Genomic DNA, 70,779 nt, shown 5'->3' on the forward strand with positions numbered 1-70,779 from the left:
CTTAACGGTACTAAGTCATTTCCTGTTTTTTGATTTATTCTGTGTGGGTGAGTGTTTTTTTCTTCTTTCTTCTGTTTCTGTCAGACATGTATTACAGCCAACTTGGACAAGTTGCTATACCTCAGTGTGAGTGGTAAGGCTATTTTTGGGGTCAAACTGCCTGTCTTGTAGTATGTACTAGTAATTGTAGTATGCTAGCTAATAAAATACCAGCAAGTCTTTTTAATGCCCAACTCAAAGTTACCATCAGCTAAAGTGACATGTCCATTTGCCTTTAATTTATTACATTTGAGTATCTATTAGGTGGTGGAGTTTCTTTCTTATTATAATAAAGGCATGCTTTGCTGTGAACAAACAAAATTTATTCCGTCGGCTTTGTACTATGCTCCTATGGGCAGTGTTTTTTGTTCATTCCTTATCTATAGTTTCAGTTTGTTGTCTATACTTTTGCTTCCCCATTAGTAAAAACATGTAAAATCAGAGTAATGGCTTTTAATAGCACCTATGTTGATAGATGTGCTGATGTAGACTAACATGTCTATTCTGCTTTTATTAATTTCATTTGTATTTTAGTTGGTCTGTGCATCAAACTGTGTGTGGATGCTCCGACTTCATCTGTAAATAAATCACTACACCTTCCTTACCAACACCCAGTGGTTATTTCAGTCTTAGAAAGTTCAATTATCTAACATTTTTCAAAACAAATAATAAAACTTGGAGGAGCCAGTGCATTGATTTCTCTGTACCTCACTAAGCCCAACACACATTTGCTGTGTTTAGTAGACTAGTGAAGACTGCAAATAGGAGTGTTTCCCTGAGAGACTAAGAAAAGAGAATGTGTTAAATACCAGTCTTTTGCCTCGAATAGGACCTGTAGGCCTCCCTGGCTGGTGGTGTTCATTCTCATCTGTCCATCTCATGGGTCCACGTGGATTTCCATTTCCTGGTCTTCCACTGGGCCCGTTTTGAGGCCTCTCATGTGGCTATCCAAAACATAAATGGGAATCACTTATCATCTCCATCGCCATCACAATCAACTCATAACTGCAAGGCCTAAAACACCTCCTTACTGGACGCCCAGAGTACTCTTCTGACCAGTCTTCATCTGACACTTGATCTCCATCTTCTGGGGCTGGTGTCACCAACTGCTCGTCACTTCTCTGCTAAACAAAACTGAAAGGTTACCAGGAATACATAACATGTCTCTGGACCTGTGTGTCTACACATGTCATACCTTAAAGTCTGCATCCAGGTTGGGTCCGCCAGAAGATGGAAACTCTTCGTCTTGCCATGGCCGCCCGGAATATGTCTGAAAAGAAAAAGACCAAACAGAATTCCGAATGACCATTTTAAAAACACAAAATGCTGTTATATATGGATAATTTTCATTATCAAAAGTGAGACCTGAGCAGCTGTTGCTGACAAAAGAATGGCTGCGATACACAGGAACTGCATTGCTTCTGAAAAACCTGCAAGGAAATGTTTAAATTAGAAAGCTGAGTCCAATCTATCAGCCTGTTAGTACTTACCGTATATCAGTATACTCACTCACCTGCACTGTGCAAGCTATGTGTGTGGCCCGTTTTGCATCGATACTTATATCACACATCTGATATTGAGACACCGCACATTTCCAAGAACAACACACCTTGTGTGCAACACAACAGTTACTTAACACGCTGATTGCTAATATCAACTTCATCCCGTAATTGTGTATAGCAACAATACATAATGACACATTCATCGGAAGTGACAAAATAAAACCTGGAAATGGTTTCTGATCATTACGTGAACTTGCTGTACATATGCCTTTGATATAGATTAGCAGCTAATTTCTAAAGCAAGAGGAGACAGGGACAAATCCAAGCTCCACTGGGTGTTGCCTGTTACCTTCGTAACCCACTAATGTGATTTGTAATCATAAAACCAGGTATTTCCTTGTGTGTTGTGTGCAACCTGTTTACCAGTTTGCCAAATACTGTAGGGTGGAGGCTGGATGTACTTAAAGATACCTACTTAGCAATAATACACTTACTTATAATATACAATTATGTATATACTGTGTGATCAATATACAATTCTTTTTGGTTATGCAAAAATCTATTTTTATGACAAATCTAGTGAACTGTAGTAGATTATTTGTGAGAGACATCCCTCTCATCCTGCCCAGGTGCAGTTCCTGTTTCTAATAATTTGTCACACCTTAAAATTAGGGTGGTGGTGGTAGTGGAAGACTTGTTGCACCTGTAACAGTATATAAGAGACACCCATCATTCAGAGCAACACTGCAACAACCTCCTTACTAGATAATCTCCTGTGGATACGGCAACAATACAGAACTTCTGTTTCTGTTGTTTCTGGGTGAGGATGGTTAAATACTGTTTTTTTTTATTATTTATGTAATTTGCCCAATTTGTTGATTTGAGCAGGTTTTTATAATGGCTTTTGTTTCAACAGGTCTAATCACAGGAACCATGCTGAAGGTAGTATTTGTGCTTGGATGCCTCCTGAGCCTCGCTCTGGCTCATCCTGTAAGTGTGGCATTCTCAATATCGTTGACAGTGATCATACATATTGTCTATGTGGAGATTATTATCGTAATAAAGTATGATGTCAGCTAATATTTTTTTTTTTTCTCTTTTTTTTCTCTTTACACAGCTGGAGATGGAGCACAAACGACTCACCCGCTCATACTCTGGCTCTCTCTCCGACTCAAGCTCAGAGGAGGTGATTTTCGTTTTCTGTCCTCTGAAGTGAATATAAGTTTCTGTCAAATTGCTGTTTCCTCTGTTGTATTTTTGACAACAAATATGTCTGATTTCTCCGGAGGCTGTCAACCAGCAGCTCTTAGCGATTCAGAGATTAATTGCTTCCCTCTTGACATCCGCCACAACTACCACAGCTGCAACTACTACTAAGGCCACAGCAGCAACCACCCCTGCTCCGGCTACCGATGCTGCTGTCGTCACGAACAATAAATGAAACAGAAATCAATAAGTGAATAAACGTCAGTACTGAGCCGATGTGTGACACAAGCTCTGCTCTGTGTCACCAATTTTTTATGTTTCTCTTTTCATATTAAAATCATGTTGTTTTAACCGGAGAGTTTGCACCCTCCCCTCTCTAGTTCAATTCAGTTTGTGGACAGAAATAAACTTCATCAACTGAAAACATGTTGACTCTGAATGTTTCTTGTTAAAATCCAGCGTTAGACAGATCTTTTATCTCAAGCCCCGCTATTTAGCAGCTTATGTTTTTCAGCACATGTTCCAGCTAAGACGGCCAGATAAACACGTAAAATAAAAAATGAATTCTGAATTCTTGCTTACTATTTACAAAACAATTTATTTCATTTAAGTTCATAGATAAATAATGAAAAACAGTTTTCTTTGGTTAATTTTGGTTTTTCAAAAGAATTTAGCATTCTCTGGTGATTATTTAATTAAAATACACTTTATTCTTAAATACAAAGTAAAATTCATAGATAGAATTTATTGTATTTTTTATCTGACACCTATTTATTTATTTATTTTTTTTTTCTTTAGTAGTGGTTTTCAAGAGTGCAACAGAGCTATTGTGGCCAAGCACTTTCCCTTGTGGATCAATAAAGTATATCTACGTCTAAGTCCAAGTTACAGTCAGCCTAGTGTTATGATTTTATCACATTTTGAACAGAATTACAAAAACTTCAGTCTACAGCTGATTCAATGACAGATAAAAACTCCCAAAAGAAGCGTACATGTGCAGATTAAAATAGAGAGCATTTGATCTTGAAGCCCATTTTGCATGGACTCAGCAGCCTACTGTATGAAAACAGTAGTTAAATCACAGATTTATGATTTTATGATTCATAGCACTGTGTTCCTTCATCCCTGTCTCAAACCAACAATAAGAAAAAAATCTTAGGATGCATCCATGAGTCACAGGTTCTTCATTTCCTGTGGTAGGGCTGAGGTTTAGCGTTCCACCTCATTGTGGTATGTTAAGCGTGTAAGTGTTTGATCATTGTCTAAAGGTCTCTGCGGTGAGCTCAGTGTCCGCGTGTTGTTATCAGTGTGGAATCTATTTTTTATCACAAACCAATCAGGCGTGTTCCTGACACTTTGTTCTCCTCGAAAAACACTGGCCCTCAAAGTGCAACACAAACAGTCTCACTGATGTTGCACCAATGTGAAATCAGTTGGTAGACCACTTAAATCATGTGTCAAGTGTTTCTGATTTAGTGTTGCTCATTGTACCCACATGGGAGAAATTGGCCCATTCCCATTTATTTTTCACTTCAATTTTTGTTTCAGATGAAGTCAGTTCCCACTGCAGTCCCCTCTATTTGGAAAATAGGAGCAGCACAAAGCTGAATAATGAAAACAAAATTATTTAATAAAGCATTGTGTGAATAATTATGACTAGAATATTTTACTGTTTTACTTTTTCATCTATAAAGAGGTGTATTTTAAATGCATAAAGTAATTTATTGTTAAAAAAGAACAGACTTATTGAAACACTGAAATACTAATTAAAAAATAGAAACTTTGAAGAAATAAAAAAAAATCTGATACAAAACTATTAATAATAAAAAATTAACTTAAGCATGACACTTAACTTTTAATGGGACTAAGAAGAGCAGGACTGCTGTTGATTACGCAGGAATCAGAATGTGAAGATTTTATGAATAATGCTAAAATCTATTTAAATTAGTTAACACAAAACAATACTACAGTAGTATTATACAAGTTCTGTATGCTTACCTAATATTCAGCACCATGTGATACAATATGGATCAGGCTTGTTCCAGTGCATCCCACAGATACTTGATCAGTTTGGGATCTAGTGAATTTGGAGACCAGGTCAACAACTTGTGCTGTTTTTCATGTTTTTTGAGTTGTTCAGTTGTTGTTTGAGTTTGTGTGTGTGTGTGTCTGTGTCAGGCTGCATCCTGCTGGGGAAGGCTACTGCCATCAAGGAGTGTCATTGCTATGGGGTGGGGGTGCCTGGTCTGGTCTAGGTGGGTGGCACATGTCTAAGTAACATCCACATGAATGCTAGGTTCAAACGTTTCCCAGCAGAACATTGTATTGTCACAAGATAGTCAGTGATATTTACTTCTCCTGTCTGTGGTCATAATGTTATCCCTGATTGGTTTATAATATAGTTATGTGATAAGTACATCCATGGACATATTTGGTAATGGAGCAACATTGCACAAAAACTCTGAAACAAAACACACTGATCTTTTTAATCCAAACTATATTTACAGTTGGCTAATTTTACCATGAGGACATGCACCAACTACATTAAGCTGTGCTCATCATGTCTGGTTTACACCATTTTGCTGTTTCCCAACAGTAACGAGATTAGGCCTTTGTTTTAGACGGAGAATGGACAACAAGGTTTAAGGATTATCTCCCACAAACCCATCATTTCACCACGTTTGACACCTCTGGGATAAATACATTATCAAAACACCGCTGACAGCTGATTGGATGACTGGGGGTGAAGTTTTTCTTTAAAAAGTACACATGGACGAACAGTAACCGTAGAACAAGTCAACATTTGACCTTACTTGTCGACTCGCTCTTGTCATTGAAGGTAATGTTTTTATCTATATGTTTCCCTGTTTATTAATGCATTGGGGTGTTCACTTTGTTTTTGCATTTTCCGTTTCTGCTATAGGAGGATTCCTGATCATTTTAACGATGAAACTGCTGCTCCTCGTCGTCGTGTGCTTCGTTGCCCTAAGTTGTGCCTTTCCTGTAAGTATTCATGTGGCTGCCAATGTCTTCTCTGTAAGTTTCTCTATATACCGAATGAAGACAAAAGACAGCAATGTGGGTTTTACATAGTTTGTGGTACAGTTGGTGATATGAAATTTTCTCTCTTAAAGGTCTCCGAGGAGAATGATAGAGTCAAACGCTCCGGGAGTAATGAGGTCAGATACTCAAACACACAAAATCCTTCTGTTCAATCGAATCGCATCAACTAAATATTAATAAAACGTTATATGAGAAATGTTTTCTTCTTCTTCTGTGTTTTCCAGAACCAAGCCACCAGCTTTCAGTCCAACCAGTCTCTGTTACTGTTGGTGCAGTATCTGTTGGCACGTGTTGCAGGTGTTAATATACCAATCATAGGGTAATGGGACAACAAAGTGGCCGTTGGAGAAAAGATGAATTGATGCTTAATGTTGTGTGGCATCCATTTCATGTTCAGTTAATTTTAAAACTTTCTGAAACTGAAAAATAAATCATGAAAGACATACATGTTCCTTTGTTTTGTTTTTTCTCCTTCAGAAGCATTTCATGCTGCTGTGCTTATTGAATCCAACGATACTGCTTTCTGACATACAAAAATTAAAAGGGCAGCAAGTAGTAAATACACAGCTTTGTCATTTGCCAAATAATTTGCGCTACGTGCTGACTGCATTGCCACATTTAATTGTCAGGGCAACTTCTTTACTGTTAATGAAAAAAAAATAAATAAAGTGACTCCTCATTATGAACACATATATATTTACTTTTAGTGGCAGCTAATCCAGAAAAGACTGTCCCCACAAATAAAAATGTCGCCTCCAAAGACAAGAGCGATGTTCAAAGAGCAGTGGGGTTGAATTAAAACACATGCAACCACTGGAGTCCCATATCTCACTTTTTAAATTAAATGTCTCACTTACATTCATCTGCTGGTTCACTGGGTTCATGAGTGAAAATGAATGCATTCTAATATAACAACCCCATACTGACTCACTTCATGATTGTTACAGTAGTGCTGTACGTTTATGCTGATTCAAAGGTAATAAAGGTGGTAATTTTCAACAGTATGATCATTTTTGAGGATGCAGTTTGCAGTGCTGGTAAAAACCTGATTAAATTAAACACAACAGTATTTTGTGTAGTACCATTACCCTAGCCCATTGACTAAAATAGAGTTGTCAAAATAATAGAAACATTTGTTAGTACAATTCAAAAGTACTGAAAACCTCTGCCTCCAAAATGAAAACACAGTCCAATCACAGTCGAATTCAACAACCTTGATGAAGCCAAGACTTAGTGCAGGACTACTACATTAGAATGCTTTAATTTTCAATAGTATACCTAATAAACTGGCATGAGAGTGTATATTGAAACTTTGCTTGTCTGTCTTTCAAAGCAGCGAAATGATCAACTACGCTCTGAGTGAAATCAGGTGTGTTCCCGACTAGTTCCCTCTCCGTGGAAAGCATGGCCGCTGCCTTCAAATGTACCTGACACATTGCAGTTGATGAAAACACAAGTACAAGCCGCCATGAAACACTTTTAGGTTGCACTGCAGTTGCAAATGACTGTTTTCCTCCATTCTGCAAACACCAAAAGTAGAACTACTGGCAACTCAGAAAACTTGAAGCTTGTCACAACGCAGTGAGTTTTTTGTCTCGTGACTTCCTGTTTTATTTTGAAAGGCAACTCTCCTCTCGTTTCAGGTCACTTGCCCTTCCCCCGTGTGTCACTGGTCTGATTGTCTTCCCTGATTCCTGATTGTTTCCACCTGTTTCCCGTTACCCTCGTGTATATATGGTCTGTGTTTTCCCTTGTCCTTTCCCTAGTGTGTTTTGTCTTATCGTGCACCCCAGCCTGTAATCAAGTCCAAGCTACAGCTCAGTCTGTTCTTTTACATCATTAATTGTTTCCTTTTTTCCTCCGTGTGAGTGATTTTTTTGTTTGTGAACCTGGACACTCAGTTTGTTTCCTACCACCGTTGAGTGAAGTCAGCCTCCAAGAGGGAGTGAATTTGACGAGTTTGTTTTGTTAACCTTGTTCTCTCCATTGAGAGTTTTTTGATATTAATAAAGCCTGCATCGTTTGAGAATCCATCTCTGCATCTGAGTCCTGTTTTGAGTCTCGGCCTGACAAAGCTCATCAACAACATGTCTCCTGCTGAACTCTTAAGAACAACTTTATTTAGTCTCGCTAAAACATCATTCTGAATCACCGTTTCCAAATCTCTGACACAAATTTCATCAGTTATTACGTTTTGTTCTCCTAGAAACACTGGCCTTCAAAGTGCAACACAAATAGTCTAACTGATGTTGCACCAATGTGAAATCATTTGGTAGAACACTTAAATCATGTGTCAAGTGTTTCTGATTTAGAGATGCTCATTGTACCCACATAGGTGAAATCGCTGAGTTTGTCCCATTCCCATATACTTGTAAGCATTTGAACATGTGACATGGCCCTGTGATGCCAAAACATGCATAAACACTTTTGACAGTAGTGTTTTGAATAGATCACACCAGTGTGTATTTGATTCTCTGTAAGAAATAAGCAAATGATAGTGGTGTGCATTATTGTGGAGGAAGGAATCAGTTTAGAGAAGAGAGAACATGGTTGTTGAAGTTGAACTCTTAGAAACTTGTTTAGAAACTTGACAAGTTGATTCCACAATTTCTGGATATGTGTTTAAATGTTGGGTGTGGGGAAAACTGTCATACGAGTGTCTATGAGAAAGATCGGGGCAAACTGCCACCTCTGAAATTGCCTAAAAGTGGTGGGCACTGGCCAGCAGGAGTACTCTATAGTTAGAGGTACAAGAACAGAGATCTCCAACAGTGACAGCTAGACTACTATACAACTACAATAAAATGTACCATTTATTGTAAAAAGTACATTGACACATGTTTCGATAAAATTCTCTGAACCATCCAGGGGCATCCAGAGCAATTAGCTGTATATTTCAAAAGTGCAGGTAATTGTTTTCAGGAGTCATGCACAAACAGCATTAAGCTGTGTAGCTGTGTACGTGAGTCATGTACCAATGACTTCTCATTGCTGTTTCCTCACAGCAATGAGATTATCTCCCAGCTTTACACGGGCAGTGGATAATAAACTTCAAGGATTATCCCTCCCAAAACACAATTTCTTCACATTTCACACATCCTGGAAAAAGAGAAAATCTTCAGCTCACTGGATGACAGGAGGCTTAGCTGTTTTCTCCAAAAAGTTCTTCAGATGGACAGTTTAATCAAATAATTACAAACAAATGCAACCCGTTTATTAGAAAATATTAAAAGCCATTAGAACTGAACCAATAATAACCGATGATAGCTATTAAGTAAATCGTTTAGGCGTGTCTTTGTACCTGTTTCCCCATCTTGACATGTGGGTGTGGCGGATTTGCTAATAAGTGTAATTTCCCAACAGTGCAGTATGCAAATGAGAGCAATTCCACTCCTGTAACTGTATATAAGAAAAGCTCAACCTTCAGAGCAACATTCCCACAATCCTCTTGACTATCTGCAAGACAGTCGGCTGAATTTGTGAAGACTTGACGGTAACTATAAAAATGTGTGTTGTGTGTTCTGCGTGATGTTGTTGGACTGGTAATGGTTTTGCTAATATTTTAGACTCATTCATCTAAATTATTTTTGTTTGTTTGACTAGTGTGATCACTGCAACCATGCTGAAGGTAGCTTTTGTGCTCGGATGCCTCTTGAGCCTTACTCTGGCCAGTCCTGTAAGTTTAACAGTGTTGTGACTCATAAAATGTATCTTGTACGGTAAAATCCCAACAACACATTTACAGCCTCTGTTTTCTTACAGCTTGAACAGGCGGCCAAACGAGTTGCACGCTCCAGTTCTGACTCTGATTCCAATGAGGTGAGTACATAGTACATTGTTTGTCTTCCAGATTTAAACATCCAACGCACCTGGCTCCCTGTTATCCCTGTTATTATCACATTGCTAGAGAATCATTCACTGTGTTGTGTACGCTAAACATTTTGGATTATCTTGCAGGTCACCAACCTTTTCAATGGTAACCTTCTTCAGGATCAGTTGCTCCAGTTGCTTATTGCCCTCATTCAGCTACAAACTACTACTACCACGGCTGCCACCACCACCGTAGCTCCTAATGGAAAGTAAAATCTGATGGAAATGTGTGCTGAATGACTCTGAGAACAGACAATTACATGTAAACATGTCAATCAAAATCTCATTGTTCTCTGCACTATGTTCTAAATAAACTTTTGAAATGGAAAATATGTGGACTATGTATGTTTGTTTTTCTTAAAAGTAATATATATATGAGAAACATAATGTGTTTCATTGTATGATGACTGGTAGACAAATGAATGAATGAGACCTACTGTAAATTAGAATTTATTTGTTGTTATATAACAATAAGATTTATGAGCTTCTTGATAAATTTCCGGATTCCTGCAATGTTCAAGACCACAAATACAACAACAACGAACAAACATAACACAAGATCCATCAGAACCCTGTCTATTCTGATGGATCTTGAAAGCCGCGAGAGTTACACGCAGTGCCCAGGTATTTATGGAGCTTTCAAAATATCAAGATTTAATTTTAACCTGGTAAAAAAAAAATAACAATAAATAAATAAAATGGATACAGATTAAGGTATAAGTACAGTACCAACCAAAATAGAAGTGGTAAAATTACAATCACAAGATTTAAACTAAAAGCTACATTCACAAAGCGTGTTATCAAAGTCAAACTGTACTTTTGGAAGATCTTCAGTATGATTGTCTCCTGAAATGGTATGCATCATTCTAATTTCAATAAATTTAGCTTTCCAACGACGTACAACATGTGTTGGCACATAGGTAGGAGGCTGAGTTAATAGCGGTTCAGTTGCGAAAATAGCGGATGTCCATCCACGGGCCATCCAAGCGGCAAGGGGTTCAAATAAGTTTGCATGTTTCTATGGTAATTTCAGGTTCGACAAATGCCTACATAATGAGGATGTGTTCAACATTTGAAAGTGAATCAGCATATTTGAGACAAAGAAACACTTGATTATAGACAAATCAAATGAAAGTGAACATAAATAGGTGGTACATATCACATCGTCCACTTGTCTCAGATAACTGCATTCTGTAAATGGTTCCTCACCTTGAAATGTGGAGGTGGAAGATTTCCTAATACTTGTAATTTCCCAACAGTGCAGTATGTTAATGAAATGAATCTACTCTGGTTACTGTATAAAAGAAAAGCCCCACATTTGGAGCAACATCACCATAACCCACCTGGCTATCTACGAGACAGTTTGCTGAAGTTGTGAAGACCTGACAGTAAATATAACATTCTTTAATGTTAATGTGTCTATGTTTTCAGCATGTTGTTGAAAACAGTTTCAATATCTGTGTGAGTGTCCTTGTTTTGTAATTTCCAATCAACCTACTTTTTCTTTCAGGGCGACTTTGCACCTAAACGAGTTGCATGCTCTCACATCCGTGGCGTGAGTGCCTTGTTTGTCCAGACATGCCTAGATTTCAACATTCAACACTTCTGACCGCCCTCTGTCATATTTCAGTTACAGTTCTGTACTGTATATGTGACCATAAATGTTTCTCTTGCAGGGCCACCGTCCTTCTCACCACGGTCATCGCCACCATCATCATCCACCTCCTTTTACGAATCCACGGTTGCTCCAGTTGCTTCTTACCCTCCTCCAGCAACAAGTTGCTGCTACAACTCCAACTAGCACCACTGTGGCTACAACTACTACAACAGCAGCAACCACTCCTGCACCAGCTACTACTACTATTGAAAAGTGAAATCTGAAAACTAGACGATAAGGAACAAAACTGCTTTAAAACAATTTGTGCTTCCTCATTAGTTCTAAGTAAACATGTCAGTCAAAATCTCCTTGTTCTCTGCAGTATCTCCTAAATAAATCATGAATGGAAAATATGTGGAGTATCTTTGTTTTTCTTGAATATCATATATACAAGAACCACTACTGGAACATTCTATAAGTTCGACCTGTTTTTGACCGCAAACACACAGCCATGAGTTTCAGCTCAATGTTGGCAGAACCACATTTACGGAGTTAAACTTTGCACATGCTGAAGAGTTAAGAGTTATCACCGACCCCCACTCCTGCATGTCGCCCACACTGGAGGCCACACAAGTGGTGTGAGAGGAAGGAGAAGAGGGGTAAACGTGGAGGGATCCAGGCTAGGCTAGTGGCTAATCCACACAAGTCGGCTGACCCCACCATTGTATTGGTAAACGTACGGTCTTTGGATAATAAAATGGACCACATCCGACTACTACACTCAACTCTGTGGACAGTGAGAGAATGCTGTGTCTTTGTATTCGCGGAAACATGGCTCAACAATGACGTCCTGGACCGTGCCATTCAGCTCAACCGGCTAACATGCTACCGAGCAGACAGAGCTCTCGTTGAAGGAGGTAGGACCTGCAGCGGCGGGCTCTTTCTTTACATCAATGATGCCTGGTGGCTGTTTACATCCCTCCCAGCTCCAGCAACAATAACAGGAGAGACACACTGAGTGAACTGTACCAGCACATCATTGAGCAGCAGCAGCCCACCCAGATGCTTTTCTCATCCTGGCAGGGGACTTCAACCACGCTGTTTTCAGGAGTCATGCACAAACAGCATTAAGCTGTGTAGCTGTGTACGTGAGTCACGTACCAATGACTTCTCCGTTTCCTAATAGCAATGAGATTATCTCCCAGCTTTACTCGGGCAGTGGATAATAAACTTTGAGGATTATCCCTCACAATTTCTTCACATTGCACACATCCTGGACAAAGAGAAAATCCAGACATCTTCGGCAGCTCACTGGATGACAGGAATCTTTTCTTCAAAAAGTTCTTCAGATGGACAGTTTAATCAAGTGATTAAAAAAAAAAAAAAGGAACCCGTTTATTAGAAAATATTTAAAGCCGTTAGAACTGAACTAATAATAACTGAATCATTTCAGAGATTAGCTATTAAGTAAATTGTTTAGGTGTGTCTTTGTACCTGTTTCCCCATCTTGACATGTGGATGTGGCGGATTTGCTAATAAGTGCAATTTCCCAACAGTGCAGTATGCAAATGAGAGCAATTCCACTCCTGTAACTGTATATAAGAAAAGCTCAACCTTCAGAGAAACATTCCCACAATCCTCTTGACTATCTGCAAGACAGTCAGCTGAATTTGTGAAGACTTGACGGTAACTATAAAAATGATTTTGTAGTGTGAGTGTGTCATTGTGTGTTCTGCATGATGTTGTTGGACTGGTAATGGTTTTGCTGATATTTTAGACTCATATTCATCTAAATTATTTTTGTTTGTTTGACTAGTGTGATCACTGCAACCATGCTGAAGGTAGCTTTTGTGCTCGGATGCCTCTTGAGCCTCACTCTGGCCAGTCCTGTAAGTTTAACAGTGTTGTGACTCTGAAAATGTATCTTGTACGGTAAAATCCCAACAACACATTTACAGCCTCTGTTTTCTTACAGCTTGAACAGGCGGCCAAACGAGTTGCACGCTCCAGTTCTGACTCTGATTCCAATGAGGTGAGTACATAGTACATTGTTTGTCTTCCAGATTTAAACATCCAACACACCTGGCTCCCTGTTATCCCTGTTATTATCACATTGCTAGAGAATCATTCACTGTGTTGTGTACGCTAAACATTTTGGATTATCTTGCAGGTCACCAACCTTTTCAATGGTAACCTTCTTCAGGATCAGTTGCTCCAGTTGCTTATTGCCCTCATTCAGCTACAAACTACTACTACCACGGCTGCCACCACCACCGTAGCTCCTAATGGAAAGTAAAATCTGATGGAAATGTGTGCTGAATGACTCTGAGAACAGACAATTACATGTAAACAAGTAAACATGTCAATCAAAATCTCATTGTTCTCTGCACTATGTTCTAAATAAACTTTTGAAATGGAAAATATGTGGACTATGTATGTTTGTTTTTCTTAAAAGTAATATATATATGAGAAACATAATGTGTTTCATTGTATGATGACTGGTAGACAAATGAATGAATGAGACCTTGTGTAAATCAGAAATGAAGAACACTTGATTTATGGGAAGATTTATTAACACAAGATCCATCAGAACCCAGAAAGCTGTGGGAGTTACGCACAGTGCCCAGGTATTTATGGAGCTTTCAAAATGTAGAGAATTTTAACATGGTAAAAAAAAAAAAACACAAACAAAAACAGTAGTGGTGAAATCACAATTACAAGGTATAAACTAAAAGCTACACTTACAAAACATGTTATCAAAGTTGAACTGTACTTTAGACAGACCTCCAATTCCGTAATACAAAATTAGTCTCTCACATCCACATATGAAACCAAACTCATTCCCAAAATATCCTGAAAACCTCAAACACATCTAGTTGTGTATGATTTTACATACACAACTGAAATACTCTCACACATACTGGAAAAATGAACACGGGTGAAAACAATTTGTAAATTTCACATATAAATATGAAACCTATACACTATACTAAAAAAAAAAAAATGTAAATACTTAGATTACAAATGTGGGGCTTTTACTTAGGTTATACTATATAAAATATAGTATAATCTGTGAAGGAGTTGTGTTTCATACGCAAGAAGCTAATTCCGAATAATGTCCCTAACGTCCTGGCATAAAAACGGCATAGTTCATTTAAAGGTGACATCAGATGCCTATTTCCACAAGTTAATATGTTTCTTTCATGACTTGATGGAATCTCTCTTACATGCTTTGGTTAAAAATGATTGTGTTAAACAGGGCCCCCATTCACCAGGTCAAACACAGCCCTTTTCACAGCGAGCTATTTTGCATTAGAGCACTAAATACCAAAATATGTTAACGGAGATTCTTACACAAAGACAAAGTAACACTGAACCAGATACAGACAAAGGGCTAAATGGGTTAGCCTACTGTTCCACCGTATAGCACACACGGCAAACAGAAAATTTTCTAAAATATAAATGAAACCAACACGGTTAACATACATACTAACCTGCAGACACGCTGAAAATGTATGTTAGCCAAATTACCGCAGCATGTTTAACACAGCCTTAGCATGCTAACTTAGCCCTGTGGTTAGTGTTAAAAGAACTAGTTCAAAGCTCAGTTCACACAGATAAAAGTGAACTAATTCAAGTTCATAGTTCACATTTTGTAATTTTGAACTAAATTCATGGACTCCAAAATAAACAGTTCACATTCATTTTTGTTCATTTTCTGTAAGCTACTAAACTCATGTATGAATATTAGCATCAACTGCTCTGGTTATAAGCTACCACCTCTGATGGTGGTGTTTGCTTGAGTTATCAAAAGAAACACAAATCCAGACCCTTTGACAGCTGACTGGATGGCAGGAAGTTTAAAGGACCAGTGTGTCGGACTTAGGGGATCTATTGCCAAAAATTAAATATAGTATTTATAATTATGTGTTCACTACAATGCATTTCTGTTACCTTAGAATGAGCCTTTCATATCTAGAGCGACAATACAAGGGATAAAGTATCCTAGAACAGACAACTCAAACACTGGTTCTACACAGTTTTAGGTTAACCTGCTAGCCACGGTCTACATGACATCATTAAAAAGCACATCTCAGGCACTTTTAAGATTTGTATGACACACAAAATGTTTTGGTAAAAGGTAAAAACACCTAATACGTACTTGTAGCATGTGGCATCCCTTACTCTGTTAGACAATACACGGCTGCCCGGGTAGATTCTCCTACATGCTTGTAAATAAAAGGGTGACAGAGCGAGGTGACAGTTGCAGTCTCCAACCAAACCTCACTGCTAGATGCCATTAAATCTAGCTTTTTCTTTTGTTGCCATATTTTACATTTATCAACCTTAATTTATTTTTATAAGCTTATTGCACATTCTCTGCAGCTTTAAAGCCCAAATGAACATCTTCTACTGCTGGAAAGAGTCTTGTAATGTTTAGTTGATTAACATTTAGTGCCTCATAGTATTTAATCAAGCCTTTTGTGTGCACATGTCGACTGTGAGTACCATGTTCTAGGTTTTCCTCTTTTCTTTGCTTTCAAATTTAACATAGGTTTGCATGTTTCTATGGTACTTTCGGGTTTGATAAATAGCAAATAATGAGAATGTGTTCAACATTTGAAAGTGAATCAGAATATCTGAGACACTTGATTATAGACAAATCAAATTAAAGTGAACATAAACAGGTGGTACATATCACATCGTTCACTTGTCTCAGATAATTGCCTTCTGTAAATGTTTCCACACCTTGAAATGAGGAGGTGGAAGATTTCCTAATACTTGTAATTTCCCAACAGTGCAGTATGTTAATGAGATTAATCTACTCTGGTTACTGTATAAAAGAAAAGCCCCACATTTGGAGCAACATCACCATAACCCACCTGGCTATCTGCGAGACAGTTTGCTGAAGTTGTGAAGACCTGACAGTAAATATGACATTCTTTAGTAGTCTCTGTGTTTTCAGCATGCTGTTGTTGGGATGGTGATTTTACTTTTGTTTAAGACTCATATTCATTTGAAGTATTTTTGTTTCAGATCCCTGAAACCATGCTGAAGGTCGTAGTTCTGCTTGCGTGTCTGATGAGCCTTGCTCTGGCTAATCCTGTAAGTTTAACAGTTTCAATATCTGTGTGAGTGTCCTTGTTTTGTAATTTCCAATCAACCTACTTTTCTTTTTCTTACAGGGTGACTCTGCACATAAACGAGTTGCACGCTCTCACTCCCGTGGGGTGAGTGCCTTGTTTGTCCAGACATGCCTAGATTTCAACATTCAACACTTCTGACCGCCCTCTGTCATATTTCAACTACAGTTCTGTACTGTATATGTGACCATAAATGTTTCTCTTGCAGGGCAACCGTCTTTCTCACAACGGTCATCGCCACCATCATCATCCACCTCCTTTTGTGAATCGACAGTTGCTCCAGTTGCTTCTTACCCTCCTCCAGCAAGCTGCTGCTACAACCACCACTACAGCTACAACTACTACGCCAGCAGCAACCACCCCTGCACCAGCTACTAATACTATTGGAAAGTGAAATCTGAAAATGAGATAAGGAACAAAACTGCTTTGAAATGATTTGTGTTTCCTCATTATTTTAGTTCTAAGCAAACATGTCAATCCAAATATACTTGTTCTCTGCAGTATCTCCTAAATAAATCAGAAATGGAAAATATGTGGAGTATCTGTCATTGTTTTTCTTGAAAAACATATATAAACCTTATATAATATGAAATTTTTGACAGACCAACAAATGAATTCCAAGGTCTCCCTTGTGCCTCCAAAACAATTGTGACTCATCAGACATGGGCCTTCTGTGGGTGTCCTGTGGTGTCTGGTAACAGAGTGGGGGCCTTTGGGTCTTATGGGTTGAGGGGAGGGGTCTCTGTGGATCATCCCATAGATACTTGATCACTTTGGGATCTAATGAATTTGGAGGTCAGGTCAACACCTTGTGCTGTTCAGCATGTTTTTTTTTGTTTTGTTGTTCCTAAACCGTTTTTGTGTGTGTGTGTCTATGTCAGGCTGCATGCAGCTGGGGATAGCTGCTGCCATCAAGGAGTATAAAACTTGTGTGTCCTTTTTCATATTATAAATGTGGAAAAGGTAACAGTGACATTTTCAAGATGATGAAAACTGATAAGATGGCAATGAGAAAACCAGAGAGAGAGGTTGTCAAGAGGCTAGTAGTGACATTAAAGAAGCCGTAGCTCTTTCTGGTTGCTCTCCAAATGTGATAACTCTCTTTATTATTAAACTGTCTGGGTTATGAAGTAGGGTGGTAGGATGCACAATTTTTCTTTCTAATAAAAAACACATCCAAGCCTTTCTAAAAATACATACCCAGTCTCCCAAAACTATGTGGAAAACAGTGGTCTGATGAGACTAAGAGGACTCTGTGTCCAAAATGGTAAAAGGAATGCTTGGTGTAAACTCAACACAGCACACCAGCAAAAAAACACTGTACCCACAGTGAAGGATGGTGACCGCGGTGTCCTGTTAAGGTGATGCTTTTCTGCAGCTTGAACTGGGGCTTTAGTGAAGGTAGAAGGTCGTGTGTCTTCGTGCACCAGTACATTTTGGCACTGAACCTTCTGGTGTCTCCTAAAAAGATAAAAAATGAAGAAAATGTTCTTGTTATTTAGAATTACAATAATCCACAGCACACATCCAAATCAACAAAAGAATAGCTTCAGCAATGAAAGATGAAGCCAGAGCCCAGACCTGGCATGAATAGAAAATCTATGGGAGGACAGATATGAAACATTTTCACAAAGAGGGGAGGGAAAATACTCCCAAGTCAAAATTTGCCAAGCTGATTGACTCTTATCCAAACCGACTTTCTGTGATTCAGCTACATATTATAGTTTTTATCACATCACAAAATTCTGCTGTTCTATCAGGATGTATAGACTCCACTGTATTTTTCTTGACTAGTGAGGCCTTGAGTCTAGATTGTAATTGTAACAGCTGAAAAGATAGATGAAGATGGTGGGTCGTACAAGTCCTTGAGTTGCCATTGTTGCCTACAGTTATTTTGCTGTCAGCTTGTTCGTGTTCACGTCACTCCAAGTCTTTATTCCAAAGTTTGCTGTAGTGGGTTGTTTATTGGTATAGTAGCCTGAGCTTACGCACACAGAGCGTGGGTCTGGGAAGGTAAGCCGACTCAGAACACTGGCAGTGTACCACATTTATACAGAGCAGCAAAAAGAAAGGGAGGGATGGTGTGGAGATGCTGCTGTGAACAAAGGATATGGTTTAATAGGTAAATGGCAAGATCCTGTAGAGTCTACACGGAGACAAAAGGCCATGGGACTCCAGGTCTGGCATACAGGTGATGATAGCAAAAGGTAACAAGATGAAAGGGCTAAAATTCTAGGGGGACAGCCCAGACATTACTTTTCTTATTTACTGAAGTCACATGTGGATGTGTCCCTCTGGACAATAGAAAGAGTGTAACAAAGCATGTTTATTCTTCATCAGACTGATGGGAATGATGAGCTTGCATTGGTATTACTCAACACAACATACCAGGACATGATGTTAAAGATGAGTGCAGAAGAGGTAGATACAGACAAGGAGGGTAAGAGGCCACATAAGCTACGGTCAAACCAGACGAAAACATGGTCAACGTGCTGACAGTAGGGAAGGCTGGTGGTATCCCACAGGCAAGCAACCTGGGACATGTCTCCATCTGCATACTTTATGAGTGACTAGTCAGGGCTGTTAAACCTGACCCCATTAGTCTGTATGGTGAAATGCAGGTGGTTTCAAACACCCCACGTTGTTTTGTTATTTTCCTGATTAACTGTCTTCTGATCATTGCTGTGTTGCAGGTGAGATGCAACAATAAATCCCTTCTGAATGAGGCTAAGCTGGGTGGAGTGAATATTCTTATAGACACGTCCTGCCCATTGTCAATGTAGTGTAGACTACAATACTTAATACCATCCTGCTCATGCATTTACACAATCCAAACATCTAAACGGCCTAAAACCTTTGCAGAGCCCTGTGGCATGCCGTTCAGGAAGTTATTTGAGGGACAGAGATCGTTTCTTCTGAAATCTGAATTGTTTGCTCTCAGTTTTAAAAGACAACACAAATTATGTTTATAATTAAAAACACAGCTCAAACCTGTGTCTGCACCGTTATGCTAGGCTATGCACGCGTTGTAATCTGTCCACACACGACACTAGAAGATTAAACTGACACTAAATCAGCCATGCATTTCAGAAAATAAGATTTGGTTCCTACAAACACACGGGAATTAGAGAAGATTCATATATCAGAACTAAGGAAATATATTACGTCTTTACTCTCTTTGTACAACACCGTCACTTTAGGACCAACAATCTATCCTTAAACCATTTATACCATGACTGATTACAAAGCCATGACATGATCAGATATATATCAAGTAGTAAGTTATATATTGCTACTGTAATCCAAATGAAAGCAATAAAGAACCTTGAAAATGTAAATTTTGTCTTGGTCTTTAATTTACGAGTGTCTAAAACAGTCTCAGTGACTAATACAAACAGCGAATATCTCATTCAAGCATGATTATTGGTGTTTTATGTGGATATTCAATATAATGAATAATACAGAAATCCACGGTAGCCTATCATTTCCTCACAAAGAGACACACATTTTATGCCACCATGAGGAAAAGTGGTTCTTCAGAAACCACTGGAATAAGTGGTATCGACGGATGTACCCATAATCAGTGAACAGAAACTTAAAACTCATAATTCAGATTTTACCCACAACAAAGAGTGACAGCTCATTATTCCACAAACTTTGACTTGAGCACAACCTCCAGAAATTATGGTGCAAAAATAGCACTGTGTAATTAAATGCGTCACATCATATCTTTGGCATCTTTCATTAAAAAGTAAGCGCTGTGAGTCTTTGCAAAACTTGGCTGTGTATCAAGATTGTAAAGGAAAAAAAATATAAAATTATCATATGTAAGACATTACCACAATGTGATCACACTCTTAATACATATAAGTTTCTTACTGTTGTAATCCAAATGATAAATAAACCTAATTTTTTTCATGGTCCTCAATTTCTAATTTCTAAAATATTTAGAGGCTATATTATTTTAGAAGCAAGCAGGAGAAAAATATGAATTATACAGTGGCGCAGTTTTGATGTAATGTACAAGCTCTTATATGACATTAAGACAGTTTAAACAAAGTCATAAATTAAAAAAAATAAATGGTCATAGAAGTCACATTTTTGGTTTTCTATGACCGATCACCATGTGGCGCAGAGTAAAATAACCGTATATCACCACAGAACAGCTGCCACACAGGTGAAAACTGCTATAACCATGCCACTGCACGTTTAATTGATATAATTTTAAATATGTAAACATATACTGTACCATATACTGCATATCAAAAAGTCCTTGCAAAGAGACAAAGAGACAAAGAGACATGTCACGACGCCAGAAGCAAAACTGGTTCCTTTGAATAGAAACGGTGTGGGCAGTGGCATGAACAACCATACATATTATCAGTGAACAGAAAGAGGCACATTACAATTCAGATTTTAGCCGCAAAGAGAAAAAAGAGAGAGAGGGACAGAGACAGAGGAAACAATGATATGTAATTGCAAACAATTTGACTGAAGCGCGATGTCTAGAAAATCCAGAGGAAAAGCGACACCCTCTAATTACGAGTGTCGTTGGAATCTTTCATTTAAAATCAAGCCGTGTTTGGTGTCCGCAAGAGTGCAGTGTATCGTCATTGTAAAGACAACAGGAATCTTAGGTTGATCATCACATGGATGACCTTTGACGATCACATGCACACCTTCGGTCGGGTTAGACCCACAGATTGAGTGATGTGTGGAGGACTGATCAGTGAGTTCATGCAGACAGTTGTGAATGCATAGGAGATGGGGAATGAGTTACAAATAAATGTTGGGACACTTGTTGTGTGTATGGTATGTGATGATATTGTTACATCGCAACTCAGATGTGAGTCTGACTCTGTGAAGCTTCTGTAAATGAGTTTGCACTTCTTTTTTTTTTGCTTCTTGTGGGAATACAGTTGTCACCAGACTGGATTTCCTCAGGTGAAGCACATATACACATTATCAGTGAACAGAAAAGGAAAATGTACAATTTTGCCCGCACAAAAAAAAAGAAGAGAGAAAACACACCATTGCATGTTTGACTGGAACACGATCCATTGAAAATATGGTGCAAAGAAAGAGCACCCTCTAATTAAACGTGGCACACCATATCTTTGGAGTCTTTAATTTAAAAACCAAGCTATACGAGTTTGTCCAAAGCTTCTCTGTGCATCACCAATACACAACCAAGCTAGAAGTTCACATTGTGTAGTTGTGATCACCACGTAGCACGCAGGGGACAATACCACCACAAAGAAGATGTTAAAGTTGGCTTCCACCACAAATAACATCTCCACCGCTGGACACGGATATGAATGTATACATAAAGATATAGAGTTAGGGTGATATATGTTGACACAATGTTTGTTATTTTAGATGTTCACCAATACATATTTACATCACAGTTACCATGTTAAAGTGCAGTGCAGACACTCTGCTTTAATTTGAACGTATAGACATCTCAGCGTGGAGGAATGGTTTATGGTTTTCAACTCTCTTGACTCAAAAAAGCTGTTTCATGGAACGACGTGGACTATTCACGTGTTATTTCTTTATCAGTTATTCTGATTAAAGGTCTGGAGTTAATTCCAAGTGAGGCATTTGCATTTGAAAGATGTTGCATGCGGTCAGAGGAGTTCTCGATGCAATTAAAAAAATCCATCCTGCGGCTACATATAAAATAAAAAAATAGGTTTATTACATTCTGGGGGGGAAAAAAACATGACATAAAAAGACATCCATAGGAGACAACAGTGGTGGAGGATCCTGTTATGATAAGTTAAGTTAGCACCCTGGGAAGGAGGCGTATCCCTATCCATGTCGACCACAAAGAGAAGACTTTATTCCGGTGAGTGAATACAGATGAGGCAAACAGCATATAAAAAAAACTACAGCAATAAGAAAGAAGGAAAAAAAATGTAGGCAGAAAGCCTGGAAAGGATCATACATCACACAACCTGTGGGATCTATGATCAAGCATGCTGTGTATTAATGATGTGACAGAAGACAGAAGCAGCTCGATGAGGTGTGTTCAGCCAAATGAGCCAAATATGACCGGACCTTGTTTCACAGAAACGACAGTGACCCAAATTGTAATTTGCAAGCAAATCTGAAGGTAAGTAAAATATCAATATTCTGCAGTGGTTGAGTCGGTCACATGATCTTAACTCGATCAATCGTGTATTTCACCTGCTAACAGCAAAACCATTTTACACTTCACACGGTCATTGCATATAGTGGAAGATCTTGAAAAAGGATTTTGGAAAAAGTATCAGAAATTTAACAGAATCAACATTCTATTCAGGGCTAGGTTACCATGTCTAATTACACATACATCTTTTCCTTTAATTAGGCCTATATAGGGGCATCTAACCTCTCCTCGCCAGTTTGGCGCAGTTCTCAAACCCCTCCACCCCAACTCTCTCTGGTCTTTCTTCTACTTTACAATCTCATTGCAGGAACGGGGGGGGCACAGAGCCGAAGCTTCCAGAGGTATGTCCCCACCCTGAATCTCACCCCTGGGTTCCTCCATCCAAACATCAGAGGGCCACCATCGAACTCTGCTTCTTCCTTCATCCCATCCCCTCGTCCCCTTCATCCCATTTCCTACCTTCCCCTCCCCTTAACCTGGTTAACATAAACTTCTTTGTATATACTGAGTTGTGGTCTTGTTAGAGAAGCTCATATTAATACTATACAACAATCAGGCATAACATTATGACCACCTTCCTAATATTGTGTAGGTTTACCTTGTGCCTCCAAAACAGTTGTGACCCATCAGAGAATGGACATGGTCCTTCTGAGGGTGTCCTGTGGTGTCTGGCAACAGGATGTTATTAGTGGGGGGCCTTTGCGTCCTATGGGTTGAGGGGAGGGGCCTCTGTGGATCATCCCACAGATACTTGATCAGTTTAGGCTCTAGTGAAACAGGATGTTTGGTAGCCATTGGGTCCTATGCCGGCATTTAGAGTGAAAATTGTTGCACTCTTGCTCTAGTCATGATACTGATGAGAAGCACTCCAACGAGGGGGTCAGTGTTTAGGTCAGACGCAGTTATGCAAATCACATGTTTTATGAATTTGAACTGACAGACATCAGAGTTGGAGAATTAAAATATTTCTTGTTTTGGTCCGTACAGTATCATCTCCTTTTGACCAACAACCTACTCACGAACCAGCTGAACTAGATCACTCAGTGGCTCCACCTCCCGAATTTGTTCAGGCCTCGGCTACAACTCCAAAACCATGATGTGATCAATAAATAACCTACTGGTGTCATCCAAACGAAAGCAATAAAGAACCTTTAAAACGCAACAGATTTTTCTTTTGTGGTCTAAAATACTTCGGATATTTCCTTTCCTTTCCCTTTTCCTTATTTTTTGTATCAACAAATGGGGGATGTTTTCCGACTGCAAACCTTTACACTTTATTATAAAAGTTAAAAGGTCCATAATAAAAAAGCAGTAGAAGACATGCTTTGGTATTCTATAACTGTGATCACCATGTACCACAAGGAAAACAGTATCTAGCATTACAATCCTACTATAGTAAAATAAAAGTACTGTAAAAGTGATTATAAAACATAAATGTCAATATACGGATACTGTAAACGAATCGGTCACAAAGGTAACAATGCAAGTGTGTCTCAGAGGTGAAATTTTAATGAGCAGAAAAATATATCACGTTATACCGGATGTTTGACCTTTGTGGTTGTTTTTAGAGTGGATTTAATGAATCTGCTTCCAACCTGTAAGTCACGTATGTACTCCATATCTCTCAGGAGACGTTACTCCTACAGTCTCTTGAAGGTATAGAGCAAAAAACAGCACCCAGTAATTAAGAGTGTCCCACCAGAACTTTGGGAATCTGAAATTAAGCTGTGCTGTATGAGTTTATGGAAAGCTTAGTTGAGTCATGATTGTAAAGACAGTTGCAAATCTAGTTTTATGATCACGTCAGACCTTCAGTGACTCCTGCGTCAACTGAACATATTGCGTGTCGGGAAACTACACATCATAAAACCTGTGATCACGCTGTCATCTATTTATGAGCTGCTTGTTAGTGATGTGTTGAGCTGAAAAGTATATACTCAGAGCAACATGTTACAGTGGATGTTTGACTTGTGTGGTTTTGTTTGAGTTGATCAAATCACAGATTTAACACCAGAAATGTTAATCCTATTGAGAAGCTGACAAGAATAGCCTTCATACATAAAATCTGCAAGGAAATGATAATGCTCCATTGCTTCACTGTCAGTGAAAGGTTATAGTTTTTCATCATCAGTGACAAAAATAAGTGAATACACATAATAACACATTGTTTGACCGGAACACAATCCCTAGAAAATATAGTTTAAAAACAACGCCCTGTGATTAAGTGTGGTAAAAACCATATATTTGGAATCTTTCATTTAAGATTACCAAACACGTTGCGTGTCACAAAACCACACATTATAAAAACCTATTTGCCACTGAGCTCTCTTTATGAACTGCTTGTCAGCGGCGTGTTGATCAGATTACTTTTAGTGCTTTGGGGCATGCTCAGTATATTCTGTTGATGTTGTTCTGGAGGAATGTAAGAGCTACTGTTACATTGTTGAGGGTGCAGCCTGCGGGTCTTTGGAAACGTAATGTCACTCAAGATATTATAAAAGTTAAAAACAGTCAAGAAACCAATGAAAGCTGAAAACACACAATGCACAGTGACAGCACCACTGAACCAGTTTACTGTGAAGAATGCAGCCTGGATGGTGTCGAGCTGTAAAAAGTCTCTACAACTTCAGCCACAGATCCTCTGCTTTAATATTTCAGTACGAGATTTATGTTTACCTCTTCTTTCTCTTCATAGAAAACCTTTGCAATTCTCTAAAGTGTCACATATAAAATCTCTGGAAGGTGCTTGTGAATGGGTGTTAAATTTAATGACTGCTACAGAGGAAATAAAAAGAAGTCCACCTTTCGCAAACAAGATGATTACAGCGTGTGGAAAGGATTGAGCAAGTATTGTTTTTGCAGGTGGAAATAAAGCTCCGGGCGATACATAGCTACAGCCGTTTCGCAACTGCAAAGCCTCTCAGCAACATATCAATCATCCACGAGGGCAGATAATTAAAATCAACTTCTAAATGCATCTATAATGTGTCATATTGCGCTAATGGTGTGAATTTTAGTATAATTATATAGCCTTCAAATAAATGGATTAAGTGTTCTGTTGTTTGTGTGTGTGAGAGATCAGCTGTACAAATTGGGCTGTGAGATAATACCTAAATCCATCGGGATTATAAACGGGATGTGGACCTTTAATGTTACAGCAACACCCGTCTTTGTCTGGTAATGAAATTGCGCTCACGCCTGTTTTGGTTTTGTCTCCAGAGGCTGCCATGACAGCGACCACATCTGAGATGAAGTAACACCTTTAAAGTGCCAGAGCAATGTGGACGCGGTGAGGCTGTTTAAAAGCTAACGGACTACCAGGAGGGAACATCTTGACGGTAGAGTACATGAGTTTAATATTTCATGCCTTATTAAGCCGTTTGTATGTCCTGCACTGTCGAGGGATTTGAATTGTAGTTGCAAGATGAAGGTTTTTCTTCTGCTGGTTTTCGGCTTGATCAACTACTCTGTAGCTGTAAGTACAAAAAAAAAAAAAAATAGAAAATAGTCCAGTTTTTGTTAAATCTTCATGTCTTGTAAGCACTTCTCTTGTGTTTCTTTGTGTGTTTTTGCAGCGCTGTCATCATCATCATGGCCGTCGCTCTGACAGTGATGAGGTAAGAACGAATTCTCATCACTATAGCAGTGAGTCTGACAGTGATGAGGTAAGAATCTAATCATTCCCTAATTATTTGTACACACGATAGAGCAGGAGTTCATGAAATGCAAAGTAATTTGTTCTTTAAGTTATTTTAAACTATCGTTCCTTTGCTGCAGAGACATCATCTGGGGTTTCGACCCAAACCTTACTGGCCTTCATTCCCTATCTGGCCTCTGTTTCCTGGTCTGTGGCCAAGACCACCAACTACCACCACCACCACCACCACCACCACAACAGCAACAACAACGCCCCAGTCCACCGAGGCACGAGGAGACAGCGGCTGACGTGCACTGATGTGAGAACGAGACGAGCAGCTCTGAAGAGCATTTTCCAGCGACGCAACAAAGAAATGTATGCTGCACTTTTATACAATTAGTTGATTGTGTGTTTATTTTTATGCTGAAGCATTTCATTGGCTACGAGTTTGCATATTTCCACATTCAGTATTGGTTTTGGAGACGCTCCACTTCCCCATGTGTGTTTTATTTTTTTTCAATCAGCATACCACAGATATATAAAATATAAAACATGTGTGGTACGATTCGGAACGTAAAAAACTGTGCACTTAGTCAGCACGCAATGATGAATTTTGTCGGAGGTCGGCCTTGCAGACAGCGGTGGGAGGGTGCTGACGATGCGCCTGTGTAATATCCACTCACCATCCGCGGATCAACACAGTTTAAGAAAGGGATGAGTGTTAAGCTGGTAATACCAGACTACGTGCTTTACCACTGAAGTCTGTAGCGCAGCGCTGTATTTTTATTTTTTTTATTATTATTATTTTATCTTGACGGATAGTTTTAATTTGTTGCACTGCACTGCTGTTGCTCTGATGTATAGACACATTTTTCTTAATCAGGTAGCCTAGTGTATCTTTGATGGGGTGTGTGTTTAGTAAAACAGTGAATGTAATTGAATTTCCATTTTCCTTGCACTGAATGAGGACTTTTACATGTTTTCAAATTTTTATTTGATGGCTTATGGTTTAAAAAATAATAAACTTTTGATTTAACTGAAGATCCTTAATTAACAATTTCATGTGTGGTTAAATTAACTTTTCATGGATCATTGTGGCATATTTCTGTTGTAGACACAAACGTAGACACATTGGAAACGTGCTTCGAGGCAGCTAATATTGTAAAATGACAGAGAGGTCGGGGTGTGTTGCCGCAAATAAAGTAATTAAATGAAAAATGCAATTACACAAAGCAATAATGTGGGCGCCTTTCAGAAGACTTATGTAAGGTCTCCTTACATAAAACAGCAATGCATAAGACATAAGAATAAAACATACAATATATATCAGGTTGTCTCTCTCAAGTTTATTTTTTTTTTGTCTTGTCACATCAGACTTTTGTCTTACGCTAAGCTGCCTCTGATTTGAGGACACATATCTGATCATTACTGTGACCATTCATTCTGTAAAATACTGCTGACTGCCTTGTCAGGTACATCCGATCATCTGGTTCCCTCCTGTTGGGAAGAACTGTATTTTAAATTTTACGTCATGTCAAACATTTGGACCACCCCCCAATGATTGCATACGTTGCCGTATCAAACGTGAGAGTGTACAATTATATTTCTTTTAATCCCATCTAAATACTGAATATTAGTGATTTGGTTTCTTTTACAACCAAAGGTGTGTGTTAAACTGGAACTTCTGTTTTTTACAACCTGGACGTTATTTCTGGCATAAAATATGATCGTTTACTCACCCATATAGCTTCTGTGTAATTTGTATTCTTTCAGGAGATATCCATGTAGTGGGAGTGACTGGGGCACCGAAACGCAGCCTCGAAATAATGCATTATCTGCCGCGAAACTAATTAATTTCACCAATACTTTGTTATCGTACGCTGCTAGTTTTTGCAACATGGCTGAATATTTTTCTGATTCTGAAGTTGTGGACGAATCATAGTAGTAGCAAATTACAGGTAAAAAAGCTGACCGTCGCGGGTACGCGCGGCACTTAGAGATGACATCATAGGTCAATCTACAGACCCCAGATGATGATAACAGGTAACTCCGGACGCAACGGGAAATAGCACTAGCGTACAAAAACAAAATATTGGTGAAATGAACAAGTGTCGCGGCAGATCATGCGTTATTTAGAGGCTGCGTTCCGGTGCCCCAGTCACTCCCACTATATGGATATACGCAGATCTTAATATCTCCCGAAAGACTACAAATTACACAAAATTTATATGGGTGAGTAAACGATTGCATGTTATACCAGAAATAAGGTCCAGGTTGTAAAAAATAGTAGTTCCCCTTTAAGTAGCTGTGGATAAGGACTGTATGCACTGTTGGTATTTTCCTGACACGGCATCAGGAGACAGTAGCTCAAGAAGCACATTTTTAATATTTAACTGAGTTATTGGTGAAGAAAAAAAATAGAAAACTTGTGAAATATCTGACATCTGGGATGGAGATATGTTATGCTATGCAGACAGATGTTTTATGCACCGGCAATATATTAAATTTATTTGTTTGTTTGCCAATAGCCCCCCTGGTGGACTGCATGCACTCTCTGACTGGGTAGACCTGTACATGTTTAGTATCACACTGATACATAGCATCACTACATCTTTAACCAAATACTCAAATATAATAAAGATACATTTCATTCAGTAACTGTGCTTTATACTTTTGGATCAGCTGCAGTATTTTCTGCACGTCACACATATTTGGCTGGACCATAATTACCCCAGAGAGACACTGACACATCAGCCGCACCCACAGGTGCCCTGAGTAAAAGGAAAACCTCGAGTACTGAGCACCTCTGTGTTTGTTCATTCATTTCTATAGACATTACAGCATTATAATTGGAGGACAACATGCATTTCATGCTGTTCAGTAGGTTTTTCTTTGGTTCCCACCTCATTGCTTCATTCACAGAAGATGATTAGGTTGAATTTGTCTGGTTCTCCCTGCAATGTGATTGGTTGTTTCACTCGGTGGGAAACGCATAAGTCAATGCTCCCGTCCATGGAGTTTCAGTGAATTTGCTCTCAGTGATCTTCTGGCACCGTTTTCATTGATCCTTGTGGAAAGCAACTCAAAACCATATAGATTTAGTTTGGATATGATCGTCATAATCCTCCTGTCATGTTTCTCCGTAATGGCATCTGCAGTACCAGTAAGTAGATTCAAAGTGATGAAGACAAGTTAATTTTTCTTTAATAGAGCATTATGTGAGAGACGCCGTGGCTCTGATATGCTGAAGATTTTTTCTACTTTTTAGGTAACTCCACACACCCTTCCTCTCTTGCGGTCGCAAGGAGGAGCCACTCAGAGGGATCAGCCTGTTGAGGCCGCAAATCAGGAACTGGCAGCTCAGACGCCGGCCCCTCTTCTTCCCGGTGCGGAGCAACCACAGCTGGGGGTTCCGCAGCAGCCGGATCCTCAGAGGAACCAACAGCTCAATCCTTCACTGCAGCAATACGCCTGGTTTCCACAAGGGGGCAGTCCGCTGATCTTCCCCCTGCAGCCTAGCATTCATGGAGCCCAGCCTGTTAACCAGCTGACACTCCCACAGCAGCCTCTGGTAGGATGTGAAGAGAGACAAACAACATGAAGAAATAATAGATTAGATTTAATTTGATTGTCATTGTAGCACAGGTACATACTCAACGAAGTTTCAGTTTGGCATCTAACCAGAAGTGCAAATAGCAACAAGTGCAAATAACCCAATCCTTTTTTTCTTTATATAGTCAAAGAAATACATGGATCCCATAGAGTCTCCAGTGAATTTGTTGTGTTTTGTTGCCTATTTCAGGTTTTTCCACCTTATGGATACTTCCCTCTGTTCTCATCCCCCTATAGGGATCAGCTGGTAAGATATTATAAGGAAACATACTGTCTATGTGCCTGGGGCAGGTCACACACACTGCAGAGCATTGTATGCACTCCACTATGTTGTACTCTAGACTCTAAAATATTTTCCATCTGTAACTTTAATGAGCTTGAGTGATTCCATCTTGGGGGGTCTTGAAAATATTTTTGCTCCGACAGATTTTCTGTTGTCTTTTACATGAGCTGTCAACGCGTGCTGTATAAAACTGAAACCACCTGAAACTCTTTCATAAGAGAAAGTGTTTTGGAAATAAATCCATATTTTGGCATCATAAAATGGCTGATTTATGACCCTGAGATGGAAATGCATGCGCTGTTTTGTCTTGCAAAGTGCTTTTACGTGCTATGGCAGACTAACTGTGAGGCTTCACAAATCTGACTGGCTGTAATCTGAAGTTTTACACTCAACGTTTGATCCTCACTGACTAGAGTTGAAAATAACCATGCAAAACTTGTTTGCCCTACCAGATCTCCCCTTATGGATTTCCAACGATTCTTCAGTCGCCTCAGCCGCAAACGCCGGCGCATCAAATCCCGAACAGTCCAGTGTTACCCGCAGAAAATGCGGCAAGAGCACCGGCTCCTTCTGGACATACTCCTCAGCCTTTGCAGCAACAACAGGTGACTCTGCCGTTTATGTAATAAATTGGATGAATTGCACTTCGAATTACGTTAATCAGACTAATTCATTCTTACCCACAGAGTCCCCAGATTGTATACATGCTACAGCAACCTATGGCGAGTACACAATACTTTCTGTACACGTATACACTGGTTTTCTTTTTATTTCACAATTCTCTTTCTGAGATTTTGACATGTGCTGTCATTCTTCACTAGAATCCTGCACTTGGCGCCCTCAGCTCGGAGGAACTCGAGGTAATACAGCCAAGATTAATATCTGCCTCTCTGCACGTCCAAACAATCTGTTTAGCGAACTCGGTGATCCCACGGTTGGGATCCAATTGTTCCCCCTCCTTTGCCTCTCACAGCATGTTGCCTCTCCTCTGTTTCAGATGGCTGCTAAGATGAGCCAGCTGGGTGTGTACATACCAAATGTGCTCCCAAACCTGCCTGCAGGAGCCGTTCAGCCTCAGAGCCAGGCCACCGGACTCACGAACCCAGTACAGCGGGGCGTGGCGCCGACCGTGGGGACCTCAGCAGCTGGAATCCAACAGATACGGAGGCCGACTTGCTCTGGATCACAGCTGAACGCTAACCGTGACCCTGCGGGTTTGGAGGCGGTCACCAGCCAAAAAGCTGTTCAACCCAAACTCCAACTCACACAGGGAAACCTTGGCTAAGATGGAAGCTTTCCAGGAGAGATAATCCATAACATGAGAGAAAACTAAAAACATTTAGACCAGTAATTTCTCACTGAAGCACATTACTAACCATGCATATTTTATTTCATTGATCATCTTTTTTCTTAAATAAAAATATATAATAAAAAGGAAACCATAACAGATCGAACCTGGACTGTTTCATCTCGTGTAATCATTCTGTCATTTTGTCCTTTTCTTTCATGACAATAGTTTAAATTCAGAGCCTTCATCACGATGCTTTTGGTCTCTTGGGAGCGCTGCAATCAAGTTAGGAAGAGAAAACCTGAAATATCTGCACCTTTTAAGTTGATATCAGCGAACAGCTATCGACCCACGCCAAGCAGACATGGAATAAGAGTAGCTTTCATGCGCGGGCCAATTCACTGATTTAGATGTGAACCTCTGCAAACTCTTGAGGGAAATATAGCTGTACTTTGTTCATTTTTCCTGGCTGGATGCTGACTTGACCTGCGTGGAATTTGGCAGTAGGTTTTGAGAGCTTTTGTTGCTGAAAATGCTGCCTGTTGTTTATGAAAGCGAACTGTGAGAACAGCAAGTGAATAAAAACAATGAGTGGAGAGCCACTGACAATGCTGCGGGAAATGTGACAATTATCTGTGCATTCATTATTGCAAAGAAGTTCTTACAATTAAATTGGATTTAAAAAATGTGTACACTGAAAAATGATGTTGTTTACAGTGTCTTTGACTTCCAGTGAGCACCTGATTTTCTCAGGTTTCTCAAAGGAAACACAATGAAAACTCCCCTTTATAGGGCATTGTCTTTTATTGGTCTTAAAATCTTAACTATACCTACCTCGAGTCAGAATTACAGTTACACTCAGCTCAAATGCTGTGAATGGCACTTATACTTGTTTTTCTCCGCAGTAACTCCATAATGTCAGAGAAGTGTACATTCGAGTGCAGCCCTTAAGTGCTCCCACAGGCCCAGATTCTATATGTAATGAGTGTTGGCGTCAGCAGTTTATCTTTACATCAAGCAAATTGAATCAGTCTGTATGTATCATATGAATAATATGTGAAAGACTCCTATTCACAAACAACCTCTGTGCTCTTTCACACATTGGGAATGTTGCAAGGGGGCTCCCTCATCACTGAGTGATCAAATGTGATTTATGTGCCTTTAAAGCCAAAAATGTGCTATGAGATTTCTAACAGCTGCCAATTTTGTAATCATAAAAAAAAGGAAAGCCTTTGGCTGATCACCAATTCCTGTCAAACGTTTGCTTGCCCTTTGTTTTGTCAGCGAATAAATAGGGGTAGATCTCTCCCCGCTAATCCCACCCCTCTATTACAGTCCTTCTGTGCTCGCACGCTGACAGGAAGCGAAGGTAACGTAGACCACTAACATCATGAGTAATTCTTAATTTCTTGGTTTTTGTAGTGATGCTGTGCAAAATGTGATAACTTAAAGTACTTTCTTCGACAGCTCGACTCAAAATGAAGTTTGTCCTGCTTGCCTCTTGCATCCTTGGGATAGCCCTCTGTGCACCTGTAAGGAAAACCTTACTTACCTATTTCTCTTGCTTCTCTTACATATGCATGCTTGCATGCGTTGACAAATCAGTCTCACTTTAAGGTCTATAGCTGCTGTTCTGAAGCTTTTGATCATCCCTTAGCATCAGTTTAGTTCAGCATCAGATCAAGTTTCGATGAATTTCATGATCTTGTGAATGTTACGTTTACTTTAATTTAACTATTTATTGATTCTGTCAGCTGTAAAACTATATTTACAATTTTGAGAACGATCAGTTTTACACCCACCTGCATTCCACTGAATCTGCTCTATTTTCCTCTTCTTTACAGCCACAGAGGTACATGGAGTTTGACATCCATTACGCTCCATCCCAGGTACACTTAGAAGCTGCCAAGATCAGCTGCTGTGCTTTGACATACTCTCAAAAAAACACACATTTTCAAACTGTGTTGTCTCCATAGCTGAGATGCTTAAAGGTTCTTTTACTTTAACTCTTTAAGTTTGTGGAGTTTCTCATTTTAAGGTAAATATTGGTAATATTGTCTTTTCAGGCAGCTCAGGCCATACCTCCCGGAGCACCTATTGGATCTCTGGACGTAGTAAGAGCTAAATATTGTCTTTTAAACCACATTAACATCTACTGATTTTTGATCTTCCGCATCTTAATCTTGGCTGTTTTCATTTCCAGCTGCTCCCAGTTGACGACCAGAGTCTGCCTGTTGGAGGAGCTGTGAGTGGCACAGTATTCACACAACTATCTAATGTGTAATCTATAGATTCTTAATCCACAGAAGATGTATACACTCTGAATGAAATATGAGCACCACACACCGATCAGGCATAACATTATGACCATCTTCCTAATATTGTGTAGGTCTCCCTTGTGCCTCCAAAACAGTTGTGACCCATCAGAGAATGGACATGGGCCTGCTGAGGGTGTCTTGTGGTGTCTGGAAACAGGATGTTGTTAGTGGGGGCCTTTGGGTCCTATGGGTTGAGGGGAGGGGCCTCTGTGGATCATCCCACAGATACTTGATCAGTTTGGTATCTAGTGAATTTGGAAGCCAGGTCAATACCTTGTGCTTTTTTAGTTGTTCCTAGACCATTTTTTTTGTGTGGGCCTGTGTCTGGCTGCATCCTGCTGGGATGGCTGCTGTCATCAAGGAGTGTCATTGCTATGGGGTGACATCCACATGAATCCATGGTCTAAAAGTTTCCCAGGAGAACATTGAATTGTCGCAAGATGGTCAGTGTTATTTACTTCTCCTGTCTGTGGTCATAATGTTGTGGCTGATCGGTATATAGAGCACATGTAAATACAACAGAGCTAGAAGTTCTGTGTCTGAATGTGTTATCTATTGAAAGGCCCGCGGCTTCATCAAGCAGGAGATCCCCCACCCAAATGGCAGAGATTCCAAGGACGTGGTAGGTGCCTGCACGTTTTAATATCTCTCACTGAAGTGTCTGTGTGATCTTATTGAACCAATGATCTCTTTCTTTTTTCCTCCAGTACTACCCCTTTGGTTTTGACGTACCAGCCCCTGCAGCAGCTCTTCCTGTTGCCCCTGTGGCTCCTGTGGCTCCTGTAGCTCCTGCAGCTCCTGCTGCTCCTGTTGTCCCCATCGTTGCTGTTGCTGCTCCTGTAAGAATAACTTTAGATTTCCTTTGTGAGCTATTTAAATGTATTAAACAAACAGCAATGAAAGATGATAAACACAGGGATGATTTGCAGCAGGCGCAGGGGGTGATGAGGGTAATGGGTTCATTCCAGTAAATCAGTATTGCATCAGAGTTAGAGTCTTCCAACTATTTTTGCTGAGGCGTTGAGAAACATCGACTCAACAGCAAACATGCGAGAGACTCTTCTCGCTCCCTATAGGCTCATCAGAAGCATTTGTCATTTCAGGCTGCCAAACCCAAAGGGGATGATGATGATGAAGAAGACGACTAAACAAGTCCGAGTCAGCAGGATGTGCACACGTTTGTGCACAAAAAGGTACACATACACACTGCATTACTGCAGAATTCAGGCTTGTTTGAAGTCTTAACAAACTCATTTCTGAAAACATCTGGAGATCATTCATTATTTTCTTTTCTTTTCAAGTCTCTTTAAAGTTTTTTTCATGTGCTTCTGTTCTCTTTTTAGGAGACTAGTGGTGTAAGACCAGCAGCCAAACTCCAGTGAAAAATGACCAGTCAAATAATGCTGTTTTCTAAACTATGACAAATTTGGTGCTATGCGTTTTTAGGAGGATATGACACTCTCCAGATGGTGCTAAGCTTTTTTTTGTAATTTTGATCACAAAATTAAAATAATTCAAATCGTTCTATGCAGCAAAATGTGACTGTTTTCCTTTCTTTTTTTTAATCGCTGTCTTAAGTTGCTGCATGGTGTTCCCTCATCAACTGCATGCAATAACGTGTCACCTAAATGTTATTTTCTGTTTCTGTGCTTCAAAATAAATTAAAAGAACTCAATGGCACAAATCCGTTCTCTTCTGGTTCTTTGCTTTTTAAAAATCCATGAATCACATTTAACATTTTGTAGTTTACATTTTGTAAGTAGTAGCGGCTACACACAGACAAGCAGATATAACATATTATTATTATTGTAAAAGTTAAATTAATACGAAGGACGCTTTTGACAAACACATTATGGACTGATCCTATAATTTGTGCAAACTTTCAGTGCAGTTCAGGTTTACTTTCAGTTAACTTTGCTTGTTTGTTTTCATGATGTGGAAACACTGAATACATGGCTGGAGAAGCTCAAAAGCCAAATAACACCACAGTTCTAAACGTTTATATGACATGAGAAGTAAATAACATTGACCATCGTGTGACAATTCAATCAATGTTCAGCTGGGAAACTTTTGGACCTGGCATTCATGTGGATGTTACTTCAAATCAAATCAAATTTTATTTATATGGCACTTTTCATACCTTTTAAAAGCAATACAAAGTGCCTAGACATGTACTTAGACATGTACCACCCACCTAGACCAGACCAAGCACCCCCACTCCATAGCAATGACACTCCTTGATGGCAGCAGCCATCCCCAGCAGGATGCAGTCTGACACAGACACACACACAAAAACGGTTTAGGAACAACTCAAAAAACATGAAAAACAGCACAAGGTGTTGACCTGGCCTCTAAATTCACTAGATCCCAAACTGATCAAGTATCTGTGGGATGATCCAGAGAGGTCCCTCTTCTCAGCCCATAGGACCCAAAGACCCCCACTAACAACATTCTGTTGCCAGACACCACAGGACACCCTCAGAAGACCCATGTCCATTCTCTGATGAGTCACAAATGTTTTGGAGGCACAAGGGGCACCTACACGATATTAGGAAGGTGGTCATAATGTTATGCCTGATCAATGTATGTAGATATAGTTCTGTAGTTTCAAATATTTGTGCTATATACTTGTGCTGTAAACAGTCCAAAGTGATGGTGTGCTCTGCTCTAGACAGTGTAATCAAACACAGTCTGCTATTACACAGAAAGTGGATTTGACCAGTGGTCATTTAGTAAAGCCGAGGACTAGACACTAGCACTGTAACCACTCATTGGATTATGTCACTCCCATCTACGTCGATTGGCTGCCAGGTGAGCAGGCGTCCTATAAAAGTCAAAGATACTCTGGGGAAGATGAACGATCAGCTGGCATCATCTAGTACCTCATTTTCATCATTTGTTGTGTTTTTTTAAACGCAAAGGGTGAGTAACATAAGTTTCATGCATGGTTTTCTAACAGAATTTGAGTCAGTCACTCATTTTTTTTGTCTGCAGGGCAAAAATGAAACTGGCTATCCTGTGCCTCTGTTTGGCTAGCACAGCTTATGCTGCGCCGGTGAGTGTTAAAGGACACATTTACATAGCAGGGACCTTTATTTTATTCTAAGTTTAGTTTAATTTGATCTAACTCTTTTTTTTCTGTATTTAGTTTCAGTACCTGCCTCATTTCACAGGTTCCAGGCAACAGGTACCTCCCTCACAGGTAACACTGCATCCTGTGTACTGCTTAGCTGCTTCTGTTCTTCCTCAGATATTCTATGAAAAAATGAATACGCATGATACAGACTTGTTGCAGAAGTGTTGCTGTGTTCAGTTCACTGTCTGATGATTGTTTTGATCATTTTACATTCATTCAGGCGCGAAATCCCTTCACAGCTGGTTTCCCGCAACCTGGAGTTCCTGGTGCTTACAGCGTGGAACTAGTACGCCAGACTGCCTTTTTTTTTCTTTAATCCATGGTTTCATCGAAGTGATATTCAGTATTTATTAAATGTGGCTCTCTGTGTGATTATAGACTACACCTATAGTACCCATGTTCATTTGTGTTTTTTCCAAAGATTTATCCCCATAGATTTGCTGGTGGTGCAGCTGGATCCAACCCCTCACAGGTAACACGTATTTAAAAAAAAAAAAAAAGAAAAGAAAAAAAAAAAGATATGATGATCCGTTTTGTTGATATCCCTCTTGTCTTTCTACAGCCCTTTCCGTCGTCTTTTGGTTTCATCAAGTACTCCATCCCTCAGCCACCAGGCAGACAGAGTGTGGAAGTTGTAAGTGTTTTTCAGATCACAAACATTAATGGGACTAGAAGCAGCTCATTGACTGTGTTTGATACAATAAATTACCTTCTTGTGCTTTTACCTTTGCAGTACTACCCCTATGACTTCTCCCAGCAAACGGTAAAAACTCTATAAAATATCATTTAGTTTATAGAAATATGAAAATATCACAAGTGAGAAAATACGGTACATGACTAAATAAGGGTGTTTACTTTTGTTTCAGATAGTGCCAAACTTCCCCCCCATGTCAAATGGCCCATTGCCAGATGTAAGAGATTATTTATTGTAAATTTCCATCATGCATTTTTGTTTCTTTGTGAAGAACATATTTTCTTAATCATATTTTATTTTCCACAGGTTCTGCCATTTGAATATCCTCCACAAAATATTCCCCAGCAAACTCTGAATGTGAGAGAAAGAAACAAACCTCATAGTGCTCTGCAGATATTGATAGATTCATTTCACTGAGTGTTTCTCCTCTTTTCTCTCATAAAGTCAGTGTAATTATTCTCTTTTTTTTTTACAGATTCCATCATTTGGTGCCAATGCGCTACCGTCCCAGGTTCCCGTGCAACCGCTCCAGCAGGACCAGCCCACACAGGCAAGCCAGGTAACTATCAACACAAGGATCACTTCAGCAAAAACAGTACGCTCTAAATGAATGTGCATTTTTAAAAGAAAATGTAACCTGTCTGAACTATGAGTGAGTTTAACAGTTTGTTTTAAACTTTCAATTTTGTCTTTGCAGGTGCCAGTGAAGGCATGAAGATGATACCTGCAATGGAAGAAATAAATCACAGCAAACATTGTTTCCAGAAGTACTTCCCTAAGTAAAAATAAAATCCAAAGATTTGCATATAATAACCACTTTCTAGTTGTGAGATAAGACTATTAGTAAACTACAGTATGCCAATGCCATCTCCATGGAATCAGGCATATTCCTGAAGAAGTGTTTGCTTCTCTTTGTCATCTTCATAGATTAATAAATACTTGTAGTAGATTTTCTCTGTGTGATGCTGAATTTTCATAGTGTCTGTGTATCTTAATTAATTCTAACCTTTCCTTAAATGCTGTTTACTTTTAAGAAATAAAATATATTGAAGCAATATGTTGTTGTCCTTACTGTTTCTTTAAAGACTTCTGAAATATATATTCTAGCATTTTTATATGGTGGCCCATAATGTTTGTTGTTCATTAATAATAGCTATTGTTTCTTATAGGGGCACTCCATGCCCTCATCCTTAGTGCTAAGTGCTTCTAGTTGGTGTTGTTTTTTGCCAAAAATTTGAAGTCTATACACTAACACATGCATTTGTGTGGGTTGTGAGAATCTCAACCTAATATACACTGCCTGCCCAAAAAAAAAGTCAACACCTGGATTTAACTAAGCAAATAGGCAGGAGCCTCCTATTGGATAATTACTACATGGGCAATTATCTTTCAGCTGGCAACAAGTTATTTAAGCCCAACTGATGCAATGAGTAGCTTCTCATTTCTTAAACAACCATGTTGAAAGACACATCCTGTGGTCTTGAAAGAAATGTTAGTCTGTTTGAGAAGGGTCAAATCACTGGCATGCATCAAGCAGAGAAAACATCTATGGAGATTGTAGAAACTGCTAAAATTGGGTTAAAAACTGTCCAATGCATTACTAAAAACTGGAAGGATAGAAAGGAACCATCGTCTTGGAGGAAGAAATGTGGTCGGAAAAAAATCCTGATTTGGTGAAATCAAATGGAAGAAAAACAATAGTAGAACTCAGGGCTATGTTTAACAGTTAAAATAAGAACATTACCACATGTACAATGTGAAGGGAACTCAAGGATTGGGACTGAACAGCTGTGTAGCCTTAAGAAAATCACTAATCAGTGTTCGAGAGTGATGGGGGGTATCAGGGTAAGAAGAGAGGCAGATGAAGTGATGCACCCATCATGTCTAGCGTCTACTGTACAAGCCTGTGGGGCAGTGCTATGATCTGGGGTTGCTGCAGTTGGTCAGGTCTAGGTTCAGCAACATTATGTGCCCAAAGAATGAGGTCAGCTGACTACCTGAATACAGTATACTGAATGACCAGGTTATTCTATCAATGGAGTTTTTTCTTCCCTGATGGCACGGGCATATTCCAAGATGACAATGCCAGGATTCATGGGGCTCAAATTGTGAAAGAATGGTTCAGGGAGCATGAGACATCATTTTCACACATGGATTGGCCACCACAGAGTCCAGACCTTAACCCCACTGAGAATCTTTGGGATGTGCTGGAGAAGGCTTTGCGCAGTGGTCAGACTCTCCCATCATCAATACAAGATCTTGGTGAAAAATGAATGCAACACTGGATGGAAATAAATCTTGTGACATTGCAGAAGCTAATTGAAGCAATGCCACAGGGAATGCGTGCTGTAATCAAAGCTAAAGGTGAAATAGAGTGTGTGACCTTTTTTTTGGTGTTGACTTTTTTTTTGGCCTGGCAGTGTATATATATTAATATAATGAACAACACATTTCTGCTCAGAGCAAGCCAAATACCCCACAAATAGTGGAAAATATATGCACGAGTAATATCAGCATAGTAGTAAAAAATACTAACAAAGTCAGTTTATAAATAATGTTTAAATGTCAAAACAGAAGAGGACCTCTGGTTGACCCTTGTGGAACACCACAGGGCAGAAGAGGGAATATGAGAATCCAAATAAGGAACGTAAGAGACACAATGACAGAAACATTGTCATATCAGACTAAAATAATCTCTGGGCCCATCATGTACAGTGCAGGCACAAACTATGCATCTTAGATAAGACGTGCTACAGTAAATCACCCAATGAACATAAATTACCACAGTGGTTGAGTAAAGTTCCCCACAGAGAAATGTGACTGTCTTAGAAAAATAATGGGAAAGATCCTTGCTTCCCTGGGGACGAAAGCCTGTCACAACAGGACTTAACACTTATCTCTTCAAAAGACACTTCATGATACTCAGGCGCCATCCTCTCACGCTATGACTGTCTCTTCTTCACAAGTTTCCTTGAGATCATATAAATTCATAACCTCTATAAACAACAGGAGAGGAGACGTTGAAAGCAACTTTAAAAGCCTTAATTTGAAGTGTCGCAATGGCCTTCGTATTATATGGTGCTTCTGTGATGAGGTCACCCACCCCCCAAAAAGAGAAATACCTAAAAAGAGTGCTGCTACACAGAGAAGCTGTATTTGACAATGTGATGATGACTGGAAGCAGCTTCTGCAGGTCTGGATGGTTAAAAGCAAAGAATCTCATAAAGTGGCTTTGACACAGATAACGATGTTTAAATATTAAGACAGAGGCACCGAGATGAAATACACAGATATTCTGTTATAAAGTAAAAAAGAAGAAACTGCAGAATCTTAAGCAAGTAATAAACGTAATCCATATCTATCTATCTATCTATCTATCTATCTATCTATCTATCTATCTATCTATCTATCCATAGATATATGTAATCAGACAAACTGAGAAAAACTGTAAAATGTTTTGATGTAGAGCTTAAGTTTGTAATGTGACCGATTTATACTTTAGTTATGATATTTCACTTTGAGATGACAGCTATATGATAATTTGTTAAATTTGTGAAACTAAACTTCCCTCCTGTTAGGAATCACTAGATTGGGAAATTGATTCCTGTGTCATTACTTTGATGAGGAGATCCTCATGTGTTAACATGAATAATGAAATTCTCAGAACATGATTTAAGAGATCTGATTTGTTCGTTAGAAAAGTTGCTTCAGTGAAACAAAGCACATTTTAAATAAGTTGGCAGAAGCCAGCCATTCCTGTCAGAATGGGAGCATTAACCTTTGTACTGTCAGCTATTTCTAAGAACTAACAAATGTGACGGCAACCGTATAGTTTTGAAGATCATTATCGAGTTTTAGTGAAACTCACGAGCTCAGCAGACACAAGGCGAGGGAACGTCTGGGACACCGTTTTCGCGAGTCTTTCATTATCTGATCTGGAACCTGAAAAGACAAACACAAGAAACCTTCAATGTTCAAAATCACTGTGATATATGACCACACCAGCTAGAACAAACACATGATTCAGTGAAAACTCAGACACCATATTAGACAAACTTCCCATTGGCAATGTGTGTGAGTGTGTTTCTACCACACACACACACACACCTACTGTAATTGCAATTACTTTAGATGGATTGCTGGAAATTCCTGCATGCGATTCTTAATTAAAAACACAGAACGGCTATGAACAACATGTACGGAAGCTTTGTTGTTGCACAGAAAAAAAAGGCAGAACTTATTAGATTGCTTTTAGACTGATAATACATGTCTTTAAATAACATTTTGTTGTTTCATTATCTGGTGAAAGTGGAACTAGTTTTAATTACAGTTACATCGTGTCTCCATGAACAGGTATCTGCATATGAATATGTAGAATACGTCGGTAAGAAACAGGATGTCGGTACCAGAATCTTTCTGCTTTCCATTTATACTCCAAGTAGCACTGCTCAATCACATTTGAGTGGTCTTTGCTGGCATGCAGGTTTAAGTTTGTGTGAAGAACAAGCAATCGCACATGATGTGTTTGTCAAATACCTTAAACAAAGCTGTTGTTGTAGTTTTAAACTGTTTCCTGAGTTTGAAATCTCCGGACGTAGGCATCATTTCCAACTTTATATCCACATTTCCGGTGGCTAGTGGGACTGCGAACAATGACTGGTGAAGTCTTTGTTCAGTTATCTGTTACCTGAATGTCCAGTGGCCGTACCAACACTGGCAAAACATTGGCAGTGTCCCTCCAGATGCATCATCAGACAATAGCTGATGGGTTCGCTCCCAGGCATGGTAGTGGTTTCCAACACAGGAGTCAGGACATGAACAAAGGGACAACAACATGTGAGGGGGTTACGAGATGATAGACGGAGACTGAAACAAGAAAAGACGAAGTTTGCTACATAAACCTGTCTTAATTAGCCTTTTCGTCTCCTGTAAAATTTTACTCCGGGCCCTTAGACTTGTCGTTAAATGAGACAGAGGAGAACTTTAAAAAAGCTTCTAGGTGGAAAGTAGCATAAAAAGTACAGCGACTAAATGTACTTTCCACCACTGTACAAGTGACTTTCATGTAGTAAAGCATAATACTGTGGTGTGTGTCATGCGGTCTGATGACTTTCCCGTTCCTTTAATCAGACCCTGCAGTATTTTAAGATTTATAATCACCGAGTAGCATCTCTCACAGCTTAGTGTTCACTTTACCCACCACCTTTTTTAATATAAGTCAAACTCTGCGGAGCCTCTCTGTCATATCATTACATGCTTGTGGCTGCGTCGCGTCGCCTTGTTCTTTTCCGAGTTTGGTTTTAGGGCAATAAAGATGGGCATGTGCGCTAAGCATTCTTGCACAGCATGTAATTAACTATAACAGGGGCCTCAACCCTACATACCTCTTTTCTTTTCTTTTTTTCTTTTTCAGTTTTGACATGTAAGGATTTCTTCAAACACATAGCTGTGCTCATTTTACTGGGTGTGATTGGCTATTTGAGGATATACCAGTATATATAAATACCGTCCAAGTGAGACATGAAGTAGACCGACATCCATCTCAGAGGAGACTCACGTTCATGTTTTCTCTGCGCCAGGAAAAATCGGTGAGGGGGATTTTTTATTTTTTATTTTTCATAGGAAGGAACTCCACACTTTTAAAGACATAGCATGTGGACATTGTCTGTGTCCCGCAGACAATCTTCTAATAGTTTTTTTAAATAACATTTTCACTTATTCACCAAAAGAAAAAGAGATAAACATCTTTGTTGTTTATTATCTTATTGCTTTCTATAGAAACAGTCACGATGAAGCAGTTTGTGTTCTTGATGTGCCTGCTGGCCACCGCCTTGGCTGCCCCTGTAAGTTTTCGCCTCCTGTATTTTTTTCAGTCCGCCCTCTGATCCCATTTTAAACACTGTTGTTCTAAACCAGTTCCCTTTCTTAAACTGTAGGTCCCAGACAGTGAAAGCAGTGAGGTAAGAGAGTGTTTTTCTTTTCTTTCTTTCTTTTCATTTTCTGTGAAATTTACGATCTGTCTGCAGTGGCATGTCTTTTTTTTTTTTCTTGTCTTGTCATCAGTCGCTCAGTGTGATAGGTGTCTGACAGCGGGGATAATTGGCTTAATTGCAGCTCATGTCTGGAGATGTCTGGTATTTATTTAGCAGGTTGCAGCACATGCTAATGAGGCCCTGAGGTGGATGGAGTTATACAGGCTGTACCAGCAGCAGGTAGTAGGGGGTTCATTGATGTTTCACCTAAGCACGGAGACAACACTCATCTCCCCATAAGCTGAGATAAACAGGCACCATTTGTAATCATGAGTCTGTATGTTTCCAGGGAGTAGTTGGAAACCCCTTCCTTCCTGCTGCTGATGCTCCTGTAAGTTTATTCTTCTTAGATTCTGACATCAATTTAGTTTTAGATTCACATGGAAACTAACAAAACTGGCTATTATTGAAGCTCATGTGTTCATGAATTATACATTTGTTTAGGATGACACAGCTGGGGCTGCAGTTGTGAGTAAAGCGCAGCATCACAACGTCTAATCTTTTATTTATTTATATATTTTTTTAAATCCAGGTGGTTGCTGCACCACAAGCCGATGTTGCCGCTCCAGCTCCCATCCCCGTGGGTGACGCCTCAGAGGAGGAGGCAGAGGTAAACAGACATTTTCATTTTATACTAAATTGAACATAAACTGCTTAGAGGCATACTGGAGCAAAACATATCTCCAAACAGCACTAGAGTTGCAACAGCTGACGAGTAAACAATATGTTGCGGCATACAGTAGGCTATGATTAATGCTGCATTAAACGGCAAACACTCCCCTGTTGTATTTAAGCTGAATTAGTTGGGAACACATGAGGGAGGCTACCAGTAAACATTGCCAAAACAGGCTCCAGGAAAGTGGCAGTGAAACAGTGGCCCTCTCCAGCACTAGATTTCAGCTGGGAGCTCTGCCCAAAAAAGACCTGCCGTGTGTTTATCTCCCAAAACAAATCAATTAGGATGTGCACACCTGTGATGAAAACAAAGCCAAGGAATCACTTAGTGTGTTGATCATTTTATTTTCAAGCGACAGGCATTTTTCCACATGCAGACATTTTGTGTAACTAATAATGTTAATGAGCACTCTAACCCAGCTACCCATGACAGTAAGCCAACATGCCCAACATCAGGACCCTGATACTGAAGTTGCTTAATTAGATTCAGACTCCATTAGCTTTATTATTTACATATTAACTCAGTTATGATTCTTTACATTTCCCTGACGCAGGATGGCAACCCTGCTCCCAAAGCCGCAGCGTCCGCCGCTGCTGCCCCCCTAAACTCTGATGAAGTAGAAGAGGCTGAGGAGGCTGAGGCAGCCGTGGTCGAGGAAGCACCAGCAGACCCCGCGGCGGACCCTGCAGCGGACCCTGCAGCAGCTGCAGAGCCTGCTGCGGTTGACGTCCCTGCAGAAGCTGCACCAGTGGACGCTGCTGCACCAGTGGACGCTGCGGCACCAGTTGATGCTGCTGCACCAGTGGACGCTGCTGCACCGGTTGATGCTGCCGTTTCTGTGGATGTGCCGCCTGTTGATGTAGCTCCTGTTGACGTTGCCCCAGAAGTGCCTGTCGATGAGGTTGCCCCTGCCGCAGTTGATGCCCCCGCCGCTGCCGATGTCCCGGCTGCTGCTGACGCCGGTGCTGCTGATCCCGGTGCAGCCCCACTTGCTGCTGAGGCTGACCCAGCAGCTCCTGCTGCACTGTAGTTATCTTTCTCGTGCTGCCAGCGAGTGAGCCTCTATTAGCAGTTAGACCAGGAGCTGGAAACAGCCATATGTGATGTAGTTCTAGTTGAGTAATAGAGACTAGGGGGGAAAAAATAAAAATGTGACCAAAATTGTAATACTGTAACATGACAAATGAAACAGAATGTTTTCAATGCAGAACAGGTTATTTTTGGTTATTGTTCTCCTGTCTTTAATTTTACAGTTCTGGACAAATGTCAGTTGTGATTAATTAGTCATCTAAAAGTGGTATGGTTGAGTGATAAAGACAGGACTCTGTGTTTCCTTGTTTTGTTTAGTTTTCTTTACTTTTCTTGGTGTAGACTACTAAAATATTACATATCACTACTGTACGGTTTGTGCACAAAATCCACATTTTCCATATTGTGTGTACAAGATAAAAATGTCTGGTCTTTATGGATTTCAGCAACTCTTCATTGTTTCTCACAGCAGACATTCAGACAAGTGTCTCTTATATCTTTAACCAGTGTTAATCACATTCTATTCAAGCGCCCCACTTAGTGATAAGTAGGTTTACTTATTCCCAAACTTAAGTGCAATTAGCCGAAGACACTCCATTCAGTTCAAATACAAGAGGTGAAATTTGTAGCCAGAAAACTGCAGACACCACCTCAGCCAACAGGGAGAGCCACTGAACCACAGCATTTCTGCAGTGTACCCGAGGGATGGGGATCTGGACACGCCGCTCAACACTGATAGAGGTTCAGCTTTAATTCCACTCTCATTTAAAGGGAACCAGATATACCAGATCTGAAATCTGCTCTACCGGGCACGGTCTAATAGGATCAGAGCAGGATATGGCTGAGAGTGCTGACTGAGCAGGAGAAGAGCGTGTGACTAAATCCTCCGCTGTTCCGCAACTGGTCAGGAAAATTACACTCTGTCGCAGATATTTAAAAGTGTCAACACAAAAGTGATTTTCAGGTTAGTTATGCTCACTAACAAGGTGAATTGAGGATCCAAACACTACTTTGATTGTGTCCCACTTGAGTGGACAAACAAGGAGGACAAGTGACCTCTCCTCTTCTCAGCCAACTCTAATCCACAAATCCTTGTCAGGGTCACCGAGACTCTTTGACACAATTAGTTAGACTCCATGCCCACAGGTGTCAGTTGCCCAGCTACACTTTGATATTATTTTAATTTGCATTCAGAGATTGATACGACAAATCTGTGAGTGGCTAGCTTCCAGAGCTCGACACAAAAACTACGCGTGGATTAAAGGAAATGGACTTCACGTCGCATTAAAGAGAAAAGGAAAAGGTAAGCTAAGTCTGACAAAACTGGATCATCAATTCATCGCTTCACGCAGGAAGTTGAGTTTGCGGCACCTTGTGCTTGTTTATTAATAATAATAATAATAATAATAATAATAAAAATAATAATATCTCAACAGCTTTGTTTCACCTACTAATATGCGGTGATGCGACAACTATAATTTCAATGACATTTGCTTATTTCAGTTGCTTAATGTACCGCTGGACGTGCCATGCAAACGATTTCACTTATTTAAAATGTTTGACCAAAGAGAACATTACATGTACAGGTAATATGTATGTTAATGACAGGACAGATGGAATAATGAGCATACAAACTGTATTATGTCACGTTATGATTTGGTGCACTGTGCGTGCTGCCGTGCAACCTGTAATAATTTAGTTACTAAGAATACATCAGAGCAGTGAAGGAAAAAAACTTAAAGCCTTTGTTAGAGTAAAATAACCAATATAACATAATGCAGCAATGTTAGGTATTGAGCTGCTAATGAAGCACCAGCACGTTAACAGCATGTTCCTCCTGTGGCTGCTGGAGTTGGAGCTACTTTGAACTGCTTTACAGTTTTTTATGGAGGGACAGTGAAATAAATCTGAGAGGTTTGGGTTGTATTATATAAGCTTGTAAATTTATGTGTGTAAAATGTTCATCTCGTACATGTAAGGGTGTAGGAAGTGGAAGAAATGTACTCTTATTTTCCATGACTGAAGAGCTAAAACCAGTGATTATGTCTGCCACAAGTTCCCAGACACCAAGACAATGGTTTCCTCAGCAGTATGGCAGTCTACGTTAATGTAAAACAGGAAAACATATTAAAAAAAAGACATTTTTTTGTATTATTTGCTTCAAACCTCATTTAATTAGTGTCAGTTTCAGCTCTAAAATGTACATAATTTGAGGGTCCATTTTACCCGTCTATCATGCAGCGTCTTTAAATACCTTAAGAACAATTACTGTAACCTCAAAACTATCAAATCTATTCTAGAGCTGTCGCCCTCGCGCTAAATCTCCACCCTTGATTTATTTTTGCAGATCTGCTGCCATGGCTGCTTCTCCCACCCCACCCCACCTTGCCGTGCCCCCTCACAGTGCACCGCAGCTCGCCACAGACAGTGACGAGCACAGTGAGGGTGAACTGTAAGCGCCAGAGTAGCTCAATGAGAGGGCTCGGGGTACATTAGTGAGAAATAACAAGGGATTAATTAACCTCGTGTGTTGTGCCTGTTGCAGAAGTGCACCTCAATTACATCCTCATCACCTGAGCAATATGAATAACAGCAACAACAACGAAGAAGAGTAAGTACGACGTGGAGCCACCAAGAGATAAGTGAAGCCCTTTAAATGACAGTTTCTTTTATTTCTTCCAAAGTCCGACCGGTAAGCCTGTTTAATGGGTTTAATTCATCTTTCTGCAGAGAGAAAAAGAAAAAGCGAAAAAAGGAGAAGAAGGAGAAAAAAGAGTACTTAGTTTATGTCAAAGCCTTTTAGTGAGTGGTGCTGTGAAATAATGTTTCATGCTTGGTATTCTCAAAAGTATTAATCCTCATTGCAGAAAGAAAGAGAAGGAACAGAAAGAAAAGGAGGAAAAGGAAGCAAAGGAAAAAGAAGAAAAGGAGAAAGAGAAAGAAAAGGAGAAGGAAAAAGAGAAGGAAAAACAAAAGGAGAAGGAGAAGGACAAAGATAAGTAAGCAAAATAATTTCACGGGTCATCCTCAAGGAAATACTTCTGCATGCTCTCAGGAATTTAATTTTCACTTTCATTCTGTCGTTTTATAGGCCCAAAGAATTATTTGTCATTAATCCGGCTGGGAATCTGTACTACAACTGGCTGTTCATCATCACACTACCAGTCATGTACAATTGGACCATGATCATAGCCAGGTGACTTCTATAAATCAGTGCTGTAGTTTCCCTTCAGGTCAAATATTCACATTCTTCAGCTGCTATTCATTTCTTATTCTACACCACAGAAATTACAAATTCATTTTAGCAGCTGCTTGGCTTTCCACAGCGGAATAGACTCGGCCTTTCAAAAGCTGAGTGGCAAGTTCTTTGATTTAGTTTGAATGCAAAGCAGTAATGAATGGAAAGTAGTGCGTTAGTGTGGATACCAGTGGACTGTAGCTCCATCAACCTGAGAAGCAGCAACAGCTCAATAGGACACAATGGAGACTGTGCTCAGTATTCTTGGTTTCTAAAAACACAATTACTGCTGGTGGTCTTCTTCTCCTGCAAACAGGGCTTGCTTTGAGGAGCTGCAGGACAACTACTTCATTTACTGGATTATTTTGGACTACACCTCGGACATTATCTACCTGGCTGACATGGCCTTCAAGTCCAGAACAGGTAAAAACAAACAAACAAACAAAAAAAAAAACTGATCAAACCAAACTGCAGAGAATTGTGAGGTTTCCTCAAAAGACCCAAATGCAGACACTGACACAAGCCCTGGCAATTCAACTGTTTAATAAAACTTAGGCAGCAGATGGCAGGTGGTCACAGTACTGAGTCTAGAGAGAGCTGCACTGAATGCACAGGTTGATTAAAGCTCACTCAGGCAAACTGTGAACAAAGAGGAAGTGGCAAGAACTAGAAAAGTCTAACAGACCTCAAAGGCACTGTCGAATAGTCACCACTGAACAAGACAGAACGAACTGGCGAAGGTGGACTCAGAGACCACGTCCTGTATGGAGGCTTGACGAGTAGACGTAAAGCAAGTGAGTTCAATGAACCAGGGCAGAGGGGTGGAGAGAGTGAGCTGCTGCCAGAAAACACAGAAGGGGGGAGTCCTGACAGAAAATACTTTAAAATTTAATATATAAATGTTCCTCCTTTTCACAAGGTTACTTTCACTGAAATTGATAACGTATATTACTGTTACTGTAGCAAAGAAACACAGTCCAGGGAAATACAAACTGGGAATCTGGCCCTGAAAAGATTATAACTTTGAAAGATGCAGCTCATGGTGCTGATGTTTGGCATTAGCTTCTGCTGAACGCGATAAAGTGTGGTTTTGCACGTACTGTAAACAAGAATTGTAGAGGTTTTCACAACCAGTAAGGACAGGAACAACAACCAAAACGGTACTTGTCTTCAAATCTTCGTCAAATTCGTTGTGACTGAGCAGAAATTGTACAAAGACTAGTTTGCGCACGCAGTCACAGCTTTGAAAAGCAAGCTTCAACCCTAAAAGGTGCCTTGTTGTTTCAGTTTGAATGTTCAATGGATACCACATGCAATCAAAAGGTGATTATACAGCATCAGTGGTAGTTCACATTGTGACCTTTTGACGTCTTCCAATGCAGGTTACCTCGAACAAGGCCTGATGGTGAAAGATGAGAAGCTGCTTCGGGATCGATACATTGCCAGCTTCCAGTTTCGCCTCGATTTTGTCTCAATGCTGCCCACTGACATCTTCTATTTTTACTTCGGCCTCAGCTACCCAGAGATCCGCATCAACAAGCTGCTGAGAATCGGCCGCATGTTGGAGTTCTTCACAAGGACAGAGACTAAAACCAACTACCCCAACATCTTCCGCATTGGAAACCTTATTATGTACATCCTCATTATCATCCACTGGAATGCCTGCATGTTCTTCTCTTTCTCTAAATATATTGGTTTTGGTGCTGATGACTGGGTTTACCCGGCTCTGGATGATCCAGAAGAGCCTGACTTTGGGCTACCTATGAGGAAGTACGCGTTCAGCCTCTACTGGTCCACACTGACCCTGACCACCATCGGAGAAACACCACCACCAGCTCTGGACTCAGAATTTTTATTTCATGTGGTGGACTTCTTAGTTGGAGTCTTGATCTTTGCTACCATTGTGGGAAACATTGCTACCATGATTTCCAATATGAATGCTGCCCAAGCCCAGTTCCAGTCTCGCATTGACAACATCAAGCAGTACATGCAGGTCGTCAAACCTTCACATAAAAATCTGGTTTAAGAGTTACACTGGTACAATTATCTGGTCTTTGATTGTTCTTTTAATACTCTTCTTTTCATTTACAGGTTCGAAAGGTGAGCAAGGAGCTTGAGTTGCGAGTCATCAAGTGGTTTGATTATCTGTGGAACAATGGCAAAGCGCAGGATGAAAGAGAAGTGCTGCGGTATCTTCCAGACAAGCTAAAAGCAGAAATAGCCATTCAAGTCCACATGGACACGCTGAGGAAAGTCCGCATTTTTGCAGACTGTGAGGCGGGCCTGCTGATTGAGCTGGTGCTTAAACTAAGGCCGCAGGTGTTCAGCCCCGGGGACTACATCTGCAAAAAAGGTGACATTGGCCGTGAAATGTATATTATCAAGGATGGAAAACTTGCAGTCGTTGCTGATGATGGCGTCACACAGTTTGTTGTATTAGGAAGCGGCAGCTACTTTGGTGAGATCAGCATCCTGAATATTAAAGGCAGCAAAGCGGGCAACAGGCGGACAGCCAACATTCGCAGCATCGGATACGCAGATCTCTTCTGCCTGTCCAAGGATGACCTCATGGAATCCCTGCAAGAGTATCCAGATGCCAAAGCCATGCTAGAGGAGAAGGGTCGTCAGATCCTGATGAAAGATGGCCTGATAGATTTGGACCCAGCTAACATCAAGCCCGAGGTCAAAGAGCTGGAGGATAAGGTCAATAAATTATACGGCACAATGGAGCTGATGCAAATGAAGCTCAAGAAAATCCTGGGAAATTACAAGAGCGCTGACAAAACTCTGAGGCATCGCATCAAAGATCTGGAGCACCTAACGGGCGAGGAGGTAGAAGAAGATGAGGAGGAGGAGGAAGAAGTGAAAAAAGCGGTGGAGGTGGTTGAGACAAAGGAAGGTGAAAAAGCGGAAGACGGAGAAGGAGAGAAAACGGATGAAACTAAAGATGAAGAAGGAAAGGGGGAAGATGCAGAAGAAGAGAAGAAAGATGAGGAAATGACAGAGGAGGAGAAAAAATAAACCCATCCCACAAAGAAATCTTTCTGACTGGACTTCAAATAACTCAGTGATAATTAAATAGATTAAGATAAGCTTAAGAGGGACCAAAACACCCACTGTAACATGTCCTAAAATGTGTTGCCATTGTATATATATTATATATATAATAAAATTTAAATAACAGACAAATGTTGCCAATGACAATATTGACATTCATTCATTCATTCATTCATCTTCTGTAACCGCTTGTCCTGTGAAGGGTCGCGGGGGGTCGCAGGGCTAACAGAGAGAGACAGACAACCATTCATTCACACTCACATGAATATTGACATTGATTTCAATTAAGTTTCAAATTGTCCTATTTATTGTGATTTTCATATTCATACTCCTTATATGCCGTTGTCCACATGACGATAGCGAATATCGGGGATTTAAGAAGAATCATCCGACATTCAATAGTTTACATAGAAATCAGTCAAATTATTCCAACATTAAAATTCATATTTGTGTCTTTTAGTTTGCACTCATATAATGCCATTTCAGACAAGTTGCCATTCTCTCTTAATAAAGTCTGAGAAAGGGACGTCACAATAGCCACACCCTGCAGTTTCCAAATGTTTTGGTCTACTTCCTGCTCATCACCACATATTATGGTCATAAAGAGAGTGAATTAGTTCCACCAAACATTGAGTTATGTTCAGCTGAAGTACCTTGAGATCCTTCATATTTGTCTTGGGACCAACCCCTGGGACCACCCCTAGGACCAAGCACTAGCATCCCACACAAGGGGTCACAAATGGAGAAATCGTCAAAGTTAGGGGGATCTCTTCCTAACTCTGCCTTCTGTATCAAAAAATGGCCAAAGATGTGGCGCATGAGTGGAGCCGCGGCACCCACTGGGCTCATTTCCCATTTTAATCCGTGTTCACACCAGACTACATTACTGCTGCTGTGAAAATGAATAAAAAAAAAACTAACACTGCGCCACTCAAGTAATTTTCTTAGCGCCATACGTTTTGAGCATACGCGCCTGTGTGAGTGTGTGTCACATTGCGTTACATCACTGAAAAGGATATATTAAAAGTCTGTTTTCACATCAGAAGCACATACATCTTCTTCACTCATCTTGGAACACAACAAGGCAACAAAAAGAAATGCCTCACAGCCACTCTCACCTCTAAATACAGTAACGCCTTGAAGGCAGCCAAGAATTGGACCATTGATTATCTTTTGTGTTGGACTCCCTGCGCTGATGACTACATCGCGGCGGCACAGAGTCGCAGCCACACGCTTTAATGCATAAACGAAGTCACTGATGAAGCAAACTGAGAAGAAAAGCAACTAATTTCAGAGAACTGGCACGGCTGAGTGAGTAAAACTCAGGTCCGGTAATTTGCTGGCTGTCTTATAATTGAAATTGTGGTACCTTCCAGGAGCAGAAATAACATCTTAGCGGTGATTAATGAAGAGGCAGTGACAGTCAGTTCATTGTACTGCACTGCAGTCGGTAGTGCTTTAGCGGTTTGTCTTTCACTGAGAGGGTTTTAAGTCATGTATATCTTTGTCGACAAATTCTCCTAGGAACGTGATAATATCTCAAAAGCACAGCGGAAAACAAAAAGCTCCAGAAGACTGCATCCACTGCATCTCAGTTCACTTAGTTTTTTAAATCAATCAGTTGTTGATTGACACTCTATAAAACTCTATAAAAACAAGGGAGAACATTGCAGTTTATACTTTATATTTGTCTTGTTTGTTTTTTTTAAACATCGACTCCACCCAACCATAGCTTTGTGTCTTTCTCATTCCCGGTCTACTGCTGCCTACACCTAATCTCACCTGCTCCCAGCTCTCCCCAAATAACCCACCTCTTTCCACTCTAATAAATACCCTTGATAAATATATATATATATGTGTGTGTGTGTGTGTGTGTGTGTGTATCTCCAGCTATTCACCACTGTCCTCTTTGTTGCTTTGTGCCATTTCTTGTCTCAAGTCTCTTGCTCAGCTTTTGTTTTGTTTAACCTTTTGTCTCTCCTATCTGGTTCTGCATTAGCGAACGCTCCGTTTGTTTGTTTGGAGCCTAACCTAGCTGGGCAAGAAGCAACTTGCTCCCTGGATAGGTTGTCAGTCTATCACAGAGCTAACACAAAGACACAGCCGTTCACACTCGCATGCACACTCGTAGCCAATTTAGAGTCATTAAAACCAGATGACCTGCTAGTTGCATGTGGCTTTTGCGGAAGTCTAGTCGATACCACAGACGCGTATGTGAAATGGAAAGGGTTTGGTACGTTGCTCGAGTCGGCCTCACTGTCACACGCAGTAGCTGTGTCAGTGATTAAAATCAACTTAGAAAAGGTATCCGGCCTGCCTCACTGGACAGCACAAATCTTCTAAACCTGCAATTTTCAGTGTTTAGATTGCTAGTTCAGATTTTGTTAACCCCACTGCAAAGGAGGGGGTGTGAATGCTATCCTGCAGACTGTGCAACAGGAAGAGAGTGCCATGTGAAAAATGCATCCAATCACAGGCTTTGTCCGTGGAGTTTTTATAAAGGGAGAAACCCTGTGTGAAGTCGCCCATAGGTTTCCTGAAGAGCAGCTCTGACGTGCATTTTGTTTGTTAATAGGGCGTGAAATTAAGTGATTACTGTGATAATTAACAATAATATGTCTAATGGCTTTCAACCAAATCTCAGTCTTCATCTGAAGTCAGAGTCTGCTCAGTTGCTGCGAGATTTAGTATGTTTCATGAAACCGTACGTCTACAAACTACGTAAGTAGTTAGGCCTGAGACAGATTGTTTCCATTTGTGGGCACAGGTTTCCTCTCTGTAATCAGGTCTGATCCTTCAGTTCCTGCTTTTGTCTGGGACTGGAAGCGAACATACGGTCTAGAAGTATTAATGACACAATACCGTACTGATGGAGGCAATGTTGTTCAAAAGTCTATAGTCATTGAACTCAGTGGTGATGGTCAGTGAAAACGTCTTGGCACACTAGGCGTCGTGGAGGAGTGATGGACTGCATGTCATTAACCCCGGGAAATTGCTGCCTGTAAGGCTGATTTCCCAAAGGAAATATTTCTCAGTAGTATTCAGAGCCCCGAGGGGCTTTGCTGGAATCTTAGCACAACCATCACACGTAGAATAAAGGACTTCTGTTTGACATTAGCTATATCTAATCACCGGTAGCTGAGTAATAAATCTGTTTACATCACTTCAGCTTAACTTTATTCACATTCAGTTGCAATGAAACCCCCCAAATGGATGGTCATTGTAAATACTGATCCCATGTGTGTGTATGTGCGTGTGTTTTAAATACTGGACATGAACGGAGGTCTCTGATACAAGTAAATAAGCTAAATGAATTAATCAAATATTGGATTTGGACATTTGACTTCAACAGAAAAACAGAATATCACTAAATGACTCAAGAACAAATGAACCTTTTGAAATTATTTGTTTATCGACTGATGGATAAAATGCTCATTTACATTTTAAAACCGCAGTGATTTCATGTTCTCAAATTTCATATGTAACTGGTTTTCCAGTGATTTTATTTTAATTAATCAGTTACTGTAATTAAAAAAATGTGGATCAAAATGTTTTGTTGTGGCTCGATTACTCTCATATGATTTTCATTGTGTATCTTTAAACTAAAAGTGAAGGGGGAAAAAAACACAATAACACCAGAGCCGACAGTGTCTGGGTACAACCTAGGAGCTTTTTAAAAGCCAATAAACGAAAACAACACATATTCTTGCCTTCTGGCAGCCACTTTGCCATTAACGTAGGGACCTTATGACTCTTCCTTCACTGAAACAGCCAGTTTATTCTATTTCTTTTCAGTCATATGAGAATTTTTACCTGTAAAGTTTCATTATGGTTTCACTGCCTTTGCATTTGATTTGAAGATTGCAGCTTTAACAGTATCATATTTGAGTTATGAAACCCATCTTGTATGTTTTTTTTTTTTTTAGTTTTTATTATTATTATTATTTCAAAGTGGAAAAAATAAGAAAGATGCCGAATGATGCAGGAGAGTTATTCTACGTAAACTAGATAACTTGGCATTAAATACAATCTGGAAATTTGCAGAACTGTCCAATACTGACATTTTTCTTCTGAACAAACTCAATTTTACTCCCTAAAAGCACTATCAAATTGATTTCTACTTTTATCTTGGATCTTTTTTTGTGGATTCGTTCGGTGGATTTATCCGTTACGTTGTGTTTTGTTTGTCTATTATTTGGATTTCACTCCCCCGAGAGTTCTTCTCTTTTTGCTGCTGATTTATACGTTTAAAGTGCTTTAGTTTCCTGAAAGTTAGACAGAGGTCGAGCTGGACACATATTGCACATGATCTGTGAGATTGATTGTCTTGGGACTGAGTGCTGTCACGTAGCAGTTGTTTCCTGGCAGTTTATCCTGCTCATGAGGTGGGAATGAATGTGAAGAAGATATGGTAAGATAGTGATGTTCCAACTGAGTCCAGTCTTACACCGATCAGGCATAACATTATGACCATCTTACTAAAATTGTGTAGGTCTCCAAAACAGTTGTGACCCATCAGAGAATGGACATGGGACTTCTGAGGGTGTCCTGTGGTGTCTGGCAACAGTGGGGGCCTTTGGGTCCTATGGGTTGAGGGGAGGGGCCTCTGTGGATCATCCCACAGAGACTTGATCAGTTTGGGATCTAGTGAATCTGGAGGCCAGGTCAACACCTTGTGCTGTTTTTAATGTTTTTTGAGTTGTTCCTAAACCGTTTTTGTGTGTGTGTCTGTGTCAGGCTGCATCCTGCTGGGGATGGCTGCTGCCATCAAGGAGTGTCATTGCTATGGGGTGGGGGTGCCTGGTCTGGTCTAGGTGGGTGTCTAAGTAACATCCACATGAATGCCAGGTCCAAAAGTTTCCCAGCAGAACATTGGATTGTCACAGGATGGTCAATGTTATTCACTTCTCCGGTTAGTGGCTTTAATGTTGTGGTTGATCGGTGTATTTCTCCACCTTGTTGGTAAAATGCTGGGAATCCTGGCACTCCCACCTGGACTCATTAGTGTTAATCTCTATATGCCGTTGCAGAGATTTCAGTCAAAGTTACTTTTCAACATTCATTAGCTCCAACATAATCCACTCAGTGCCAGTTGCCATCACTTGCAAAAGATTGCACATCAAGTCAACACACTGGCATAGAAGTCACACTGCCAGTATTTTGACAGCATAATTACAGAGCAGCGCAGGCACACCAGCCCGACTATAAATGCTCACAATGGTTTAGGCTGCTCATGTAGGCTAAGAATTAGGCTCCACATTTGACGTCAAACTATAAAGACAAAAGGTGCAGGTGTACGCAGAGCAGTGAAGTGTACAGTTTGATATGAGAAATGCACGGACTTTCACAGTGGAGAAAACACAACACATTCACAAGTGCATGGTTGGGAGATGGTTGAAATGAACGAAGCAAGAAATCTATGTAAAACTGGACCATTCATTCATTCATCTCCTGTAACCGCTTCCTGTGAAGGGTCATGGGGGTGCTGGAGCCTTTCCCAGCTGTCATCTGGCAAGAGGCGGCCGATTTAGAGTCACCAATTAACCTAACAAGAATGTCTTTGGACGGTAGGAGGAAGCAGGAGTACCTGGAGAGAACCCATGCAGACACAGGGACAACATGTAAACTCCTCACAGAGAGGCCCCAGTCGGCCTGGATTTGAACCCGGAACCTTCTTGCTGTGAGGCATCAGTGCTAACCACCATGCAGCCCAAAACTGAACTAACCATCACTAAATATAAGCGGTGGTTTCAAATACCAAAGTCCAAGTTCCCTTCCCTCATCTCATCACCACCTGAACCCCGCTTTATAATCAAACTTTCGCGTCAGGTATCATCCTTCTGGTCTGCTCGGATCAGTCTGTGAGCAACAAGAGATTGGCTTCTCAAACTCCCACTCCGTCTAAGGTTCATCGTGACCGAACTTTAAAAAAATAAAAAAATACAATATTGCATCCAGGTCATTTAGAAAAACTTCTCTGTGACCTCCTGATCTAGATGGAAGAGTTTAAGAAAACATGCGAGGTAAAAAGACAGCTTAACTTCATGCAGAGTTTGAAACTGTGGTATAACATTCATATGCATTTAACATATTACTATAGCGAAAGACAGAAAACAGTCAACAAGTGGTAACTTTTGATCGTGTTCTCTTCTTTTCATGAATGACTGGATGGTGCTACAGAACTATCTCCTATCCCAAAGGAGATAAGAAAATAATCACCAAGGCACTTTTCCTTAGCACTGACAGAATTCAATAAGCTCTTGCGAGGCTACATATTTCTGTCATTTCAGTCAGCTGGGGACATTCCTAGAAGCAAACAAAAAAAAATAAAAAATACAATTCAACAACAGCAGTCTAGCAGAAGGAAAAAAAGAGTCATCACTTCTCACTCCACAATTTAACTTCTTCATCTCCCTGTGGAAGAAGCTGTAGTCCTCTGTAACGTCACTGTAAACTTGTTTCACACTCTATTATCATCTTATTCATCTTAATTCATTTACTCTCTATTCTTCCAGCAGTAAATCCCTTCTCTGGCTAATAAGGTTGGGGAGATTTGGAAATGGAGTCACATTCATGAATATGTTTGCAATTAATTTGGCAATAAAACAGAGTTATACAACAAATGAAATGCATTATAGATTTTTTTTTCTCTCAGTCTGACAGCTTCGTGTCAGAAACGAGTGTATTGTAAATGACATTACATTTGCATATGACAACTTGGATAAATCTTTATTCTCATTTATATACAGTGCAAGGAAATTATTTTTGGCTACTCATGGTCACGCAACAAAAATACACCAGTATAAATAGAGAGAACCAGATGAATAAAAAGTAGTGAAATAAAAGATGCATTGAATAAACTTGAAATAGCAAGTTGATGTAAAATTATAAGCAGCAGCATGAGTAAAAAAGTAACAGCATCAGGGTCTAATCTAATCTGTGGTAAGGCGCAGTTCTCGTTTGTGTGTTTTGTTCTTAGTTTTTATTGTGGACGTATGTGCTCACGTTTGCCTTTTCTGTTGGACGTCATGGTCCTGGGTTAAAAGTTATTCTTTGGCATCTGGGTTCTAGTTCTTAGTCCTCTGAACCATTGGCCAGGTGGCAGTGATTCACACAGTGTGTGGTTGTGTTGTGTGTTGTCCTTGACTGTCTCCTCATTGGTATATAAGATGTCCAGACTGGGGAGCTCAAGGGAAGTCTGGCTTGTTTCAGCTTCCTGAGGAAGAATGCTATTTGTTGGAGCCATTTTTATTTTTTCTGAACTCCTCACAAGAGAGAATCCTTTACATCAGGTCTACAACAATATCCCAGCAGCATTTTAGGCAATCTGCTTATATCACTCCCCCCTCACTCTGAATCCAGCATGGAAACCAGGATCTGCAACAATCGTAAAGTACAGATATGGTCTGAGGGAGCCACCTCAGTGCTGAGGGGCTGTTAAAAGAAAAAGACCTGGAGGAATATGTCGATTCTGCGTCGGTACATATACACACTTATTACAGCACAAATGTGATAATGTGCTCAAAGGCCACACCAGCAACGGCACCAACATAGCCCACAGTGTGGAGATTGATCAGATGTTGAACTGATGTGCTGGAACCACGAGAAGGTGTGAGATTTAAGACACAGTGGCTATACTTTTAGAGGTGACCTGGAGGACCTCTAATGCTGCACCACGCATAGCACCCTTCCACGCGGAGATGACGGTCAGAATCCTGCACAGTTATACAAATCGTTAATATGTCATGGTATGAACATTTTAATATTTTCTGTGTTGATCTTGTGTTTTTGGTACCTCTGTTTAATCCTGTTTGGTTTCTTTGTGTTTCCTGTATTTATTTTGGAAGCTTCTTCCTTGGTGTTTCTTGTCCTGCTTTACTTCCTGTGTTTTACACCTCTGATTGTTTGATTGGCTTGTCCTTGTGTGCCCCGCCCTCATTAGTTCCACCTGTGTCTCGTCAACCCTCTGCCCATGTATACGGAGTCCTGTCTTTCCCTTTGTTCTCTGTCAAACCTTATACACTGCCTGGCCAAAAAAAAAAAAAGTCGTCACCTGGATTTAACTTAGCAAATGGGTACAAGCCTCCTATTGGATAATTACTGCTGGCAACAAGTTATTTAACCTCAACTGATGCAATGAGTCGCTTCTCATTTCTTAAACAACCATGTCGAAAGACACATCACGTGGTCGTGGAAAAGATGTTAGTCTGTTGGAGAAGGGTCAAATCATTGGCATGCATCAAGCAGAGAAAACATCTAAAGAGATTGTAGAAACTACTAAAACTGGGTTAAGAGCTGTCCAACGCATTATTAAAAACTGGAAGGATAGTGGGGAACCATCGTCTTCCAGGAAGAAATGTGGTCGGAAAAAAATCCTGATTGATCGTGACTGGCAATAATTTAAACGTTGATGAAATCAAATCAAAGAAAAACAACAGTAGAACTCAGGGCTATGTTTAATAGTGAAAGTAGCATTTCCACACGTACAATGTGAAGGGAACTCAAGGGATTGGGACTGAACTGCTGTGTAGCCTTAAGAAAACCACTAATCAGTGAGGCTAACCAGAAAAAAAAAGGCTTCAATTTGCTAGGGAGCATAAAGATTGGACTCTGGTCTGATGAGTCCAGATTTACCCTGTTCCAGAGTGATGGGGGCATCAGGGTAAGAAGAGAGGCGGATTAAGTGATGCACCCATCATGCCGAGTGTCTACTGTACAAGCCTGTGGGGGCAGTGCTATGATCTGGGGTTGCTGCAGTTGCTCAGGTCTAGGTTCAGAAACATTATGTGTCCAAAGAATGAGGTCAGCTGACTACCTGAATATACTGAATGACCAGGTTATTCCATCAATGGATTTTTTTCTTCCCTGACGCCACGGGCATATTCCAAGATGACAATGCCAGGATTCATGGGGCTCAAATTGTGAAAGAGTGGTTCAGGGAGCATGAGACATCATTTTCACACATGGATTGGCCACCACAGAGTCCAGACCTTAACCCCATTGAGAATCTCTGGAATGTGCTGGAGAAGGCTTTGTGCAGTGGTCAGACTCTGCCATCATCAATGTTTTTTCAATTCAGTTCAATTCACTTTTATTCATATAGTGTCAATAACAATACAAATTTTCTCTATGATTTACAAAACCAAGCCTGAGCAATGAAGACTGGGCAGGTTGATGAGACCATGACAACAGATGTAGTACGGAGCTCCACAGGTCAGAAACAGAGGAAAAAGAGAAAAACTTTATTTTTTTTTTTTAATACAGAAGAATCCCAAAAAATAATGAGAAATTGAAAGATGTAACTTCAGATGCTTTCAAACTGAATAGGAAATCTTGTTATGACCTGTCAAATGAATACCTTCAGGACAAATGGTGCTCATCCCTTCACTACAGAGTTACACAGCGAAACACTACATGTTCTTTCCTTTTTGTTTCCCCAGTATAATATGAAGAATATGTCATTAACATTTATCTGTTGCTGTGGTTAAAGGGGAATTATATGCTCCTTGCAAACCCAAAGGTGTAAATTAAAAGTGTTCACTAATATTAAAATAGAGAAGAAAATATACACACTATGTTTCTTTCTTTTTTCTTTTTTGTTACTGGTGTTTTTACTTGCCTCCGTGACACATTACAACATATATCTTAGACTCTTCAGAGGCACAGCATCAGTGACTGTTGGGGCCAAAAGATGAGAAAAGATCTGACTTTATTTGGAAATTATTTTCCAGTTGAAGACGCTTTGTGCTATGTGCTATTTTTTTTGCGTGTTTAATCTTCTGGAAAACGCTGTAAACCTGAAACCGTGTCAGCATTATACTAATGACCTAATGCAGGACGAATGGAAAAGATATCTCCAAACAAAACTCCATCCTCCTCCAGATATTAAGCCTCAACTTCACAAGGTGCTAATGTTTGAAAAGATACAAAACATGTGTCAGGCTGACTGTTGAAATGTAAAATGATTCAAAAGACTGCTATAATATTTCCATTTTTAATACTTTTTGTATTAATACTTAATACGGAAAGTATATCGAGTCTTTTGTGTTTAATGTAGAAGAGTATATTTCTGACAACTGGAGTGCAAAAAATATAAATCAAGAAGCTGGCACTGCATAAAAGATTGTGTCCCGGTGGAAACATGCAGCCTTCATAAAGGCTGAAAGAAGCTGACACTGTCAGAAAGTTGCATCATACTGTATGTCTGTGGCTGCAACAAAACAAAGGAAAAACACATTTTTTTGAAAGAGAGGAACAATAACAACCAGTTCTCAATTCAAGTCATCCCTCCTTTCAGAGGTACCTGCTGAGGAAACTGTAAGCTAAATTTTTAATGGTACATTTTTGGCTTTTATTTTTCAATATTCCGGTTCTCTCGTTTTACAGCACTATAGCACTATGTAACCTTTCTCTACACTGAACGTGGTTTGTAGAACAAAATATTTCTTCACAACTGGATGACAAAACTAAAAGATATTTGATATAGTGTGAACATCTGCTTATAGTAGAATTGTAATAAAAAATAATTGATGTTTTCCACATGTCAACATTAATCGTTTTTACAATAATTACACAGTATGATGAACCTTGATAATAAATTCTGTTAAATTAAGGCATTTTACTGGACTATTTGATGTTGGGCTGGAAAATAAACATGATAATCCTGTGTATGCATTTGAAATTTGTCAATGTTCAACTACAGGAGAAAATACAATGTTCAGTCACATCTGTTAAGTGGGACGATTTACATACTGAATACTCTGTGTCATAGTGTTTGGTTACTTTTTGGTGTAAAATATTTTCAGCTATCGCTGTCTATTTCAATTAGTGTGTTCTTCTTCCTGGTCTATAAAACTCAAAGAGCCAGTCAATGAAGCTTTGCTGTTGTCACTAATTTAAATGAGCCGTATTGACAAAAACTCTCTCTGTGAAGCTCATTCCCCCAGGTCTTTTAGGTTATAAAATACTACTGTTGCATAAAAGGAATGAAAGCACGAGTGCACCGTGATCCATAGCCGCCATATGACTCCCTTTTGGTATCTTTTGCAATCACAATGATAAACACCCTTTAAACCTGTCATGGCCCTACAGTATATCAACAATAATCCACAACCTACTCTAGGGGCTCACACTTAACTATACATGACACTTTTTTGGTTTGGACAGTTAACGGAACTGGGATTTGTACTAGGGGTTGAACGACTTCCTGTTTTGAAGTCGACTAATATGTGGTGAAAGTCAATTCACACATAATGACATCACACATAAAAACACAGTAGAAAGTAATGCTTTGTAACAATTAAATGTATATTCTTGATTTCAATACATATTGTAGAGGGCAGACTCTCAGCTCTACCGTAGCTTCTGTCTCTCACATGATGCATTTACTGACATCAAGGACAAAAAAACATGCTCTACAACCACAGCAACAATGTCAACTAATAGAACACAACACAACTGAACATAAACACATGAGCTTGTTAGTACTGTGTGCAGGACTTTTGGTACAGTTGCTAACTGACTGCTGTCTAGAGCTTTTGGACCATTCCTCTGTTAGCGTTGTTGTATTTCAGGACGGACTTTTATATTCTGCATGTCACAGTAGTATGGGCCTCATCTTTAATGAAGTGTTTCCACACACTTAATGAACTGCTGCTAGTTTGCTGCAATGACCCACTGGGCTTTTTTACCTGTCTTCTCTGAGGCATCCATGTTGTTGTTACGTGATCGGCGACTAGTCGACATCATACTTAAAGCGTCATGGCACAGCAGTGAAGGTGACTAGTCGGTACAACCCCTAACTGGTACATGCGTACACTTGTGTTTGCCTAGGACCCCAGAGAACTTAGGAAAAACTAAAAGTCAAGAGAACCACATTTGTTCGTTCTAACATTAATACACATAACATGCTTTTATGTATCATACTATTCTGTGAGACGCAAAAGTGTTTTATTCTCATCAGTGCAGCAGTAGACAAGGGTGGGTAATTGCGCTGCAGCTGCCAAATAGCACTAAGTTACATTCAAAATGAAGTTTCACAACAGGAAACGTTGATATAGACGCTAGCATTCCACAATAAAATCAGAAAAATATCCCAATCAGAATACAACATTATAAAACCACCTCAACTAGCATAGGCTGGTCTGATCTGGCAGCAATTTTCAGTTGGATTGACAAGGCTGGCATATTACATAATCTGATCAATGGGAAAATATTACTATGTAAACGCTTGATGTAATGACTTTTCTCTGGATGGGATGAATACATTATTTATGCACATGGCAAACAGACAGTTCAGGAAAGGAAAGAATGTGGTATGTGCATACCACACAAATCACTACCTATTTTATGTATTTTGTATTATGTATCTTTTTATATTCTGCTTCTAAGATTTTACACTGTTGGGCATTTGGGGGGACGGCAAAAGAAGAATTTCAATGTACAGGGAAACATGTTTCTATACATGTGACAATAAACTGAGTCTTGAAAATCATCTATAGCCATGATTCATGTTCTTTCATATCCATACCTTAATAATCACCACTTTCATATTATGCCATATATGTCTACTGTTACCACTATGTCATCACAAATGAGTAATGTTCTTTCTATTACCTTTTTGTCTCTCCTTCATGCATTTATTGATTTCTCCTATCTCCCCTCTTCCACCTTACATTCATACACCTTCCAGATTCACCAGTTTCTGAAAGGAAAGAAACCTGGCCGTAGCAAAACAACAAGTTGTTCAAACAAGTGTTTTAAAAAAGATGAACAAAGGGGAATCGATGTGATGTTTAAACTGTGGGTCCGCCTCGGTTTCTCTTGGCCATGTGTGTTTATTAAACTCAGTGAAAGTTGTGCAAGTCTTCTACGTGTATGTTCAGAGCAACATTTTTATGGTAATTTTATGCGAGGCTGCACTGACAAAGCAGTTTTTACTCTGAATTTGTGTCCAAATGTGTCAGCAGTCCAAACATGCCCTCTGTCAGCATTTAATTGATTAGTGTGAGACAGACTGTTGTTGGTCAATAGTCAGCCTCAATTTTGCACTCACACGATAAGCAACAAAGTGAGGAGCGCATATGATGTTCTACTTGGGTACATATTTTTCAGCTGTTAATGTCTGAAGTACAGACTAATTAGGAAATAGTGGAGAGGCAATGCTCCTTCATTAGCAAATTAATTGCAGTCCCTGGTTACATTTTGAATTGATCAAAGCAAACAGCCCTGAGCCCTGACACGTATGTGTTCTGACACACCACAGAGGCAGCTGTGAAAAAGGCTGACGACAATGCTGCAGCTGTATCGGCTGCCCAGATATTTTCACAAGCAATGTGCTGTGAGAGATGTGCATAAAGTGACATTTCATGTCAGAAAATGTAATTACCGAACGACAGTCAAGTCTCAGCCATACAACATAACGAAGCTTCAGTCACACATTGAGCCCACAGCGCTCCATTAAGCATAATTATCAAATGAAAAAAACAGAAAAGGGTCAAGAATGGTCTTATTATGCATCACCTATGGGTTAGTTTATTTTCACATTGACTGCTGCCACATATCACTATGAACCATATGCTTCTTTAATTAACTTATATCATATAATGTATGTCCTGTTCTTAAAAAGGCAAAGCAGGGTTTGGAAGGAAATAGCTTGTATAACCTTTTGCGTGCAACTCCTTGTACTCCCCCTCTGCATAGAGAGTTTCTGCATACATGTGACCATATGCCTCCTTTCAATTACACTGTCAATAACGAGATTTGCCCATACCGCTCTTTAATAATGGCTGACACCCTCTGGGTTTTAATAGTGATCAAAAGCTGAAGTAGTGGCTGCAGGAAAGACATCCAGTCTCCATATATTATGTACTGTAGTTACAGGGTTTTTTTGGGGGGGGGGGGGTTCTGAGGGTTTCAAAGAACATCACACTTGATTATAAAATACTATTTACTATATTTATATCAAACGGCTTACGCTGAGGTCTGTTACATGTAATACACAAAATATACACAAATAAATACGCACTTGTCGGTATTCATACTCATATGAATATCCATGAATTCATATAAACCAGATCACTGAATATGTAGCCTCACTTTTCATTACTGAACTTCTGGAAGTATTTGTATGTCCTGGAGGACAAATCTTCATAATTGTGAGCGTCTGATATGAATTTCAATCAGCATCGACATCCAGGATTCCAAAGCAGATTTTATGATTTCACATAAACTGAGCCTGATGCATAAAAATCCCGTTTTACATCGCTGCAACATCGATCATTCTAACATCATTGATTGACTCTTAATTACTCAGGCATAATCTATTACTTTGTGTAAGAAAGCACCAATGACAGTAAGCCTGTAATTGTTTTTTAATTCATGTATGTATGGTAAAAGTCATTTGCAGCTTTACATGCGCCTGTATCTCTGTGGGAACCCCACAAATAAGAATCATTTCAAAAAGGACGATATAAAACTGGGTTCAAAATCAAATCACAGCTTTGGGAAAATCCACTTGTTAGTTGGAAGAATAAAGCGACTCTGGGCGGCTGCCACCATTCAGTGAGAGACCAAGTGTCCTATTGAAAAGCTTTAGTGGACTGATTGGATTTGATCAGCCATGGACGACATGTACAGTAAATGTAACCAATGCAGAGGTTTCATAGCGCTAACGGCTGTAAGCAGATGAAGGAGGTTTATCTGATGTGAACAGTTGGATGTCTGGAGGGAACTTCACCCTGCTGGTTGTGAATGTGGGCCTGGCAGAAGAGGAGATCGGTCACAGCCACTGGAGCACTGTCAAGCTGATTTACTTGAGACTGTTACACAATAAACATTAAGAAAGATCGGACTTGAAATGATGGATCACACTAAATTTCGTGGCAACGCAAAACTTAGCACAGATGGATGGCAATGAGCTGTTAAGGCTTAGGCATCTAAGAAGGGTTGGTGCATTTAGAGCGGGAGAGAGAGAGAGAGAGAGAGAGACTCTGCCTGCAATATTTCAATATCCTGTTTGTGGCTCCTTTGAAATACCGCTGTCAAAAGATCATCTGACGGGTTGGGGAAGATAAAGGTGCACAATGTGTGCTGACTGATTATTTGCCGCGGAGAGGGAGAGCGCGGCCCATCCGTTATTCGTGAAGTTTAAAACAGCAGCCACAAGTATCGATCAATCTTTTTCACAGTCTGTGCCACTCGTGCGTCACCGAGTGCGCATGGCGCCCTGCCTGTTGCTGCTGGAGGAGAGGCTCAGCGTTCACACCCACATTCAACAGGCGCATGGGGGACAGAGCCCTTGGCACACGCACACTTTCACTGCGTTTTATAGTTTTATACTGCGGTTTATAGGACAGGTCTTGGAGGAGGGTGTGTGTTCTTTAGAAGTGTTTTAACTCGCGCGCTATGGCGCACATACTCAGACCCTCTCCCTACACTCCAGCACTTTACATTGCCTCAGGTATATTAGACCAGTGACATTACCGAAGCCTTCACTGCATTTGTGGACCGGGAGAGGAGGATGGCAGCCGCACACAACGGATCCAATGTAACGACAAACTACACCAACCCGTTTGTGCAGCCGCCGTGGCGCGTCGCTCTCTGGTCGGTTGCCTACAGCGCCGTGCTGACGGTGGCGGTGTTCGGGAACCTCATTGTGATATGGATCATTCTTGCGCACAAACGCATGAGGACAGTGACGAACTACTTTCTGCTAAACTTGGCGTTTTCGGACGCGTCAATGGCCGCGTTCAACACTTTGATAAACTTTATCTACGCCGCTCACGGGGAGTGGTACTTCGGGGAAGCCTACTGCAAATTCCACAACTTCTTTCCGGTCACATCCGTGTTCGCAAGCATCTACTCCATGACTGCCATAGCCGTGGACAGGTGGGTTTTGTGAAATGCTGCGAGATTAATATGATGCCAAATCCTGCACACGCACCTCTTCCACACTCTATCTCCCTCTCTCTGTATTAATGATCAGTTCTACCTGGGTGAGTTAAGTACCTTATTAACGCAGGAATTAAATTCTATGTTATCTGTAAGGGTTTTAAAGAGAAAACACTCACATTTCTGTAATCCTTTTTTCTTTATCTCCAGCTGCAGGGAAGAATTTTAATACAGACTACCTTCAGCACACCTGAAATATCTGCAATGCACACAGAGAGCATCAATAGTTCAAGCTGCACAGATTGCAAAACTACTTGCCACCCAAATACTTTTAATCTAATTTGATTGTTTTTATTTATTTATTTTGACATATTGGTCCTGGTTGCTCCAACTGGCTATGCTGTTCTCCACCAGCAGTGGTGGAAAATTTAAAACCAGTGCTTTAAAAATTCTCATATCAGTGTATTAAACTGCACTCCATTTGGAAAGGCTTGCATAAGTTAAGTCATTGAACTCACTAAACTGGAACTAGGAACTCATGTATATGCAGACCCTAATTATATTCCTCTTTTGTTGCGTCTTTGGCTTTGTCCCCACATTCTGTAATCATAGTTTTTTTCCCCCCTCCCTGCTGTTTTTAATACACATTCATTCCAGTTGTCAGTGGAGCAGTTGGTAATAACTTGTTTGTGATATGCATTTCTGGAAAGGCAGTCACTCAGCGGGGTGACCTTCATCTCGCACACCATGTGCCTGTTTCACAGATTTCTACGTTTCACTGCCAATGAATAATAGACTGAAGCTGTTGTTTTGCAAAATAGCCTTTGCTGCAGTGACTCTATGTGCCAGCACCCTAGGAGAGAGAGAGAAAGAGAGAGAGAGAGCACCCTTTCCTCCATGACTTTCCATGCTCTGACTCTCTTGCTCTCTGTCACATGCACTCATGCTGCTTATTGTCTTTACTCTTCCACACATCCTCCTCCTTCCCTTTCCCCCCATCTCTTTCTCTTTGCCCGTGGTTTCCAGTAATGTTGGGTTGCATTCAGCTTTGATGCCGGGCAGTCATACGTCATAATGTTTGAATAAAGGGATTAAACTGAAGGAGGAAGCAGCCACGGGGCGGACATAATGAAAACAAAAAGCACGCAGAAGCTGCCGTCTGTGTCTGCAGCCAGTGCAGATGTGTCACAGTGTGTTCTGATATGGTGTGAGGTGTTTTCCTCGTCCTCCTGCTCCTCCTCCTCCTCCTCCTCTCCTTAACACACAAATGGAACAATGCATTTCCTCGGGCCGTGCTCATTTTGGCTCCGCCACAGCAACTTCCATGCGTTCGTATTTTTGGTCTGCAGTGTCCATTCAATTCTGTCAAGCATGTACTGAGAAAGAGAACATCGGCGTGACCTGCATGATGTAGATGTAACCTCCGGTCATGCTTTTTGTAACCCCAGTATGGTGCTGTCTCCGCTCTGATGTCTTGAAATGGCACGAGGCCACAGTTCGTGATCATCTGTGAATTTGTCCTTCCTGCTGCCTCCATCAGCTACCAAGTGCATTTCCTTGGGCAGTGTTCCAGCAGAAACTCAAGTTTTTGTGTGAAAGGTAACAGCAGGGAAGGCTTTATGATGTCGCAGCTGGTGGTTTTACCATTTCAAATGACTAGTATACTGCATGTTTTCATTGGAGTTCTGTTATTCTGCATGAGCAATAAAAATGACTACTCTAAGTGTCTTTCCAGAAACAATTTATTCCTGCTGACCTACTTTGATGACCAAAGTTCATTAGTTAATGACTTCCTAATTGAAGTAACAAGGAAATAGACCTAATGGAAACTGGCAGGAGTTGCTACATTTGTATGGACATTGCTATTCCACTAATAATCACAATTTAAGCCCAGTCAGAACAGAAATGCCTCACATAACCACGTTGTTCAGAAAAAGTTGGCCTGATCGAAAGGAATTTCCAATTGGATTTTGCAGGGGTGACTCAAACCTTTTAATTATACCTTGAACAGGAAAACATTAGCCCAAATAACCCTGTAAATACCTGATGTGATTATTTCTCTCTGGGTCCTTCATATTCTTTCTTTGCATGTTTGCCCCACGAAAGATAAATATCAGGTGTTGCGATGAATGTGTGTGAAGGACAGAAACTTCCAAGACAGAAATCAGGGTCCTGTCTTGGTCATGTACTTTTTAAATGAATTTGCTGTTGTTTTTGTCTTTTCTGATAGTTCCAGATATTCCGATCGATGATTAGGGGCATGCAGACATTTATTTACAGAACTGGCATCTTAATTTGGTAAACAGTTACATTGAAATCTCTGATCACTATGGTTTCAGTCAAGAGTCATTTCTTAAACAACCATGTCGAAAGACACATCCTGTGGTCGTGGAAAAGATGTTAGTCTGTTTGAGAAGGGTCAAACCATTGGCATGCATCAAGCAGAGAAAACATCTAAGGAGACTGAAGAAACTACTAAAACTGGGTTGAGAACTGTCCAACGCTTTATTAAAAACTGGAAGGATAGTGGGGAACCATCGTCTTTGAGAAAGATCCTGTTTGATTGTGATCGGCGATCACTTAACGTCGGGTGAAATCAAATCAAAGAAAAACAACAGTAGAACTCAGGGCTATGTTTAATAGTGAAAGTAAGAACATTTCCAAACGTAAAATGTGAAGGGAACTCAACTAAATGGGGAAAAAAAAGGCTTCAATTTGCTAGGGAGCATAAAGATTGGACTCTGGAGCAATGGAAGAAGGTCATGTGGTCTGATGAGTCCAGATTTACCCTGTTCCAGAGTGATGGGTGCACCAGGGTAAGAAGAGAGGCAGATGAAGTGATGCACCCATCATGCCTAGTGTCTACTGTACAAGCCTGTGGGGGCAGTGCTATGATCTGGGGTTGCTGCAGTTGCTCAGGTCTAGGTTCAGCAACATTATGTGCCCAAAGAATGAGGTCAGCTGACTACCTGAATATACTGAATGACCAGGTTATTCCATCAATGGATTTTTTCTTCCCTGATGTTCACGGGCATATTCCAAGATGACAATGCCAGGATTCATGGGGCTCAAGTTGTGAAAGAGTGGCTCAGGGAGCATGAGACATCACTTTCACACATGGATTGGCCACCACAGAGTCCAGACCTTAACCCCATTGAGAATCTTTGGGATGTGCTGGAGAAGGCTTTGTGCAGTGGTCAGACTCTCCCATCATCAATACAAGTGACATTGCAGAAGCTTATCGAAACAATGCCACAGTGAATGCGTGCTGTAATCAAAGCTAAAGGTAGTCCAGCGAAATATTAGAGTGTGT

At 40.2% G+C, this 70,779-nt stretch overlaps 6 protein-coding genes and 2 long non-coding RNA genes across 12 annotated transcripts in view; all 8 read left to right on the forward strand.

Moving 5' to 3' along the window:
- Window positions 1-5,665: 5,665 nt before the first annotated feature.
- LOC311499338 lies at window positions 5,666-6,708 on the forward strand. Its single transcript, XR_014699446.1, has 3 exons — window positions 5,666-5,750; window positions 5,882-5,926; window positions 6,035-6,708. It is a non-coding gene; the product is annotated as an uncharacterized lncRNA (long non-coding RNA).
- Window positions 6,709-15,899: 9,191 nt separating this feature from the next.
- On the forward strand, window positions 15,900-16,880 carry LOC311495286. The gene is made up of 3 exons (XR_014699319.1): window positions 15,900-16,383; window positions 16,464-16,508; window positions 16,630-16,880. It is a non-coding gene; the product is annotated as an uncharacterized lncRNA (long non-coding RNA).
- An 8,726-nt stretch (window positions 16,881-25,606) lies between these two features.
- Window positions 25,607-31,837, forward strand: ambn (ameloblastin). Of its 4 annotated transcripts, XM_084572292.1 has the most exons (9): window positions 25,607-26,050; window positions 26,151-26,192; window positions 26,353-29,375; window positions 29,481-29,783; window positions 30,015-30,071; window positions 30,560-30,712; window positions 30,794-30,829; window positions 30,929-30,967; window positions 31,105-31,837. In XM_084572292.1, exons 3-9 carry the CDS (start codon window positions 29,322-29,324, stop codon window positions 31,390-31,392), a joined length of 930 nt encoding a protein of 309 aa, XP_084428418.1. In that variant the 5' UTR covers window positions 25,607-26,050; window positions 26,151-26,192; window positions 26,353-29,321; the 3' UTR covers window positions 31,393-31,837. The 4 variants fall into 4 exon arrangements, with proteins under 4 accessions (XP_084428418.1, XP_084428419.1, XP_084428417.1 ...); XM_084572293.1 differs by having other exon boundaries at window positions 25,607-26,240; XM_084572291.1 differs by having other exon boundaries at window positions 26,151-29,375.
- Window positions 31,838-32,699: 862 nt separating this feature from the next.
- On the forward strand, window positions 32,700-35,397 carry scpp7 (secretory calcium-binding phosphoprotein 7). Its single transcript, XM_084557552.1, has 9 exons — window positions 32,700-32,764; window positions 32,863-32,927; window positions 33,240-33,284; window positions 33,462-33,509; window positions 33,599-33,640; window positions 34,276-34,335; window positions 34,421-34,552; window positions 34,817-34,906; window positions 35,057-35,397. Exons 2-8 carry the CDS (start codon window positions 32,874-32,876, stop codon window positions 34,859-34,861), a joined length of 426 nt encoding a protein of 141 aa, XP_084413678.1. The 5' UTR covers window positions 32,700-32,764; window positions 32,863-32,873; the 3' UTR covers window positions 34,862-34,906; window positions 35,057-35,397.
- Window positions 35,398-35,580: 183 nt separating this feature from the next.
- scpp5 (secretory calcium-binding phosphoprotein 5) lies at window positions 35,581-38,590 on the forward strand. The gene is made up of 11 exons (XM_084557566.1): window positions 35,581-36,635; window positions 36,708-36,768; window positions 36,862-36,915; window positions 37,070-37,135; window positions 37,271-37,321; window positions 37,412-37,483; window positions 37,583-37,612; window positions 37,716-37,760; window positions 37,850-37,900; window positions 38,019-38,102; window positions 38,241-38,590. Exons 2-11 carry the CDS (start codon window positions 36,715-36,717, stop codon window positions 38,256-38,258), a joined length of 525 nt encoding a protein of 174 aa, XP_084413692.1. The 5' UTR covers window positions 35,581-36,635; window positions 36,708-36,714; the 3' UTR covers window positions 38,259-38,590.
- Window positions 38,591-42,973: 4,383 nt separating this feature from the next.
- On the forward strand, window positions 42,974-45,717 carry enam (enamelin). Of its 2 annotated transcripts, XM_084574093.1 has the most exons (7): window positions 42,974-43,131; window positions 43,322-43,386; window positions 43,480-43,503; window positions 43,690-43,755; window positions 43,865-43,906; window positions 44,108-44,185; window positions 44,805-45,717. In XM_084574093.1, the coding sequence occupies exons 2-7, from the start codon at window positions 43,333-43,335 to the stop codon at window positions 45,279-45,281; spliced, it is 741 nt and encodes a 246-aa protein (XP_084430219.1). In that variant the 5' UTR covers window positions 42,974-43,131; window positions 43,322-43,332; the 3' UTR covers window positions 45,282-45,717. The 2 variants fall into 2 exon arrangements, with proteins under 2 accessions (XP_084430219.1, XP_084430220.1); XM_084574094.1 differs by lacking the exons at window positions 43,690-43,755; window positions 43,865-43,906 and having other exon boundaries at window positions 43,010-43,131.
- Window positions 45,718-47,637: 1,920 nt separating this feature from the next.
- On the forward strand, window positions 47,638-51,637 carry cnga1a (cyclic nucleotide gated channel subunit alpha 1a; the record flags this gene model as incomplete). Its single annotated transcript, XM_084556155.1, has 7 exons — window positions 47,638-47,732; window positions 47,826-47,891; window positions 48,148-48,279; window positions 48,372-48,476; window positions 48,835-48,941; window positions 49,901-50,511; window positions 50,610-51,637. The coding sequence occupies 7 exons, from the start codon at window positions 47,638-47,640 to the stop codon at window positions 51,537-51,539; spliced, it is 2,046 nt and encodes a 681-aa protein (XP_084412281.1). The 3' UTR covers window positions 51,540-51,637.
- Window positions 51,638-65,767: 14,130 nt separating this feature from the next.
- Window positions 65,768-70,779, forward strand: part of tacr3a (tachykinin receptor 3a) — an 8,987-nt gene continuing 3,975 nt past the window's right edge. The window contains exon 1 of the mRNA XM_084566457.1: window positions 65,768-67,463. Within this exon, the coding sequence (XP_084422583.1) occupies window positions 67,096-67,463 (368 nt within the window). The 5' untranslated portion in view covers window positions 65,768-67,095. The remainder of the gene's footprint in view (window positions 67,464-70,779) is intronic.

This window comes from Chelon labrosus, assembly GCF_963514085.1.
Source record: "Chelon labrosus genome assembly, chromosome: 2".
NCBI lineage: Eukaryota > Metazoa > Chordata > Actinopteri > Mugiliformes > Mugilidae > Chelon > Chelon labrosus.

Coding starts and splice junctions, on each gene's coding strand:
- ambn (XM_084572294.1), top strand. CDS start 29,322: ATGATCGTCATAATCCTCCTGTCATGTTTCTCCGTAATGGCATCTGCA. Junction 30,072..30,559: donor CCCCCTATAGGGATCAGCTG/GTAAGATATTAT, acceptor TTGCCCTACCAG/ATCTCCCCTTATGGATTTCC. Junction 30,713..30,793: donor AGCCTTTGCAGCAACAACAG/GTGACTCTGCCG, acceptor TCTTACCCACAG/AGTCCCCAGATTGTATACAT.
- scpp7 (XM_084557552.1), top strand. CDS start 32,874: ATGAAGTTTGTCCTGCTTGCCTCTTGCATCCTTGGGATAGCCCTCTGT. Junction 34,336..34,420: donor GCAGAGATTCCAAGGACGTG/GTAGGTGCCTGC, acceptor TTTTTCCTCCAG/TACTACCCCTTTGGTTTTGA. Junction 34,553..34,816: donor TCGTTGCTGTTGCTGCTCCT/GTAAGAATAACT, acceptor TTGTCATTTCAG/GCTGCCAAACCCAAAGGGGA.
- scpp5 (XM_084557566.1), top strand. CDS start 36,715: ATGAAACTGGCTATCCTGTGCCTCTGTTTGGCTAGCACAGCTTATGCT. Junction 36,769..36,861: donor GCACAGCTTATGCTGCGCCG/GTGAGTGTTAAA, acceptor TTCTGTATTTAG/TTTCAGTACCTGCCTCATTT. Junction 37,901..38,018: donor TTCCCCAGCAAACTCTGAAT/GTGAGAGAAAGA, acceptor TTTTTTTTACAG/ATTCCATCATTTGGTGCCAA.
- enam (XM_084574093.1), top strand. CDS start 43,333: ATGAAGCAGTTTGTGTTCTTGATGTGCCTGCTGGCCACCGCCTTGGCT. Junction 43,907..44,107: donor TTCCTGCTGCTGATGCTCCT/GTAAGTTTATTC, acceptor TTTTAAATCCAG/GTGGTTGCTGCACCACAAGC. Junction 44,186..44,804: donor CCTCAGAGGAGGAGGCAGAG/GTAAACAGACAT, acceptor TCCCTGACGCAG/GATGGCAACCCTGCTCCCAA.